This window comes from Eurypyga helias, unplaced genomic scaffold (genome assembly GCF_000690775.1).
Source record: "Eurypyga helias isolate BGI_N326 unplaced genomic scaffold, ASM69077v1 scaffold12458, whole genome shotgun sequence".
Lineage (NCBI taxonomy): Eukaryota > Metazoa > Chordata > Aves > Eurypygiformes > Eurypygidae > Eurypyga > Eurypyga helias.
In genome coordinates, this window is record NW_010268934.1 from 26,780 (window position 1) to 92,873 (window position 66,094).

Sequence of the window (66,094 nt, forward strand, 5' to 3'; positions counted from 1 at the left end):
ATTCCCTGACAAGCATTGCGAATGCTCCTAGGAAAGATAACCCTGTGGATTGTGGAGTTAGGAAGTCTTCACCTCCGCACTGCCAAGGAGAGCTGATGATCTCTCCAGCTACACACTGACCGCTCCTTGAGCGGCTGGCACAGATATGGGATGATGCAAACCTCCAAGGAGTGGATGACAGAAATCAGGATGAGGGATGGAAGGAAGATGATTGAGGAATTTTATCAGGGAAAACGCTCTGTGGGAAGGGTGTTGTCAGGCAGGGAAAGGGGATTTCACTAAATAGAAGGGAAGTTGTAGTAAGAAGGTAAAAAGCCAGGAGTTGGTTTAATAACAAATTAAGGGGGAATAAAAAAAGATATAAGAGAGTGGTAGAGACACCTGCAGAGAAATCTGGAGTTGAAAACTGCTTGCTTACCTGAACTAAACCCAAGGTTGGCTAATTCTAATTAATAAACCCAAGTTCAGAACTCAGTTTTCTTGCCAAGTGGATATATCCTGCAAAGTAGAACAGACAGTGAGGAAACACAGTGGGCAGAAGGAAAAAAAAGATAGCATACACCGAGTGTGAGGTGTCAGAGTGGTATACTAGAGGCTATACTAAAAAAGCAATGGATTTGAGTGTTCACTTTTCAGGGGAATAAAGGGGAAATTGGTGGAATGGTGAATTGAAGTGAGACTTGTCCAAACCGAATGATGACTGAAAATCAGCAACCATGAAAGCAGTGGAAATGGAAGCTGAAGGGAAAGGGGATAAAATCCTGTACGGCAATAGCAAAAGGAAGGGGGCTGCCAGAAGAGGCGGAGGTGGAATGGTTTGCAAGGGTGAAGAGCAAGTTCATCTGCAAAATCTTGTATTAAAAAACTATGATCAATGACATATTAAAATGTTTTGGCTGGTGGGAAAGTCCCTGAGGAGCTTCATACAGCGCTTCCAGCTTCTTGTGTTCAGATAGGCAAAAGCCACTTTTTCCGAGGTTTTGCACTGCCGCGCGCGGAGCTGGACCACGGGAGCAGGCAGTGCTGTGATCGGCCACGTCATATATTAATGCTATCAAATTATGGCTCTGTGGTTATTGGGGCACATGGTGGAGTATGTTTGACTCCTGGCAATAAAACGTAGCGCTTGCCTCGGGATGTCAATCGATAAAATATCTGCCCTAATTGCTATCGATTTATTCATTCATTGCCATACTGTACAATGAAAACCAACGCTCCTGCGCTGTCACAGCCCCTGCAGCAACAGCGGCAGAGCTCTTGAAAAATCCATTTTGCACCACAAAACTCAGGATTTCAGATGGGGACCAACCTCTGTGAAATTTCCAGCGACTTCAGCTCTCCGCTGGGATACCGAGGGGCCACCATCCATCGCTTCTCATTGCTGTGGACAAGGGGCTGATGCCCGCTTTTGCCTCTTCCATCATCTGCTCTGAATGGGAAGAGAAAAATCTCTCTCTCCTTTCCTTCTACCTCAGTTCAGCAATGAAGAACAAAGCTTCCCCTCAGTGAAAGTATAAGCTTAGATACCCCATTGGTTACGAGGCATGTTTGCAGCCCGCATTGATGCTCGGCAGCACAGTGATTGGCTTTGCTTAATAACAGTGACAAAAGCTCCTTATCCTGCCAAAGCAGCATTAAAACCTCCCCTGCACAAAAGGTCGGGCGTGCAGCAGCGATGCTGCAGGTCTGAGGGCTCTCTCCCAAGGATACCCGGCTTCTGCTCTGCCATGTTTACGGGGTGAGCAGGTTTTATGCTACTTTTGGCTCAGTGGGATCCTGCCAGTATAAGAAAACCTCTTTTACCAGGGAGGAGGCAAAACACCTAAGTCGAAAGTTTAACTCTGATGCTGCTCTGAAGGTGCTCCGGAGGGGCAGAAGCGATGGAGAAATCATAGAATCATAGAATGGTTTGGCTTGGAAGGGACCTTAAAGATCATCTAGTTCCAACCCCCCTGCCATGGGCAGGGACACCTTCCACTAGACCAGGTTGCTCCAAGCCTCATCCAGCCTGGCCTTGAAGACATCCAGGGATGGGGCATCCACAGCTTCTCTGGGCAACCTGTTCCAGTGCCTCCCCACCCTCTCTGGGAAGAATTTCTTCCTGAAATGCCTCCAGCCTGGTGAGCATGGGCTCATCAATACTCGGGACATCAGGCAATCCCAGAACAAGGCTGCTGAGGCTTATCCCGGGATACAGAAAGAGAAGCCTCATTTCCTACCTCGCTTGTACCCTCAGTCATGGGTTCTCGCTTTGTTCTGGGGATGCCTCTACATCCCCCGCTCCTCCAGATGCCTCTCCCAGCCGTGAATGTATGTGCTGGCAATTAGAGCTAGCGCAGGCAATTATGCTGCTGGGGTTTCTCTCCGGTCTCACCTCATCTGAGCGAGTCAATTAATCTCCCCGCATCTCGGTTTCTCTGCCTGTAAAACAGATAATAATGCGGGCACCACCCAGCGTGGCTTAATCGAAGTGCTGGCATCTCCCTGGCTGAGAGGGCTGCAGAGGTACTGTGGGCTCTTTTATCTGAGGAAAGTAAAATGCCATTGTCTAACTGGCGGTCATTATGCCTGCCAAACTGCCAGCAGCCTGTGCCCACCCCCAGGATTCAGTGGGTCACCTCCCAGGACCCCCTGCTCGCCGCGGCTCTGAGCCACGGCAGGCCCTGCTAAAAATACTGCACTGGTACTTCTGCTCAGGATGCCTCAGTTCAGCTATTTTTCTTTTATTTTTTTTTTAAAGCACTGATTTCACTGACACTTCTTTAAAAAAATGAGGAAGGAAGAGAGAGAAATCATTCAATTAGAGATGAAAATAATGGCTCTGTTAGGCGGGTGCTGCTGAGTCAGGCAGGAGGAGGGTGAACTGCAAGCATCTCATGTTGGGAGCAAGGGTGTGCGGGGTGTAAGGGTCTCCATGCAAATAGTTGCAGGTCTGACGTGAGGAGAGCAAGGCTATGAAGGGAAACAGCCCCAGAGGGATGATGGAGCTCGCCCAGGGTTGTGCACCGGGGGTAGGGGCAGTGTCCAGCTCTCCTGGGAGGACAGCCCAGACCTGAAAACCTCCCTACACCTCCCTCATCCACACTGCATTATCCCTTACAGCACTACAGAGCGTTACTCCAAGCCTTTCTTGCAGTGAAAAGTGACCCAATTAGATTTCAGAACAAAAATTTACCAATTAAGTAACTTTTCAACAGAGAAAATTGCTGCACACATGCCATATCTCTTCAGGAGGAGATGGCCATTAGTGCTAATTGTGCTGGTGGCTTTGGTAATGGAGACACTGGTCGGTTTGGAGTTGGACGGACAAGCTTAATCCTATTTCAGTTACGCTACTGAATAGATAGAGGATGTTAATTACTTTAGTCACTAATTCTCTGAATCACAGTGTAACCCATGATCCAGAGGGGAGAAGTTTTGTACCCCATTATCATATCCCTTGCATCAACTAATGACTCCAAAAATAAGCAACATGGTTAAATTAATAGTAATTTCTATGTGCTTTGTGACAATTCTATTTTCAGCATCTGCTTTTTAAACACCCTGTATTTGACTGCAGAAAATGTATTGTGTTAAACCTGGGAAAGCTATTTATTGGGTATTTGTAGTATACAGTGAGTGCTTTTTTGGCATTAGTCCATTTTATGTCCACTTGGATTTTAAGGAGAGACTAAGTGGCTCTGACATGAGTAGAGGAGGGTGAGCAAATTGAAGAAAATGTAATTGGAGTAAATGAACTTTCCAAGGCTCCAAGTGGACTGTAAGAACCACTCTGGAGTTTGCAGAATCTCCGTGTTCCCCAAGAACAACTTAATCCAAGAAAAAAACCTGTCGCTCTGCAGCTAGCGGCATGTATGCAGGCAAGGCACGGGAGCTGGGACAGGCTGGCGCCTCCTCTGAAAAATCCTTTGTGTTCTCAGCAAAACATCCTTCCCAGAATTACAATTTTTCATTGGGACGCTAGAGATTTGACTATGGAAACCAATTTCTTCTCATAATTCATGGGTTAGGGACTGAAAATGTTGGCTTGCTATGTACTAATAATAAAATCCCAAATTTCTACCTCTTCTCAATTTCTCATCCAGTTCCCATTGTCTGTGCTCATTCATCTTAAAGCATAATAGGAAGGGTTTTTTTTTGGGGGGTGGGGTGTGATTATTTATTTATTTATTTAAATAATGCAACCCAAAACCAACATTTGGAATTCACGTGCTGACATGTCTGAATAGGTGCACTGAGCCTTCAGAACAATTTTTATGACAGGCAGACAGGTGAAAGGGAGAAATCACGGGAGGATTCACATGTCTTATGAAATGCTAGAACCAACCTGTGAGTTTGCAGGATGCTGAAACAGATGGCTTTCTGAGAGGTAATCTATTTTCTCAATTTGGTGTTGTGGAAGGCACATAAACATTTCCTAAGGAGAAGACGACTCCTTGTCCTTTGATAAAAGGCACCTGCTCTCCATGCAGCCAGTGCCTGAACATGGAAGAAGAGATAAAACTGGGTGAAAAAAAAAAAATCAGGTTGCATTTTTCATGTCTTTGTTGGAAAAAGGATGTAGAGAGGGTGAATACTCCTAATTATTATCTGAGAAGCATTCACAGACACTAGCTTTGGGGAAGCCTGTGGCAGGTTAAGAGAGCACATCAGCAAGCGCACACAAATGAGGAGGTACCTGCTCAAAGAAAAACAATGCATGAAACATCCTGCTTATGCAAATGTATGATGATGACATTGCCAGGCACTGATGAGGAAATAAATCTGATTTGCTTAGGGCCCTTTTACCAACAATATACTGTTTTTTAAGGAATCTGGTGGCTGTAACCTTGGCTCATTCCTCTGTATTTGGCTGTCCCCTGAGGTGAGGTCCTGTGCTTTGGAGATTAGTGGGGTGGAGAAGGCTCCTGCTCTAAGAGTGTCCTGCAAGTGAGACTCCAGACATGGTTGTTGAATAGGTCAGGGCGGCTTTTGTGCTTGCCACAGGTGAAAATGGCTCTTTATCCCTCCTATAAGCTGCATTCTTCTTGCTCCCTAGGATGCTCCATATACATCAATTCCTCTCCAGCCTCAGCCCGTGACGGAGAATCCAGCCATGCAGCAGAAGGAAAAATACTCAAATAACTTATAGAGTAGGTTGGTTAGAAGTTCACTCCTTGCTGTTTTTACAAAGGATTCTAACTTCCCAGTTTTACTGCGGAGACATCAAGGAGTGTCAGGAATGCTCCACCCACGGAGCTGATGTGGTCCCGGACACCGAATAGCAGCACAGTCTTCTGGTGGCGTTCATTGCTAGGAAGACTTTTCTGATAAACAGTGGCCATTAGCACATTCTGCAAGCGCCTTTTGTAAGCCCGTCTCATCTTGGCATCTGTGACCTGCAGAGACTGGTTCCTAGCTCTGCAAATTGGCAACAGATCACATTAACAGATGGCCTTGAGTACACCCGTGCCAGGACTCATTATGTGCCTCCTTTTTTTTTTTTTATTCCTTGGGAGCCGCGTGTGGAGTCTACCCAAATATGTGGCAACATCTCTCACGCCTGGGATGACGGCGATACACCTTTGTTACACAAGAAAGCAGCCGTCTCTGTTTGCCATGCACTCTGAAGTCCTCTCCCACACCCAAAAAGGAGCAGAGCATCTGTCTGGTTTGACTGGACAGCTGTGCCTTCGTTTTGGAGAGCTTGGAGCGGGCTGTTGGCAGCCTGCACAAAGCGAGGCAAGTGGGATCCATGCAGTCCTCCGCAGACTCCCAGCCCCGGTAGATAGAAAACCTCCAACACTCCCGCAGCAGAGATTCCCAGGGCAGCCACAGCACAGGGAAAATGGGGCAGGGAGTAGGAATGTTCTGGCAAATGGCAGCATGTTGCAGACATGGAAGGACGAATGGAGCTTGGGACGTTTTACGGCTCCGGGGGCACATTGCTGGGGCTGGCTCCACTGCAGAGCTGGGCAGGGAACCTCCTACAGGTCGCAGCTAAAGGACACAGGCACCTACTAATCAAACAGACGTTGGTTTTGAAACTTTTAGCTTAATTTGCATAACTTCAAGTCTGTGTTATTTACCTGATGGAGAAAGACTTGCCCCTTTCTCTTCCTGAAGATCACTGTGACTCTGCCACATCCCTGGTTGTGCCAACCTCAAATGTTTTTTTCCCCAGGAGAAATATGTCATGCGCTGATCTGTCAGTCACTTCTTCAGGGGTACTGAATCTATTAAAAAGAAAAACGTGGTTTTAAATTACATGTCATACTAAACTGTCTCATTACCTCTAACGTGAGATGAAATGCATTCTCTCTACATACTATTTTTTCCCCTATGTCTCGGTATTATTCTTCATTCATGGGCATGGTGTTTAGTCTGGAAGATTATAGACTGGTCATAACCAAAGAAAAGGAGAGAAAGATTTACTCCAATCATGTCAAAGGGACCTCAGTGAATATTAACTGATAAAGTATACACAGATCTCAGCACACCCTCATTGCCTGCCTGTGAATTTATCTGGCTTGATAAATGGGAGCAGTTTATAGAGCAGGCAGAAATTGATATGGAAGAGGTTTCTATCTGGAATGCTCTGTATAAATTACGGGATGCTTATCTGTGAGTAATTCCCTTGCATATGCTAACTGCCCAGAGGCTTATAGCCTATGGCAAAGACATTAGATAACCTTCGATTCACAATTGCTGGGGGCAACCTTCATGCTAAATAAATAGTTCATCTCTTTTGGACTCAAATGATATATCTCTTCGCAAGCGTCACAAGTACTGGTCTAGAAATGGACACTTAAGCCATAATTTTTTTTAAGCTGTCCTTCCTTTTTGTTGTGAGTGCAGTTTGTGGCTGCACTTTATGTAATTTAGCAGCCTGCTACTTCTGCCTCGTCTATTTTATCCATCAGGTTCCTAATGTGCCCATGTCGGTGCCTGTCAGGGAGATGGACAGTTAAAGACATGATTTTTTTAGCTTATTCTTTCTCACTATACACACTCTATTGAGGGCAAAAGCTACTACAAGCGTGTTCCCATGTTTGCCTGTTAGGCAACTTTGCCCACGGTTCTTTCTTGCTACAGACCTGTGTGCTGAGCTGAAAAGGAAATATTTTTCTACTGAGCTCTGCCGGCTTGGGATCAGAATTCACATGAGCAAAAAGGGAGGCCAGGATGCAGGCAGAGTGAATATCAAGCACTCAGTAAGTAAAAAAAAGAGCATTTCCCAGCACTCAGACAGATACGTGACAAATATCATCCTCTTCTGACATAACTCCCCCCAGCCCAGCTTAATACAGACATTGCACAGCATTTGTTTGGCATAAGATGGGTTTATAGCCCTATTTTCTAGAAATAAAATCACTATCTCTGACTGGAAGTCAAAGCAGATATGTTTTTTTTCCCCACAGGAATCGCATTGGCACTTGCAGCCCACCTCGGAGGCCAGCGCCAACCAAGTGTAGATGAACCAGGAGGAAGTTCATCATGCAAAAAGTTCAGGCTGCCGAAAGGCTCCGGGCAATGTACAGCAGCAGATCAAACCCAGATGGTCAGAAGCTGCAGCTTCTCCCACCGTCAAGCACTAAGCCAGGGATGCCCATCCCGTCATGGCCCACCTCCTGAGCCAGGGAAATTTTCAGCCTTGCGGTGAAGGTGAATCAAGAGCACGAGGCCAAAAGCCACGGTGTGCTGGGAGATGATCTTGCCTGGAGGGATGCAGCCTCCCACGGAGGGTGGGCACAAGGCTCAGGTGGTCCCTGACGCTGCCTTCGACTTCAGTCTGCTGCTGCACATCAGTCACAGCGTGCACCTTCAGGTTACCCTGGAACAAGCCGAACGAGAGGGTCTTCACCGGCCTCCTCACTCCAGCTGTGAAATAACTTGGAAATTATTATTAAAACCTGGGCTTAAGACCCTGTCAACTCATTCTTTGCTTTAACTTTTGCTGCCTAACAAATCGTGCTGATAAGTGCAATTTCCCTTGGAATTTATCAGTGAAGCTGGCTCTGTTCATCTGCTGGATTTGTATTTCTCAGCTCTGGACGAGGTGCTGATCCTATGTCTCATTCTTGGCATTGCCAGGGTTCCTGGCAGAAAGCTGTGCACAGACCTCACCACAGGGAAATACTTCATTAATCAAGTGCTGACAGACCTCCTTGTTATTTTTTTCTCCATGATGGTCAAACATGTCATTTTTGCTCCTAAAGGACGTTGCCTGCAATTCTGCACGGCGCAGGTGCATCGCACAAGCCTCAGTGGTGGCAGAGGGTCTGGCGCTCAGCTGGTATCTTTTGGGAAAGGAGCAGCGCTTCCCACCAGGCCTCCAGGATCTCGTAAAGATGCAGACACAGACCTTGTCTTTTGACAAGCTTCTTTCACCTTCTGAGGTTTAACAGCTAGTGACAGTTCATTTCCCCCGGTCAGAGCCTCTGTGAGTGCTGTAAGCTATGGTATCATCTCCAGGCTTGGCTGCCCTCTCTCTCAAAGCCAAGATTAACCCTTTGTTTCCCCCATTTGCTGTGTGAAAGCAGCACCCAGCAGCTGTCCAGAGCTGCAAAGCAAAGCCAAGTACCCGGAGGTCATACCCCTCACCAGGGGTATCCTAACCCCAGGGTGCAGGTGCCCCAAGGTCTCAGATGGAGGCAAAAAGACAAAATATCTTGTTCTCAATAACTTTCCTGATGATGTCCAGCATTTTGCAAGTTTTTTTTGGCTGCACATTGAACTAATGACATCAGAGAACTGTCAAGAGGGAATCCAACCATGCCCAGTCCGAGCTCAGCACACGTAGAGATGGCTCAGATTATTTCCCCCAGATTCATTATGGTCAGTTACACTGAATCTCAGATTTACCCGTTCACTCAGTTTTCTGAGATCCTTCTGAGATTCCCTACTGTCGTGATGCCCTTTGGGTGCCCCAAAGCCCCGAGCTCCTTCCCGTCGCTCCAGCTGTCTTGGTGGCAGAGGCTCAGCTGAAGGTACCCAGTTTGGTTGGGGGTCAGAGGAGCAGCCGCTGCACACCGAGCTCAGCTCTTTGTGCCGCTTGCCCACCGATTCCTCCTAAGAATCTGAAGGAAGATCTCACACCATTATTATTTTTTCATAACAAGCTGACATCATTGACTATAAAGGTTAATGAGAGGAAGAAACCTCTTTGCATTAGTCTCTTTTGCTAAAATCTGGGAGTTAACTGCCAATCTGCCAGGGAATGCTGGAGAGGTCCAAACTCAGCAGCAAGCTACTACTCCACTAGTCCTGGCCAGTACAAATAACATCTCTTGCCACTTCTTCATACCTATGTGATTTGGGTCAGAGAAAACCTTTTTGCATACTTTCAACAATGATTTGTACAGATTTCCTTAGATCCAGGGTCCAACGAGTGTCCTCTGCAGAAGGAAACTAGGTGCAAATTTCCTTCTCTGTCTCAGCAGAGCCATGCACATTTCCATCTCAAAGGAGAGAAAATTTACATGTTATTTCTGCCTCCTTATGGCTTGTTGCAACAAGGACTCCCCCTACTACCTCTCCCAGAGGGGAGAAGAGTTGTCTTCATTTCTAAATTTAGCTTTAATGAGAGCAAAATGAATAAGGTAGCAGGGGAACCTAATCTGGTTAGCAGAGCAGCAGCAGAAAGCACAAGATGTTCGCGTGCAGCGTTGGATTTTGATATCCTGTGCTGAATCCACAGGTGCACTGAAAGGACTGGAGTCTCCTGAAACATCAGTGGTTTGGTGGATACGCAGTTGGGTGCGAATTAGGCAGGTAGTCCTTACTGCCAGCGATGACAGCAGAGCTGTATTTGGCCTTGGGCAAACACACATGCCTGCTGACTTTGCTGCTTGGATGCTGTTTACGAAGGGAGAAATAGCACAAGCTGGAATATATAAAGCCCTGTGCAAAATCATCCACTTGCCACAGCTTGCAGATGTACTTCACTCCCAACATGTACCCTCTGGCTGTTCCTGCTGCCATCCGTGCTCTCCGGTCTGACAGTGCCTGGGTTGCCCTCCTCCCGTCCTGGAGCACTGCAGAGCTCTGTTCATTCATCTAAGTTTGAAGTAAAATTATTTGCTATATTTATTCAACTCCAAGGTCCCAAAACGACACTATCAATGCCTCAGCCTCGCTCCAGACCCGACTCTCTGTGTCCCTACTGATGCCCTTTGGTCCTGACTTGCGTTATCCTTTCCACCCTCCACAGCCCAAGAGTGCTGCCGAGCTCAGCTGAGCTGCATGGCAGTACAGATCTGCAAATACCTAAATGGAGGGTGCCCTATTCGGCTTTTGCAGCTGGGATTTGGGATTTATGTAAAACGTGTTGTCCAAGGACCTCAAATACTCAGCAAACCTTGCAAACCCAGATACCTTGACCTGTTGCTGGGAATTAGCTGCACAGGCCTCCAGAAAACTGTCACCATCGTAAACAAAGTAGCTTCACTGCCCAAAAGCACAAAGAAGAACATGTACAAAGAGATAAATTATTCAGATGCCACTGCAGGGCATTTTAAGCCAGGACTCCAGAATTATCACCTGGCACTTGTCAGAGACGGCAGAGGGTGGCTCATGATGGTAAATCATCACGGCATTTCCTTTGGTCTTATATGAAAGCTGAAACCGTCTTCAGAAACAATCAATTCCCCTTGTTCTGTGCTGACGCCACCACTTTCTGCAGATTCCTGAGGCTTCCTTGGAGGTCTCTGGACCAGATGCACATAAAGGATGTGCAGATTGAATTTCAAAAGCATCTCCGCACCCACAACTTCCAGGGAAGTCATCTGAGGAGGCTGCAATGCTCCGAATCCTTTCCTAATTAGATCAGCAGTCCTGTCACCTCCTGAAAAGGCTTGGTATATCCTCTGGCTTTTAAAGGAATTCCACATTAAAACCAGAGTTCTGATAAATTGGAGCATCCCTGAACACAGAAAGAAATTTAAGGACAATAAAGTTAGGGAATTTTCCCCCCCTCACAGTTTTGAGTAAGGATAAGTAGAGAAATAACACTTGCTTTTAATTAACCACTGACACTTTTCACCCAAAGGGATCTTAGTAGCAAATCAGCGCTTTTTAATTTTTTTTAAAGACAGAGGGCATTAACACCACGCTCAGTCAGTTTTCTCACTCAGATTTCAACTTTTTCCAAGGCGGTGACCACACATCTCCAGAAGAAGACATAGATAAGATTATCTTTAACTTCTCACTCATTTATATGGGTTTATTTTTAGCTGACAAAGCAGATATAAATTATCTTGACATACATTTCTGTTTCAGGGGATGAACGAAAACAATAAACACTGTCAATTATTCAATCAGGCACAGAGGCAACAAATCAGCTGCGTACGAGCAAATAGCTCACATGAGTGCCAGGGTCAGTTATCCCCTACATAAGATATTTTAGCAATATATAAATTAATACAGAAGGACGGATTCACATCTCGATCCTCTCGCAGTTGCCTGGTGTTACGTAGATACTGCAGGTTTATTTATCATTGTTGGGATGAGGGTTCATTTGTATGAGCAAGCATAAAGATGGCACTGGATCTGCGGCTCATAGAGTTTGCAGGGTAAGTTGATAGAACAAGGAAATGGTACCTGGGAAAGGAGGTGTCATTATTATTCCCATTTTACAGGTGAAAAGCAATGGCCTAAGGAAGGAAGGGCAAGTGGAAGTGTATAAAGGACTGAGAAGCAAACCCTGCTTTTTAAGTGCACGGTGCTTGAATCACTAGGCATACATCTTCTCGGGAATTATGGAATCATAGAACAGTTTGGGTTGGAAAGGACCTTAAAGACCATCTAGTTCCAACCCCCCTGCCATGGGCAGGGACACCTTCCACTAGACCAGGTTGCTCAAAGCCTCATCCAGCCTGGCCTTGAACACTTCCAGGGATGGGGCATCCACAGCTTCTCTGGGCAACCTGTTCCAGAAGCTCCACACCTCAGAAATTCAGTGAGCAGCTGGGAAACAGCAGCTTTACCCTCACCACCTCCAACAGAACAAAGGGGTTTCAGAGATGCTCAGGGATAACAGGTGGCCCAGAGGTCACCAGGGAGCCAAACCCTCACATCCACAAACCCCACGGACGAGTCCTGTGCCAACCAAAAAGAGCAAACAACAGGGAAGGGTTTGTGAAGATTTATGGAAATGATGCTTGAGTGTTTTCCTTGGAGATGTTTCTGACCTTTGTCATCAATGTTCAGACGAATGATATTTTTGTTTGCAGGAAAAATCGTGCGAAGGGACTTGCACAGAAATATGCATTTGAGTGAAGCTTCACTACAAAGAGGCTTATACAGCCATGCAGAGAGATCTCTGCTGCGTATGAAAGTTTCGGTCCCTCAGGAAGCGAATTGAAGTAATATGATTTAGGTAACGCGTTTTACAAACCAGAAAATAGCAACGAAAGGCTGGCAAACAGCCAGACGCAATTGAAACGAACTCGAGGACTAAGGTACATCACGGACGATATTCGAATAAGGAACATTGTCATAAAAAAAGAAGCCCCTTCATTCATGAATAATACAGGACCAAGAGACAGGTCTGAATTTGTCATGTAAATTATTTACTGGAACTATGAAATGGCCACCTGTCTAGGCTTGCAGCAGTGTTTGAACCCAGGCCCTTTAAATAAAAAAGGGAAAAGAAAGTTGTTTAAGCTAGAGAGGAACGTCTCTGCCAGCCAGAGTAGTGTGCTCCTGCTCTCATGCACAGTCACGAGTGGGGGACATGACCTGTGCTGGGCGCTCCATGTTATTAAGCTGGGAAACATCTTTGGGGGGAGCTTTTCACCTTGTTCTGTTGGTGAGGTTCATCATCAGTGATTATTTTTTCCATGGGGCTCAAGCTTGGGACCAGACCACCAAAAGGACCCCGAGGTATCCCAGACAGCTGAACCTACCAGCAGCATGGGCCACCTCCAGAGAGACTCGCCTCTCCAGAGGAAGGGTTTAGGTTTAGCGAGACTATAGCAGTTAATACAGGAAAGTTATGAGCTCAGGGCAGAGATGACTTGACTTGCAGAGACACCTCCTGTCTGGGGCAGCAGCTCCACATTAGGCCAAGCCACTCTGGCCTAACCCGGAGGAGACAACAGCTCTTAGAAACACACCTTCCCACCCAGCTGAAAGCAATGGTCAAAGACAGAATACAATCTGCACTGAAAGAAGCCTAAAAGACATTTCCAAGGACTCTGGATACACCCTTACATGGCTAACCCAGACTGTTCCCAGCATCCCAACTCAGTCATCTCCTCCATAGTGACCTGCAGCTCTGATCAGCCTGAGCTGGAAAAGATCAGGGCTGCTCAGGATTTCAATGGGTTGTGGGTTTCATTGTTGTTTGCTTGTTTATTTGTTTTAAAGCTGTTGCTCTACAGACTGCTTCCAAAAACTCCCAGCAGGTCTGTAATGAACAAGGGCTACTTTTGAAAGCCACTCATCATACTTGTTTAAATAACCTCTCTTACTCTCCAATTGTCTTGTTTTTCTCAGGGTTGTCAGAGAGAGGAAAATATTGGCGAGCTAGCGGTGTGTCAGGGAACACAGACGAGAGAGAAGTCATTTACGCTGTTCTTGAAAGCATTTCTCCAGTGCGTGTACCTACAGTGTCCCTCTGATCCTTCACGTCAGTTTGGACACTGGGAAGAGCATCCTGGGAAGAGGCAGTGCACAGCCACGGTTAATGCTGCACTGCCTGGGACTGGAGGAGTATCTGTCACGTTCAATGCATCTTGAGAAAGCAAACACCTTGTAGCAGGGAAGTCAATAGGTTGTTTAGTTATACTGAGCTTCTAGAAGGCAAAAAACTCATTTTACCTCCCTAAAAAAAAAAAGGTCTTAGATATCAGTGTGTTAGATGTTAAGAACGTCCCATCAAAACACAGGCTGCTGTAAAGGTTGTTACCTTTCAAGAGAAATGTCTTGCTGGAATCAGCAAGGTCTTTGCTCCCTCCCTCATACAAGAGAGGTGATGAATGAAAGCAGGCAGTGGGCCCTTAGTCTGTTTTCCCCAGAAATAACCCAGAGCTTTTCTTTCTGGTGCATTCCAGCTTTGTTTGCGCTTAACTAGGAAACTGGAAAAGAAGTGATGAAAGGTGAATGATGCCAGGCCAGGCTGTCTCCGAGTTTTAACCATCAAAAGGCTCCTTCGGCAGAGGTAACATTACAAAAAGTCCAAGTTGGTATGTGTAACATGGATCAAGAGCTACCTACAAACTCCAGCCCTTCTAGAAGGTACAAACACTGTTGAAGACTTTCCTCTGGATAACTTTTCCTGCCCTTGATGAAACACACAGCTTTATTCCCAACATTTCTGTCCTTTTCAGAGATCTCTGACAATTACTCCAGGCATCATTGCCGGTAGAATAGTTTTGATTGTGGCAGTACATTAACGACACATACTAATTAACAGATGACCCCTTTTATTATCTCACATTTCCACAATCATACGGCCTGCTGTGCTCTAACAATACTTTAAAATTCTAACTTGTTTTGTCTCCCCTGGCTTTTAAATATCCTTGTGGTCCTATTTCCAGCTTTGTATAGGGATACACACACAAAAACCAAATAAACATGCATTTTGCAGGCACCTTCACCTTCCTCTGAATGCAGTCCCCAAAAAGGCTGCTGCCCTACTTGTTTCTAAAGCCTCAACCCAAGCGATGACCACATTGAAATACAGCTACAATAATAGGTGGCCATGTAGCTAATTCCAGTGATGGCAACCACAGAGCAGGGAAAGGAGGGAGGTAAAAAGGAACCGGCTCAAATAATATGTGCTGAAAAAAAACCCGATCCTAAATGTTATTAACCTGATTCTCCTCCGCCATCAAAATTACACCGAGGTGTCTCCAGTTCAATGAGAATCAGACTCTGAAAGGTAACAAAATCCTTTCTGTTAACAAGCTCATAAACTAACAGCACTTGAAAAACTCGTCACACCAGGCTTTATGACCCGCAGCAAAAACAGATGAGACGTGATGCAAGGGCAAAGAGAGTCCCCTCAAACCTCATCTTCAGCTGCAAAGTGCATTGTGATGAGCAGGCTTTGGTTTGCAGCTCGGTACCCTCTCCTGCATCGCCACATGCATTCATGGTTCAGCAGTATTGTGGGAAGAAAAAATAAATTTAAAAACCCCCTAAAAAAAAAAATCAAACACCTTTTTGTTCAAATGTCATTTCAACAAAGGCTGGGTTGTGTTTTGACTTCTGGCTTCATCCAGGAATCTAGATGTCTTTCAAGTTGCTCTGCTCCTTTCCAGAGGCGTTTAGGAGTTGTGTGGGTGTTTGTACTGGCTGAGCACGGATGTCAGTGGGGAATTACTACATGTTCTGAATGGAGAAGATAGCTTTGTACACACCCAAGGCTTGCAGGAAAGAGGTCTCCAGGATTCCAGGTAAAGGCATTCCTAATTAATCTAAGGGGAAGGGTAGCATTCAGTGTCCTCTAAGGGCTGCCACAACAACATCATCACATCAATCATTCATACCATCGATTCAGCAGACCCTTTCTTCTTGCTTGTGAAGAGAGGACTGGAGAAATAACAAGTTTAATCCCAGAAACCATCTCTGAGAGAAAAACAGGATGTGGGTCCACTCCAGCTCGCGCATTTCCCAGCCTTCTGAATTTCTGGTTGCTGAACTTGCGAAACATCTGCACTTGCCTGATGGAAGCAGCCTGTGGACCCCTGTTCATTTTGCACAGGCCATTCTGCCTCCTTCAGGAGCCCATTCTCTCCTCACTGACATCTTGGGTCCTTCTCAGGATAGGCTAAAAGTCTCTGTCCCCTTTTCTATCCCACATCTCAGTAGAAGTTTTCCTAACTTGCTGTATAATGAGGCCATTTTTATTCTTTCTGCCCATCTCCTAAAGGTGAAAATGGGACCTCTGCTGAGTGTCATCATCCCAGGCTCAAGGCTTTTAATGAAACCCTGAACTTCCTTCTAGTTAAGGCCAGGGAGGTGACTAATGGACTAAAGAGCCTGAGAGGTGGACGAATGGCTCTGCCCAAAAGCACTGTGGCAGCCGGCACTGCCCATGTGCTGAGCTAATGTTCACACCAGCCAGCGAGCCCCATGGACCTCAGACCGGGAACAAACTCCCCTGATCCACACGTCGTCTTCCTCAAGCAGCTTTTCTCTACCTACAAGGCCAGTGAAAACACCAGATTCCTACAGCTGCCTTTCACCTTCATGGATTTTCACCTCTAAAATAAGGATCCTCCTACTGAGACCTCTGTATTTTAAAAAAATGTAATGCTATGTCTGTGTGCCTTTCGCAGCCCGTGCACAGAGGCAGTGGGACGTGAGCAAGCTCTGCCCCTGGATACAGGGCTCCCAGTCTGAGGGTGAGCCCAGCTCAAGCGTTGCGCTGGCAGGGCAGCGTCGGCAGCATCTTCCCAGCCCTGCTGGGAACACCACGGGGGAGATGAAAATTTGCAACAGAGCAGACAAAAAGCCAATTTTAAAATGAATGTTGGCCTCAGACTAACAGGGAAAATGCACCATTGGCTTTGATTTTTAAATACATCAGTTCTTTCCTCAAAGACTGAATCAATGGAAAAAGGAATCTGCGTGATGGATATCCCTTTACTTGCTTAGGGATAGGGCTTATAGTCATCATGTCTGGCCTGCTGTTGGGTGACTGCATGTCCCTCACAGCAGCTGTGCCTGTTCCCATGTCCCAGGTAAACATCGGACTAGTGATGTACTAAAAGTAGGGTCTGGAGTGGTGTGAAGCATCTGTGAAAAACTCCAGAAGGGTTATATGCACTTGTATTTCAAAATAGAACAAGAAGTTGAATTTCAAATTTTCCACAGAAGCGTAATTTAAACAGAAAAGATGGCTTGAAGGCAATCAAAACATTTCAATTTGATAAAAGTCCAAATACTCTAATTTTTTTTCATATGATGATAGTATTCAAGTTACAGTTTCCCAAGGAAAACTCAAAGTGATCCAATTCCTACAAGACACTGCAAGCTCATCAGATTTTGCTTGTATGAAATGCCACCAAAATGGAGATATTCCCACAAAAAATCATAATTTTGAAGACACGACATTTTTTCCCTCATGGGAAATATTCTGACTGGCTGTATTTAGCAGCTTGTCTTTGCACTTTGCCACATTATCAAGGAGATACCTGCCTGGGACTATTTCCTCCTTGTTCTGCTGAAGGTTGATTCAGGAAAACAAGGTAGGTCGCGATGTGCAACACCTCTACCCAGCAGGCTGAAAAGATTAGTCGTATTTCTCCCCTATCCATCATTTATCAGCCTCCATCTTTTGTGTAGACCACAGACACCTCTTGTCAAAGTGCGCAGAGCTCTCCGTTCTGGCTCACTCGGTGTCAGGGACGGGAGGTATCACTGCAGCACGGCTTGCAGACAACAGCATCACTTGGGAACGCCCCAAGCACTACGCTTCTGCCCTGTACAAAAGCCACAGCCTTATGATGGGTGCCCGTATTTACTGAGCTCCACGTGCACCTCTCCCTGCTACTTTCACGATGTGAATAGTCCTTCGCCATAGAGAAAGCAGTAAGCCCATCTGGGAGGGATTTAGCTCACGTATGGAAGCAGCGATGGCCAACAGTAGCATGATAAGGAGACGGTAGGAAGCACGGTAGCATTTTAAAGGCCTCTAGGTATTTGCAAGTGCACATGTGCCCAAGCCCTTTGTCTCAGCATCTGAGGCACAGGAACATGATTCAGCACGTGGCTGTAAGAACACACCTGTAGCTTCAAAGCAAGATTTGAAAGAGAAACCTTCAGGTTCCCAGCCTGCTGAAAGTACCTGTCTGATCCTGTTATCTCACACAAGCCACATGAACCAGGATCAGTCCCTACAGAGCTGGCAGCCTCTTGCAGAAAAACTCTTCCTCCCGGTAAGGAGACCTCTATGGATTTGCAGGGAGAAGACTGTGTGGTCCAGGGCTGCTCAGTGTCAGCCGGGACATAGGCTGCAAACAGCTCTCTGAAGACCGGCAGTTCCTGGTCTTGCAAGGCACAAACTCGTGCCTCTCCTTGGGCCATGTTTGTCACAGGAGGGAGGGGAAACCAGGGACAAGGGGTAAATGCTTAATTTTGCCCTGCCATGAACAACATGGGATCTGTCCGTCTTCCCTGACCAGCTGAGCAGTGCTCTTCAAACAAGGGTTCTGGTTCAAAAGTTCACAATTCCAATGACATGTATTATCCTTCCAATGTTCCCCACTTCTGACCTCCAGCTTGCTCTTTGCATCATCCTTACTCCAGTAAGCACGCATCCCGGGGCATGCTCTGGTAGCAGGCACAGGAACACCAGAATACAAAACCAAAACAAGTTCTTTTAAGCCTAAACAACTACTTAATGTCATTCAGCCAGGTCAAAGGTCCCACAAAGATCACCCAAGGCATCATGAGCTGACCAAACAGTGCAGAGCTAAGACAGTCTGTAAGCGCATCCCTGGGTACACAACGACCTTCTCAGAGGAGCTCCCCAGATCTCATCACCAACCTCTGATTCTGACGAAGCCCAGGCTCCGAAGACCACAAACAGGCTGGCCTTGGGTGAAATGCCAGGCTCACACCCTCCTGGGGCTGCCACCACCAGCAGGACTTACCCAGGGACAGCACGGAGGAGATACATTGGAGGAAGACGACAAACTTCCTTGTGCCACCAGTGTGACCCATGTGTGAGTCCTTTCTAATTAACGCCGGGCTCACAGCACAGCCACACACCCAGCCCTGCTGCTAATTAGGGAGGGCTGAGCACTGACACATTAACCTCCTGGTCTCGAAACATTAACTTTACCCAGTGTAATATCTTCCAGGTGACATAAAGGTTAATAATCTGCATCCAAAACAGAACCCAGCTTGGTAAATACCCAATTAACCAGGTTCTGTCAGCAAAATGCAAGGTCTAGGATGGCTGAAGGGAGGCTCTGAAAAGCTGGGTGTGATGTGTGCCGGGGTGCGCACCCAGTGCGAGGACAAGCAGGGACCTGTGAGGAACACGCAGGAGCAACGCCGTTAGCGGGCATCTGCGTAGGCTCCGACACCAGAGCTTATGAGAAAACAATAAAATGAAATAAATAGTAAGATTTTTTGCTCTCAACATTTAGCAAAACCTTTTTTTCCAGCCTTTCTCCCTCACTCCCTTCTCCTGAACTGTTCTCCAAAGCTTCTGCTGTTTGAAAGTGAATTCAAAGCAGCAGTGGTTGGATTCAAGTGGTATGCGGGAAAATGGAAGGGTTTTTTTTCTAACTTTTAATCTGTGTTTTGCCCTCTGCCTTCCAGAAGAGGGAACTGAAACGGGGAAGGATAAAAAAATGAAACAAACAAGGCATAACTGAATATTCAACACAGTTTGAATGTAATTGCCTCGTTTAGCATAATCTTGCAGAAGCTCAAGAGAAAATGATTTCATTTTCATACAACAGATTTGAAACATTTAAAAATAACGGGTCAAAGAAGTGCTTCCTTTGACCAATGCAGCAGCTAGCACAAGTGGAAACGGGTACCATCACATTCTCGGGGATGTGCCACTCTGCTGGCCCGACCCCATGGCACTGGGCACTTTGATGGAGGTGAAGGGAGAAGCCTCTGCACCTTTCGGAGCAAAACCAGCTACAGGGGCTCAGGGTGCTTTGCTGGGCTCAGCCACTTCACCAAGCTGTTGCTATTTTAGCTAAAAACTCTTTTTTTTTTCCCCCTCCACAGCTGAACTGACACAAAAGGTGTCAGACACATTCGTCATCGAGACAGCCAGCATTTTTCCTCAAGGCTCAACTCATGTTCCCTCTGAGCTCCTCCTTGTCTCACTGCCTGCCAGGTGTTCCCCAACTCTGCAACCATCTAACATCTCCTGGTTCGGACTCTGCTTTTCTTCAAACATTAATTAATCTTCTCCTTGCCCTTTCCAAAAATCTGCCTTACCTTCTCCGTCTCCGCCACTTCTCCACCGGGCCCTCTCCTCCGAAGGCACGGCATACGCACAGGAAGACGGTCAGCCCCGCTGCCACTTCCAGCAAACCTTCAACCTCCACACGGAACCGCCAGCCCAAACTCTCAGCTCCGCTTTTACTGAAACGGAAAACTTCCTGGGAGAGACGAGGGCCCAGCCCAGCCAGCCGAGAACCAAAGAGATCATCCAGTGAGACAGGAGAAGAATGAAAATAGTGTTTTTAATATCATTTACAGCAAACTTACAGTATGTATGTCACATCACATATTTCTAAACTGCTCATCTGGAAAATATAAGCTGCAAAAATACAGAACACAGTACTCAAAATATATCGAGCATGTGGTTTCTCTTTTTTTTCTTCTTTAAGATCAATTGTACAGTGAAACACTTCCAAACCAGGATTTGGTTTATTTTAGAAGTGCTGCTAAACATCTGCAAGACTACCAGCAGTCAAACCAGCACACTTCAAAGACCTTTCCGAGGATCACTTTCCCTTGGGCACCATAGGAAAAGACAGCCCGAGGCAGGGGGGAGGCAGCTGGGCTCATCCGGGTCAGTCACGCTGCCGCGCGGCGTCTACAGAGCTGTCCCGCGCAGGAAGAACCTTCTTCACGCAGAGCCACTCCCAAAGGCTGCTCTGCCCGCGTGACGACAGAGAGCAGCAAGGACGCGCGGGGCAAACGCCACTGCGACGGAGGCAGGTAGGTACTCTGCCCGTGCTGTGGACCCCGCGGAGCTCTGGGGGGGGAGTTTCCAGCCGTAGGTGTGACAAACGCCCTTCTCCAAGACAATCCACGTGGAAGCATCCTCCGCACACCCATGGAAGGCGACATCCACGCGCCAGCTGCAAACACTTCCCAGAGAAGTCCTGAGCTTCTGAAGACTGGAGAAACCCTCACCAACAACCCAGTTAAGAGATGCATCGGGATTTGGAGGGCACGGGCAGACCTGCCTCACTGAAATGTGTTAATTCTGTTGTTACACCATGGAGAAACATGAGGATGGAGAGGGGAGTGGGTTAAGGAACAAAGTAAGTTCCTAATGTCCTTACTAGCCAAAAAAAAGTGCCTCTCAGTGTTTGCTAGAGCCACAGAGGGGCCAGCTGGTTGAGTGAAGGAAAACTTCTTTCCCAAACCAAATTTTAAGCTCTTAAATTTCCTCAGCTGCAGCTTCTGCTACGGGACCTCGAGGGTGGAGCCTAACCAGGATATACAAGGTGTGAGCTCCGGCTCAACTTCTGCATCAGGAAAACAAGCAAAGGGGAATCAGCCAAAGTAAAGCTCTGCTTTTCCTCCATCACGAATGACGCACGGCCAAGGGCTGGCTGGGCAGCACTGTCGCTTCTGCTCACAAACCAAGAGCTGCTCTCCTCCTGGGCATTTAAGCTGCCCCCAGTCCCTCCCCTCCGGCTGGTTTTCGTACGGTGCTCGTGTCTCATTGTTACTGGGCACAAGAAATTTTTAAAATTTAGCAATTTTCTTATTGCAAACATTTCCCGTCTAATGCCATTTACGCGTTTTCTAGCTCACAGAACCCTCCATGTCCCCACGCCTGGAATGTGATGTAAGTACATACAGCAGGAAGAAAAACCCCAAAAAATATTTCTGCAGACTGCGTTTGACTTGTATCAAAATCCTAACGAACACCACATTTATTGTACCTTATTTACATGGTAGTCATGTATAATATAATACAATACAGCGTTCCGTTTGCAGTGGTAGGCACTATGGGTTTTAAAAGGTCACAGCTCTTCCCCTGCTCCCATCCCCACCCCTCTTCCCTACGGCCGTGCTACCGAAGCCAACCAGGAGTTCCCTCTGGCGCGGTCCCAGCGCTGCTTGTCTTCCGCGGAACCCTGCTCTGGGATGGCTCCTTCCCAAAAGCAGAGGACGGAAGCTGTTTTCACGTGCTAACACGGAGACTCCCAAACTTTGGTGGTCACAGACCACTGGCAACCCTTAACGTCTGTCGGGGCGGTTACGCGTAGCCTCGTCACCGCGCTTTCCACTGAAAACATCGTGAAGGCAACGTGGGGCTGAAGACGAGCTACCGACCCCCGAGCACGGCTTACAGCCCACCCGCCATCGACGGCGCAGTTTTGGTCCCACTGAGCTAAAGACCTTAGGAAAACGGCCGTGAGCCTTCGAGAGGGAACATCACGCTCCCATCAGGCAGAAAGCGTGGCGGGCGAAGAACAAGGGTCATTCTTTTCAAGTTCAGAGTTGCGAGGCACCGAAAACAGAGCACCGAGATGCAGTTTACACCGAGGGGTAAACGCACTGGTATTTGTGCGATGCCATACCACAGAAGTAAAGGGTTCTGAAGGTCTAAGAGATACGTGGCAGGGAAAGACGTCTTTTGCCGTCCTACCAACTGGCAATTCAGTTGGGAAGAACTAAGATACGTTAGGCCATATGCAACACTCTGATTCCCGAGAGATTTTTGCTTCTGATTTAAGAGCTGTGCAAACATCGCAAGTAAATTTTGCACCACCTGCTTCACCTTCAAACCAATTTGGTTTTGTCTGGGTTCATACCCTTCTCGTGTTTGCTCTCAGTAATTACTCAAATGAATGCATTAACTGGTAGGAACGCTGGGAGAGGCAGAGAATTTCAACCATCTGTGAGAGAATATTCCTGGAAAGTGGATTGTGAGTTGGAAGCCAGCACTCTGGCTGTCCTGGAGCAGTGTACGTCCAGTGGCACTCTGCCCATGGCATTGAGCAAGATCCTCTTACTCAATTCCTAATCACATACTTTAGAACTAATTATTTGTATTGATGAAAAAAATCCAGCCTAGGGAACCCAGGGAGCAGAAATATCCATGATTTCTGTGTCCAGTCAGAACAAACCAATGTGTATGAATTATCAGAAGGCTTTTCCAAAGCCCTCCAGACCACAGATGATATGCAGAAACGACCTTGCAAATACACTGGAGGCATTTTCTTGGTTTTCTCAGCAATTCACAAAGAAGAAATAAAAGGGAAAATTCACTTATGAAGTTGCTATAAATTATTTGCCGAGTTGGACTTGACAAGTTTCTTATTGCTTTCTGCTATTTGCAGACACCAACTTTGTGCAGAACGACAAACTGTCAGGGTATTGCTAATCTTTTCCTTCCTAGGGCGTGACACTGCTCTGCCACATTTATTCTGAAGAAAGCAGGAGAAACATCGCAAACCCGCAGTATCCCAAAGACCCAATCCCTGGAGTCACTCCATCAAATAAATAGAGACTGAAGCAAGGTTTTGACAAGCAAAACAGCATCATCTTACATCCCCAGTCTTGCAGCCATTTAAATGGAGTCCTCCGTCCCCATGACTTCTCCTGAATTCCCCGTGTCCTTCCAGGACTGAGGGATGCTCACAGCCGAGAGCAGCTGTGGCAAGACTGAAGCTGAAAGAAAAGCAGTCCGTGTTCATTCTCTGTCAAGGAAAACACCAGTATTACTCCTGAGCAGACAGATCCTCCGCCTGCTCCGCTGGATTCAGGGAACAGACAATGGCCAAAGATTTTACTTGGCATCACTAGTTAATGAAGAAGTACCTAATGTCTAAGAACTGCTGAAAGGCCGTTTTTCAGCGAAGCAATTGTATTAAGACTCAGATTGGGTAGAAATGTCAATGGAATGATAGAAAACATCGTTTGCAGCCTAGAAGTAATAGATTTAGTGTATAAAAGCAGAACAAACCCTAATATTTTGAGCATATGTAATACTAAGTGAGACCTGCTGGCATCCCAGGCAAATCTAAATACCACTCAATAACTCTGAACGTCTCTGTTGCCTGGGTAGAGCCAAGCTGTGCTTTGCCATCGGGAGAAGGAAGAACTGTGACGGGAGAAAGGAAGCTGATGGTGCTTGGAAGAAATGCCCACAAACCGTAGATCTCAGGGAGGTAGTGCAGGTAGGTCTATCCAGGAGCACCGATGGGTGGATAAACCTTACAGGGACTCTGGGGGGCTCAGCCCTGGTTGCTCCTTTACTCCTCGGCTCATTCTCAACCATCAGGTAACCAAAGCTGAGCCTGGTTCATGCCAAAGGCTCCCATCACACCACTTCTCACCATAATAAACTGCTGTGGAAAATGTTCACACCCATTGTATCTCGGCTGCTTGACTCCTGGCGTTGCTGCTAACAAAAAAGGTGAGTCCCAGCAGCAGCTTGGGATGTTGGGAGAAGTGAACTCAGAGTTAGGGAAGAAAAGCAAAAGCTCCTAATGCAAAAGGGAACAGGTCAGTATTATTGCTTATATTCTTTTTGAATGCTGGAGGGGGATGTTTTACAAGGGCATGCAGTGACAGGACAAGGGGTAACGGGTTCAAATTGAAAGAGGGGAGATTTATATTGGAACAGGTTGCCCAGAGAAGCTGTGGATGCCCCATCCCTGGCCGTCTTCAAGGCCAGGCTGGACGAGGCTTTGAGCAACTTGGTCTAGTGGAAGGTGTCCCTGCCCATGGCAGGGGGTGGGACTGGATGGTCTTTAAGGTCCCTTCCAACCCAAACCATTCTGTGATTCTATGATATTCAGGGGTGCTCTGTCCTACACGCTGTGAACTTTGCAGGCATTAATCAGATCCAGCGAGAGAACAACCAACCTGCAAAGACAGTTCACATGAAATTAGGGGGTAAGATGAACATGGCTGCGTCTAAAGGCAGCATAAGAATAAGTCTGGGAACTCTTGTGAATAAGGGAACAAAGTTCTTATCATGCCAGAGAAGCATTTGCCTGTGTCTTTAACACTGACAATTCCCCATGTCACCTGCCAAGAATAAACCAAACTTCACACCACGACCGTCCAAGTCTTAAGAAAACACTGAGACCAACACAGCCAGGTGTGAGAAACTCTCGCGTGGCAGCAGCAGCCTTGGCTGGCTCAGGGGCTGCAGCTTCACAGCGCTGGTAGCCCTGGGCTTGCTGCAGAGTGAAACAAGATGGAATCGCCTTTCTGTCTTCCAGGACATCGTTTACTGAGGAAAAAAATAGCGTCTGACTGAGACACAAAGGTAAACTTGAAGTACATTGCCTCCAACAGAACCTGATGAACATAAAACTGATGGGGACAGGAGGGACTCCAAGTCCCATTCATTCATTCCCTTAATTTTTTTTTCTCCCAAGATAAAAATGCCAATGCATCTCAGCCATTTGGAAATACTCCAATCCCTTTCCAAATGTCTGCAGACCAACGGTTCAATGCTGAAGCATAGCTAACTCAGCTAATTGAAGCTAATTCCTCTCGGCATCTTTCCCTTTTCACCTTCCCAGCAAGGTGAGACCCAACTGAGATCAGCAGTAGCAGCGCTAAGCAGTTCAGTGCATCTTGCCAGGGTATGGCAGCGTGACGTCCCTCTTAGTCGGATTCCCAAGGAATGGAAGGTTTGTCTAGAAAATTCAAGTGACGATCCTTTTGGTCCCACTATACATCCACAATGTGCTGGGCAAAGCCAGAAAAATGTGTGATTTCAACCGGTATAAAAAGGAGGTTCTGAAAACGCATCTCCTTGTTAACAAGGATGCAAAGAAACCGATGGGATCAATTCTAGAGTCATCTGCACCAATTTTAGATTGGGGTCCCCTTTTGATTCCGCTGGGCCTACGCCAAGGTGGAATCTGTGCAAGGGAAAGGAAAGCCCAACCTGAAGTCATGCAAGGCAACTGGACAATCCCACAGAGAATACTAAATCTTGGGTAGTTTGTACCTCCAGCATCCCATTCCCTAGCACGCAGCCACCCAGGCGAAAATTTCTGTGGAGACCGAGGTCTCAACAAAACCCTGAATTTCAATGCCCCTGAATATGGAGAAAAATTCCCATCATTGGATGTGGACTGCACAGCTCAGACCATGTCGCTGTTTCTGTTCCCAAGAATGGGCATTTTTCTAACTCCATCCTTGTTCTTAAGTTTCCTGCACGGTTAAGGCAGTGGCAGGATGGAAGCGAAGTGCTGACAGGCGAAGGCCCATACTGCAATTTGGGAAGCGGGAGGATGTCTGAGACTCTTCATTTGTTATTCCGTAAGAAAAACTGTGTCGCAGGCAAAACTGGCTTGTGGTTTTGAAATCAGGAAAAACACAGAGCCTGCTGGGATGGATGAAGGTTTTGGTCTGTGTGTTTTCTTTAAACTAAAGCTCTGTTCTTGAATCTGTACCAAAGCATTGACAGCAAAGCCCTTCATGATGCAGGCATCTGATACATCCTTAAAAAACAGAGTAGGATGAGGAGAGAGCTTTTGAAAAGTAGTATTATCAAAAGAAATAAACCAACAATCCTGCATGAATTTTCAGTTATAGCTTAAAAAGTAATGTAAGTAACCCCATTCAACGGCATCTCCCATACATACCGAGAGAAGAGATTAAATGAAAAAAAAAAACCCACCCCAAAACCAAAAATAAAGCTGAAAATGTGAAGTGCCTTGGAAACCTGTTTCTATAACTCCGGTCAAGGGGGACTTTTGACTGTACTGACAAACCACAGCTCTGGAACGCCGGGAGTTTGTTTTGCATCGTGTCAGCATGCTATTCTCCTTCACCTTGGACTTTCCGAGGGGAAAAATATGAAATTGTGAAAGGGGTTATAGAATTTCAAGCAATCAGGCTTTTAGAAAGGTTCTTTTCTGTGACATTTATGTTTGAATCTGAATGTGTGTGTGTAGTATAAAATTATGAGCTAACATTTGAAAAGACAGCAGTCTAAGTAATAAATTTTCAGAATGAAGAGAACTGTACAGAATGATTTCAAAGGCTTATACTTAACAATTATACATATTTTATGAGACAGTTATGCACCCTGTGCCTCTCTTAAATTCATTGTTTTATGGATGCAGTATCTCTATTTTAGCAGACAGGATATACTAAACCAATCTAATGGTCTAAGAAGCATCATTTACCACCCAATGTAACAATGGCACTGCATAGCTTAATTAACTTTTTTTCCTTAAACTCCTTCATTAATCAAGTGATTCTTAACATGGCTGAAAACCAAGATCCAAATATCTGCAGTTACAATATTTGTTGAGTATTTGGCACAGTGGAGTTTATTTGATACATCCTTTTTTTTTTTTTTGCCCTTATTGTTGCTGAACATGTAATGCTGTGCATAAATTACAAACACCCATGTAAAGTCAGTCAAGGGGAAGCAGTTTGATACCCCACACCCATGTTTCAATGCCTAGATAAGAGCAAAGTTTCCTAAAAAGGTGTCAAACATGAGTGGCAAGTTACCAACCCTCTGCAATTGTGCCAACTCCAGGGTGTCCACTGCCGGCAATGGACACGGACTTGGTGAAGATCAGCTCCTCTGCCAGCTGTATGGAAGTGTCCAGTGTTCAGTTCAACATGCCAGATTACTTCTCTAAACATCTGCAAGTTCACAACGGCATCCAAATACAAACAAAAAATGAGCTTCTTGATTATGATGCTAACCCTTAAAACCCTTCTGACATTTAGTCCATTGGAAACGGGTCTGGTTCCTGAGGAAAACTCATCAAACACAACCAATTTGTATTGCTTCCCAACAGGAATGTTTTGGAAAAGAAAAATATGCATGCAAAATAAGCCTGACCTAATGCTTCTTGAAATCAGATGAAAGCTGCCCCACGATTTTTGCAGGCTTAGATAAGACAGCATTGCAAAAGCAAAGCCAAATCTGCTCCTGCATGGGTGCCTCCTGAGAAGCTGAATGAAAATTTGAGAGGTGCTCAGTGCTGGCCAGCCTCTGCTCCCATAACCCAGCCTTCCACAGGAACACTATTTGCACATCTAAGGGCAAAACGTGGCCTCCAGGAGGGGAGATTATTCCACCTTTCTCACATGGCTTCCACTGAAGTCAATGGAATTTCTCAGGTGAAAAAAAAAATCAGCTGTGAGGGTTGCAGGATTAAGGTCAGTATTCCTTTCACCTTGTGCGCACACACACACACACACACACTTTAAAGAAAACATCCACCACACAATTTCTAGATTGCAAACTATATATATATATATCTTTAAAAACTGGAGAGAACATAAACAGCCTCTCCATATATATATGTATTCACTGAGTCACATAGAATATGAAAAAACTATATTATGTAAATCATCATGTTATCTATAATTCTCCAACTGACAATTGTTTTTATAGAGACACAGTGCAATCATTCTCTTTTTTAAAAACATATTATGTGTCTTCATTGGCTTGGTAGCATATTAGAATGAAGGCGTATGGATAAAAAATGCAGAGGATTAAACAAACCCCTCGAGTCACATTATGTTTGGGTGAATTAAACAGGATCCTTCCCCAAACCAGCATAAATAAATCCTCCCTATGGAAAAGTGTCAGCGATTTAAGGGTTAACATAGATTTGAAAGTAATTAAAAAAAAAACCTTATTAGAGGACTACACAGACAGGTTATTTGGAATTCATCCCCCCCCTTAAAAACAACAGCACGTTTGGCAAGTGTGAGCAAACACCTTGAACTTAACAGGTTTGGGAGATCTGAGCAGAGCTATTCACAGACACCACAAAGCTGTGGTCTGCGAATAAACCTGGGCTGGAAGGGCTCGGAGACCTCCGACAGCACTGCTCGCCACGTGGAAGGCTTCCAGCAGCTCTCAAGGTATTTACTGCGGACTCGTGGCCGGTGACAGAGTGTGACCGGTGGGAACAGCCCCAGCACCGCTCCCCTCTTTGCCATCACACCCCCGCCAACCCTCCAGCCCACGCTGCGGGGCTCCATGTGTCCCAGGGACCCCGTTGGCAAGCGCAAACGCCTGTGCCAGCACTGCCGTCATCACCTGGCTTTCTCTACGCCTCACGCCCGAGCCTGTCCGTTTGCCAAGCTCTCCGATGACCCTCCGCGGGCGCCCTTCTTGGAAGCTCGTACTGTCATCAAAGGGGCTGGTTCCCAGCCACAACGGCTCCCTGCTTTCTCCTTCACCTCACAGGATTTCCCAAGTGATCCCGTTAAAAGATGCTGTTCTCCGGAATCCTGGCTGGGTCTGACTTTGAGAAAAAGACAAAAGTTTCCTGTGTTGCCGTTGTGGTTTTGCAGTTGCGTTTCTCCATTCGTGCTCTCCTCTTGTTTTTATTAAAAAGGACCCTTGTGTTATTAATACAGTTCCCCCCTCCACAGTCACTATAAAACAGACTCCATATTTTCACACCACTCATGATCTTCAAGGTTATAGATAAATTTTGTCCTATGTGATTGATTTGGGGGCACCGAGTCCCGCCCCAGATTGTCTAGGGTGAGAGTAGAGGCAAAAAACTCACTAGTGCTGAGACCACCTTCGTGGTTCTTGATGTATCTTTTATAGTTTTTCCTCAAGCACTGCCAGGTGGTTGTATACAAGATGAACGCAAAGGACTTCAGGGCTATCGCAATACTAACATACAGGTATCTATAGACCACGTTGTCATACAGCGCGCAGGCTCCTTGCTCGCCACAGAACGTGCTCCAGAACAGACACGTGGAGTCGATTCCAGCCCCGAAGATCAGCGGAGGCGGGATAAAACCTGTCAAAAGAAGAGAGACAAATCATGCTTTTATGATCCTTATGATAAAGAGAGAAGACGTGACTGCAGTGGAAGGAAAGAGAGGATGCTTTATCAAGGTTAACGATCCCGGCTGCAGCCTGTGCTTCTAATTTAAGTTCTAAATCAAGCTAAACAAAGTCTGTGGATGAGTTTTGAGCTTGGACTCAACACCTACAGAAGAGATTCCTGCGGATATCAACATGCAGGAAGGATTTTACTCAAGTTTAAGTGGCTTTTATTAAGATTCTCATTTGCCTAATGAGACTGAGCGGAGGGGTAAATGAAAGAGGAGGAGGACAGCCTTGCAGCTTCTCTGTTCAGACACTGGTAATTCTGCACTCTGGGGTGTTTACCTGAAAGATGTCCTAGGACTCCAGAGCCTGAAATCAGCTGGGGCACTGAGGTCTAGTTTTGGACCTCTCCCTGACACAGGAGAAGGTTTTCTCTGAGTCTAAGGAAAATGGCCTCTAATAGACGCCCAAGTTTAAATCTGAAAAGAAGGGAAAATTTCAGTGCACCATGAAATGAAGTAGCCCAGCAGGATTCTCCCACAGCCACCGCAGCTAACTACTGATGAGTGTTTCTCAATCATAGTTTGCAGCAGAGCTGCAATCTTAAAGCAAACTAATCACTCCAATCTCATTTAACTAATAAAGGCGATGTTTTTCTTCTCTACTTCTCCAGATCCTAGAGGGATATTGTAGAGGCCCCTCGTTTCGCATTACCCTGACTGTGGTTGGGACATCCGCGTTCCAGCTTCTCACTCCCCAGCCACCACACGTGCACCCAGTGTGCAGCACTCAGAAGAAAATGCGGATGTTCTGCATAGGTGAACCATTTCTCTTCCTTCTCCTATAGTTGTGGGGGGAGGCTGGAAGCGGATAAACCCTTGGAAAAAACTGCTAAAATCACTGCTGTAGGTTAAGACAGCAGGAAAAAGAGATCATCGTATCTACTGAGACCGAATAGCGGGTGGGCACAACATATGCTCAACAGCATCACTCCATTCATAGGTGCTGCGATGCCCGAGACTATAAATACATGTGTAGACAAACAAACACAAGGACTGCAGTTTCTAGACACAAGTGTGTTTAATCTTGGATCCAGTTTCATCATTAACCTGGATTTCCACACTTCAAGAAGATACCTTCCTTCAGCTTGTCATGAACAAAATAGTGACATTCATGACACATATCCTAAGACTACAAATAAATTGCTTGTCTTCACTGCTCCCTGTGGTAACTGAGATCTCTTTATTTTATTTTGTCGACAACTAGAGCTCTGCAGTTTTTGTTTGATCTTCCTTACGTGTTATTAAATGCAGGAGTTAAGAAAGGCTATATGGGCTTTTGGTGCTCATTTTAACCAGTCATTAATAGCACAAATGTAGTAAATAAAAACAAATGATACAAAAGGAAGGCGATCCTTTTGTTATAAACACTAGTTCCAGTCATCACACCTAAAAACGTGGTTATGTTCCAGAAAAAATGTCAGCAACCAGCTCCCTGTCTTGTCATTTCAATGACTAGAAATTGCAGACTGGGCTGGTTCTGCTTCTAGGTTAAATGATCCCTTTTTTTTTCTGTTGGAACCTGTGGACATGTGAACACTCAACCTGGAATTTAAAAACTGAGCTGGACTCCTGCAAGGAACAAGCAGACAGACTCTGCTGCTGCCTGCAGTTTGTGTGCTCAGTGCTGCACTGGTGCTGGATCTACCTATGGGGGTACCACCCAGACGTGGCAGTGACCGCGGAGGCAGGAGCCACACGTTTTCTGGACTAACAGAAAACTGCATTTGGATCATGATTTTGAGGTGTGAGCCCCTACTTGTTACCATGCTGCGAGGTGTTAGTACAAAGCTTTGGAGAGTTATAGGCTGAACTTCAGAGAGCGCCAGCTTCAGCTGGCTTTCCAGGCTTCCAAGATAATTTGGCCTGGAAGTTGCTCTTCCTAAGTCTTGTGGAAGGACCTGTCCTCACTGAACTCCAAAGCTAAACCTATGTGTGTGCAGGCCCAGATGTGGAAACCTTAAAAAAATATGAAAAGCTATTAGCAAACAATGAGTGTTTCAGGTCATTATTACCAGAGGAGGGGGCAAGAGACTCACAAGAACGACTCGGTGCCTAGACCCTCTGAGACAAGGGAGTTAAGGGGTTGCACTGCAGATTGAAAGTCATTCTGGGAGAGAAACACTGTGTTTTTATCATGTTGGAAGAACAGAGGCAAACAACATGACTCAGGAAAAACAGAAGGAAGTGCCCTGGGTAAGCAGAGGTTTGCTAGGATGCACGATGAACACCATCCAGAAAGGACGCATCCAGGAACTTACAAGTCTAAAAACTCTTTGCCATTCCAGACATTTCCATTCCAAACCTTTGGCTCCAATGGCATTGCTTTACTCTCTTCTCTGAGTAACTGCAGTAACGCTTTTATATGGAGTCACTGTTACGCTGCCCTCTCACAGCAGAATTCCTATGGAATAAGATAATACATCCAGGAGGTACCGGGAGAATTCACTCGTGTTTCATGTTATTACAGTGAATATTAAAGAGATTCAATCATGTTTTACCTCTTACTGCAAAGTGTTGCAAAAATTTCTGCGATATATATAATTCATTGCAGAAACTGTAGGGCTGTATAAAAAAGCTGCTTCTGTCTTGCTGAAATCTATTAGCTATGATTGCACCTCCGGGTCTCATACCTCCTATATTTAATACTCTCCTTTGGTTCAAGAAGCAGCTATTATCACTCTCTTCTTAAGTCAAAGCTTAAAGGTGAACCGAAAAGCTTTTAAAATAAATCAGTAAAGCTATTCTCAAACCTCAGGTTGTTAAGGGCAAGATTTGGATACCCTTGCTCATATTGAAAAGTACCTTTCTCTTCATTTTCTGCGCGTTCTAGCTACGTTGCTGATATGCTTCAGGATGTATTGTCTTATTTCATGGGAATTCCTTAGTGACAGAGCAACATATAAAGATTTGAGTTTAAATTCTTACTATGGCTGCTTTATTGGAAGAAAAGAAGAGATCTATTCAGCTTAAGCATACATGTCTGAGCCTGGTTTTGGAGGGATTCAACATGCTGCTATCTCAGGAGGTTTCTTTTGAAAGGAAAAGAGAAAAAAGTCTCCCCCCTTAAGTACTTCTTCCTTTGGAAACAACAGCTCACAGCCATCCTCGCACACTTGCCTGCTGACACTCCGCATTCAGAGCTGGACAGGCCAAAACCCGAGAGCAGCCGCCGCAGCTGAAGAAAATGCTGTCTTTGCAAGGCTTGAACCAAAGCTGACCCAAGTCAACCCAAAAAAGCTTCCCTTTGAATTCTCTGAGCTCTGGATAAGATCACTTGGGGAAGCTTTCACTATGACTGAAGTTACTTCACCAAAAGCAATGAAAATCTAATTGGCTTTATTGTAAACCAGTCTGGGGCCACCATGTCCCTTTCAGCTAATGGGGAATAAAGTGTTAAAAACAATAAATCAGTGAGGTCACTTATTCAAAGTGACGTATGGTACTGTGAGATTTTTGGTCCCTTACTACCTAGTGTCTTCGCTGCAGCCCAAGAGGCAGCATTTTACCCTCCAGCTTGTTCCTTTGAAGGTGGGAGTAAAACCCCAGTAAATTCCATCCCCACAACACACAAAAACCCACAGAATGATGGCCAACAGGGGATTTTGCCCTGAACTGTTGACATTAATGAGCTGAAATAAAGGAGCTTTAAAATAGGAGCCACCTCTTCAAAAGGGGGAAAAAACATCCACCCAGAAACAAGAAGCAGGCAAACAACAGCTCTTGTGTGTTCCTATTAATTCATACCTGAGAAGCACATACCGGTCCAGAGGAACAGCCATATGCATTTTAATGGGATATTAACCCACAGGAGGATACCAGGACTCCGCCTGTCCCGTTCTACTGTTTTCCTTTCCAAGAGACCCGAAGGAAGGGACAAACACAACATGTAACACAGGTCCTGTCCCTCAAAGAAGGATGAAAATACATATCCCTTTACTTCAGCAATATGCAATACAGCAGTAATTCTGCAAGCTGCTGACATGTTAATAACAGCTACAGAAGAGTAACTGGTTGCGCGGGACCATGGCAGAAATGGTCATTTCTTATGACCCCACTGCCTCAGACCCCACTCCTGACAACCGGAGCATGGCACAGAGCAGCATCAACTTTTGCACATTAAAAATACAGTTACCTGTGAGGGAGAAAAGCATAGGAGAGAAGGACATGAAATTTTTGTACCTACCTAGCAAACGGAGAAGCAGGAAAAGCACCCCCAAAGCGTAAGACTTGAGTTCGGGGCTCACGGTTCTGTAGGGAGGAGGGAGGGAGAGAGTGAAATCGATTCTTATTGTTGTGCTTTGATTAACACACCCCATGGCCGTTCCGTGCTGTCAGCCACGATGCCAACACCACCTCTTCAAAAAGTCACTAATGGGGTTTTTCTTCTCCCTTCGCCTAAACTGCCTACAGCCCCAAAAGTAATTGCATCAGTGATAGGTTCAGGAATTTAGCTAAGTCATTAATAACAACAGCTGATCTTGTCACTGGATGAGGAAAAATGAAATTCCCATCCCAGTAAATCATCATTTACAAGCTCCCCATCACGCTTTCAAGGCTCTAGATGTTGAGAGTTGGTGGGAGAGAACACTCTTTGTTCTGAGACTTCCCAGACTCCAGGGAATAAGAGAGGGAAAGGATGACGGACAAAAAGGTTCACTCAGCCCGTTAAGTCAAGCCTACCAGTGAGGAAGTGCTCAAGACAACGAGTTTTCATGGGTGTGAGTTGAGCATGTGAGGTTTTTTTTAGGCTGGGAAGACAACGGTTGTGCTGCCTTTTGCTACGAAGGGAACCCACTGTATTGCATTAGCATTATCCTTCAAGGGTTCTTTAAAAAAGTAATTCACGGCTTTCTAATTCGCTTAGCTCAAGGATGCTACTGGCTATAGTCATCCTCTTGGGGTAGGCTCAGCAAAGCTTTGGAATTTCAGAAATCATTAATTTGGTCTTAAGTCTTACAGTAGCATTTTATTTCCCACAGTACATAAAGGCTGGGAAAGCAGGACAGTGATCCCCATATGAATTGATTCATCACACAGGGGAACTTTATCGGCTCAGCTGCCTCTTCCGTTAGCTCCTCGCAGAGGTCTGTAGTCAGCACAGTAGTGACAGCCATGGTGGCAGTGGAGGTCTTCTGTATAAAGACACTGGAGGGGCGTCAGACAACACTGGTAAAACAGCCTGATGGAGCAACAGGACTAAGTTAAGAGAAGCCCATTCTGATCACCAGTCCTCATCTCACACACCACATAGGCCCCGTAACACTGTATCATGGTCCCTGCAAGAAGCCTGTGACCCCTGGGTGAATTTCAGTAGGGTTTTGAGGCAGACCCCCAGGCTCAATATAAAGCCCTTATGCCATGAAGTATCTACCCTTGGAAAAATGTTCCAGTGGTTAATGGCTTGGCTCAAATAGGATTCTGCAGTTGTATGGGAAATGAAGGAAACAGGAGTATTACAGTTTATTTTATGGAAAAAATACATTATGGTGTGAAATAGTCACAGTGGGTTTTTAAATGATGGTGGTGTCCTTCCAGCCACCTTTTTGTGTTTAAGACCAAAGTCAATCCCCATACTGCAGGGCAGAGAAAAAGCTGCCACCCAGAGACATCTCCTTTTCTCACCAACTCCAGCCATGAACTGATGACTTGCCCAGACATCTAATTTGTAAACACTAAAGTTCATTTATAAATTAACCACAGGTGCTGCCAATGCCGTTTATCACTGCCACGGATACCAGGGACACACTCGTACACCACAACTTTCTTTTAGCAATCTAAGACAGCAGTTGCAAGAGACATGAGGTGGTATATGGCGAGGAGCTCTTCCCTGTACATTTTAGTAGCTGTCAGTGATTCTGAGGGGAACGGCGTTACTAATTTGGATGTGTGAATTGTTTATTTCCTACAGCTGTGAGCTGAATATTTGTAATACTCCCTTTGCTTTACTTATTCCCTTGTATTCTTCTTCCTGGCTGGCGATTGGCTTATCTCATTTGCAGTCGACACTACGACGTCTCCATTCAGGATCCTACAGGTGCTGGCAGCTCCCTTGAACAAAGAACTCTTCAAACTTCAAATTACTTTTGCCACAATATTTATCATGAGAAAGCTGATTTCCCTTTAGCTACTGTAGATGCAAAGAGAGAAACGAACTAGTAGGTGGAATATCTCATCCGGTATCCTGCAGGGAGACGTGCCCTCACAGAGCTGTTCCGTCCAAGATCCACTCAAGAGTGTGTTTCTAATACAGACCTTATTGATTGAATTTTATTGGAATTTTCCAGGCAGCAGAATGGATCTGCTATTTATGCCTCTGGTTATTATTCTCAGTAAGTGACAGCCCGGACAGATAAGTAATTCTGGATAAACGTGGGCTTAGATATATCCGTGTATCGTGAGGTGAAGTGTTCCATGTGTCTGGAAATAACGCAAGGTCAGTAATTTGAATAAGCTACTTTTGCTCACCTATTCATATTGGCTGAACTCAGAGACGTCCTTCAGACTTTCAAGTTCCTTCTGTTCTTGGACTTAGTCCAGGGTGAGTGAAGTTAAAACTCCAGCCAGGGGGGTATTGACCAAAGCTAGCTTTTGCCGCAGCCTTTCATTTTTCCATGGTTTCTAAGATCTCCAGGCCATTTCTGAAGTTATCTTATTAAGGTGTTACGTGCTGAGAACATGGGGCTGCAGTTCTGCCCCTTTCCTGATGCAGTTGTAATGACCTTACTGCCTGGACTGCAAGCTGCTCATCTCCATTTCCCTTCCCACTTGGTAAGAACAAGCATGCCACCTTCTTTTGCAGCACCTCTGCAGGGATCTTCGTGGTTTGTAAGCCCAGTCCCTCCTCACTCCCATTTTACCAAAGCGGTACTCAAGCAACTCCTGCACACTCTCTAGCAGGCCAGTACTGCAGGCACTGAGCTCAGCCGGGCTGTGCCACGGATGAACCACGTGCTACCAAGCGAAACGGTGGCTCAGAGAGAAAATGATTCAATTAACACTTGAAACAACGGGGCTGAAATTCAGGCAGGACTGCTTGGGCTTTCACATGCCCAACTCCTGCCTGCATGCAAAGGCAGTAACGTATGAGAAAGCCTGTGCTCACAGCTCCTCATTTGCTGAGGAGGCTCAAAATATTTTGCAAATACAGGCAGCTCTTTCAAGGTGTCTTCAGCAGGGAGTGCTTATAGAATCATAGAATCATGGAATGGTTTGGGTTGGCAGGGACCTTAAAGATCATCTAGTTCCACCCCCCCTGCCATGGGCAGGGACCCCTTCCACTAGACCAGGTTGCTCCAAGCCTCATCCAGCCTGGCCTTGAAGACATCCAGGGATGGGGCATCCACAGCTTCTCTGGGCAACCTGTTCCAGTGCCTCACCACCCTCTCTGGGAAGAATTTCTTCCTGATATCTAATCTAAACCTCCTTGATTTCAATTTATACCAATTACCCAATATGCTTAGTCACAGGAGGATTTTCTGCTGCCTTGAGCGGAGGTTCAGTCCAAAATCATGGACCTGGGGACAGTCAGTGCAGCCTAAGGGGCAGCGGCCAGGAGCTGTGTGGGACCCTCTGCTCCCTGCAGCTCCCGGCAGCACCCCATGGCCCCCCAGCCCTGCTCCCACCCCAGGAGCAGCCCCATCAGGCTCCTCGGCTCCTCCCGGCAGCGTTCCTACCTGATGAGTATGATGACTGACGGCGTTTGCGCCATGGCCCCGATCATGCTGCAAACGCACATCACGCAGAGGAATGTCAAGAAGGCCTCTTCACAGCCGGGACTGGGGCATTTGCCGGGAACGACGGTGGCATTTTCGGCAGGGAGCGAGGTGAGGCACGAACAGCCACTGAGGTTCTGCGGAGGAACACAGGGGTTCAGAAAGGAGAACCGTGGTCCCCAGCACCTGCCCTCTGCAACAAGGGCTTGCCAACAGCAACTCTGAATCCTCTAATAGTCGATTAAGTAACTCCTAAGTGCTTATTTGAGGGGGATTTGGAAAGAATTTCAGAAGCACGTCAGCTCTGATGCATGCTACCAGCAAGGGAAAGCTGTCCCTTGGCTTGTTTCTTTTCTTCTGCTCCTTTCAAGTCTCTCCCATAAATGTCACTGCGACAAAATTATTACCAAGTTATACCCCTTTGGAGGAGAATAAAGAAACGATCTGTGTCCCTGCGACAAGGAAGATCCCCAAATCATGGTTGTAATTACTTTCTTATTTACCTCCGTCCTCTTGGCTGTTGCAATTAAACTGAAGTACATTAAAAGGAGGTTTAACAACCATTAAAATCTGCAGCCCTGTTCTTAGCTGCGGGTTCGGTTCCCGCTTCCAGCACCCCGAATCCCGGGAAGGAGCCACCCACGACGGGTGCTGCGGCTCACCAAAAGCTGAACTATCAAGCTTGGCGGCGCAGACACTGCTGGACTCGAGTGTACTACAGGGCTAATAAATGACAACTGGTTCAGAGGGATCTGTGTTGAGCTAAAAGCTGAAATCAGGCAAGATAAACTTTATCAATATGTGATCAGAAGGAAGGCAAAATGACGGCATTTTTCTTTGATCTCTCCAGCAAGTGCAGGATGGGAAAAGAAGGTTTGTTTGCCAGTCACAGGTTTAGGGATTTTTTTATTTCCCTTCTTATTTTCCAACTTGCCCTCCTGAATTTCTGAGAGGGGGATGTCAGTGCAATTAAGGCACACAATAGTACCAAGAAATCCCTTAACGAATACAGAATGAAACGATCATAAATGATTCATGGCTTGCCTTCATCAGCCCGCTGGGTTTGCAGGTCACATGTCTGTAAGAGGAGTAACGCTATAAAATAAAACATATTGAAAACCAGCTAAATCTCCTCCCCTTCCCCTCTGCCACGTTCAAGCAGAAATTCCTTTGCTTTTCAGCTGGGGTCCCCTTAGGACCATACAAAAGCACACTTTCTGGTTCACCGGTTCCAAAGATAAGGATCTGCTGGGACACTACTCTAGACTTTCCGACACCAATCTCTTTCTTTTGCATCGGTGTCAAATGATTTTCTTCCAAATAAGTGCACAGAGGGCAAGAGAGACCGCAGTGCAGAACTCCAGGAGAGCTGATGTAGACGTGCAGGTGTCTTTCTGGCTGGCAAGCAATAATTAACATAACAAATCCTGTGCTGTGAGTTAGAAGCTGCTACCTGAAGGCTTGGAGATGGTGACAATTAGCACCACTGCAGTGGTGTTCCGCACAGAGACAACAGGAATTTGTAATTCCTGGCTCTTACTGCAGTGCGTTGTTAGCAACCAGCATGGACACAGCCCTGTGAGTTAAAAACCCATCTAGGTCCAGGAAAGCACACACCTGCGATGAAATATCCTGGGACAAAATTTCCATTACGGCAAACACGCAGAACTGGGTGCTTATGTCCCACGGGCTCTCATCAATGGAGAGAAAGTGCCTGTTTCTGGCAATGGCAGGGCAAGTTCTCCTCCCACTGGTGTGATTTTTTACAAACCCAAAGGCAGGTCCCCACCTCCACTGCCGGAAACTTTGCCCCTCAATCTGCTTTTTCGACCATTTTGCACTAAATTGCTAGCCCAAAGCAGTGTGAGTAGTTTGTATCAACTGGATCTGCTTGCTCAGCGCCGCATCCCAGCCTTACCTGGGAGATCTTTGATCTTTTATTACTGACACGCTATACAACTCGCAGACATCAAACAAGGAAACATCAAAGATGGAGTTTTACCTTTGTCCTACGGAGAGGCAACTTTTTGCTACCCAAGCCAAATTGCTGTAGATTCCCTTGTCTGCAACCCCACCGCATTCAACCACGCATTTTCACAGCCTTCCGCTGCCCAGCAGCTTGCACACCCCGGTTGTCTGTGTGCACGTAATGCTGCAAAGAATGCGGAGTTTGCACCTTTAACAGCATCCTGAGTTTGGGGTAATTATCTAATTACCCGTGGTTTTAATGACCCTTTTTTTTTTTTAAACCTTGGCTCTGACAGGGAAGGGACAGGCTGGTACTTCAGTGCAATGCCATGAGATGCCAGGATGGTAATGCCAGCTGGCATTCATACGTCTCCAGGCCAAAGGGGTCACTTCTGTCCCCCCACAAAGGGAGAGAAGCAGTAGCATCAAACAAACAAGATGCATGGTCAAAGGCTTCATACGCAAGGGCCTCTCCCAGGCATGGTTTGAAAGAGAAATTCCTGAGGGTGACAGAGCTCTGCCTATCAGCACTGATGCTCCTATGGCTTTTCAGATATCTGTACCTCTGCAACCAGCTCAGTCAGAGAGAAGAAATGAAAAAGAAAAAAAAAACCCTAACTGAGCTACACATTGCTTTTAGAAATTGTTCACAAGAGGAAAAGTGGATAGAGGCAGTCAGAAACATCCAATGCAGTAAAGTTAAATAAAGCATTCAGAGAATTTTATGTCCCAGTAAAAAGCAACCCTTGGCTCATCACAAGCATATAACATTCACAAGACCCTCTAGACAGGCCATTACCTGGATTATGGGTTTAAAACCTGGTTTGGCAATTTGGCTTTGCCTCAGGGTCATTGCATGGCCAAACTGATCCATAATTCTTGGTAATGCCCTTTCCAGATGATGCTATTGCTTCACTAATTTGTGTTCAAAATGTTACTGCAAAAAACACCCACAAAACAAAGCGATGAAAAGAACCCCAAGATGATGACAAAAAGGCAAAATAAGAAAGAATGAGTAAGAGGCTGAGGGAGAGTGAGTTTTTTGCTGAGAGGTTTGCTCTTGGAGAGCATGAAGTCAGGCAGCTCCAGGCTGAAGGGGGAGAGCTGAATTTTCCCTACTGTGCTCCTTCCAGAGGAGCCAGAGCTTTGCCCTGAACAGCGAGGAGGTCGCTCCGGCACTCCAACCACGGACCACACCAGCTGTATTCTTGCTAAGGGCTCAGCGAACTGGCAAGACACTATTCTGTGTGCCCTGTTCAAGCTGGCTTCTTGTTAAAATGATCGTGTTGCCACCTCAGGTGTTGGCTTGTCTCCTGCTGGGAGGAGTCCCCACGCCTGGCACAGGGCCGTGATGGGGAATGGGGGCTGTGGTCAGTCCATCACACGCATCTCTGCTTCTCCTTCCTCTCCAGCGTGAGGTCCCTCCCACGGGAGACAGTCCTCCACCAACTTCTCCAACGTGAGTCCTTCCCACAGGCTGCAGTTCTCCATGAACTGCTCCAGCCTGGGTTCCCTGTGGAGTAACAACTCCTGACAGAAAACCTGCTCTCTGGCTGCAATTGCTTTTCTCCATTCCCCCCCACCTCCTCAAACACGTTATCCCAGAGATGCTACTACCAGCGCTGATGAGCTTGGCATTGGCCAGCAGTGGGTCTGTCGGAGATGGCTAGCATTGGCTCTATCAGACTTAGGAATGCTCTTGGCAGCTTCTCACAGAAGCCACCCCTGTACACCCCTGGCTACCAAAACCTTGCCACGCAAACCCAATACACCCCACACTCTGTGGGTGTCCATGGCTGACTGCTGCCGGAGTCAGTGGGCATTTATGCAACAGAGTCAAAAATGACAGCGACTCAGACTCACCTGAGGTACAAGGTTAGCTTTTGGGGGTGTAACCACTGCTGGCTGAAAATGAGCTGCTCTACCAGATACACACTAACCTCACGCACTCACACTCATAGAATCATTCCTACAGGTGAGAGGTCCCAGGGAAAGCCCACTCACCGTGCTGCTGCAGCCAGCAAAGCAGGCAGATAAGTATGTGACCCCATCTGCCCCACAGACTGGAGTGAAGGAATCCGTTTGGCATTCACAGTTGTTATTGCAGGAGGAATATGGGTCCAGAGACGAGGTTGGAGTTGAGCTGTAAGAGAAACAGAAAGAAAAATGTTATCAGCCACCAGTGTAATGATACCAGCCGGCTTTTCCAATCAAAGATAGCTTTGAAGAAGGGTAGTTAAAGGCAAATAAATTACAAAAAGCAGTGGGCAGGCTATCTGGGTCCCAGCTTCAAGAAATCCAGGCTACAGCCTCTCCGCGGGGACAGACATGCCATGGCCACTAATCCTCTGCCATAGGGAATGTAATGCAAGCCTTGGGCTGCTTTGTTACCCTGAGAAGCCTGACGGAAATCCAAAGAGATGCTGTGGAGATTCCTCTGTATTTTTCCAGAACAGTAACTGTGAGGAGCTGACAGCCTGAAGTGGCCATCTTCTAAAGAGTTGCCACTGCATACTGAGGAGCACCAGAAAAAATACAGCATAACTCCCATGAATGCTACAGGGCACCGTGTGCCTCTTTTCTCCCATCAAAATGGCCCAGGAGCCACACATACTCTCTCCTCACTGTATCTCATTTTCCAGGCATCTAAAAACTGGTTCTATAAATTACCCTCAGGCACTTAAATAAATGTACAAAGCAGTGCGTGTCCCTCGCTGCCAGGAGAAACCAGACAGCGCGGTGGACCCAATACTATGTACGTGGCCATGGGTGCAGAAGCAGGTCTGGCACCTCTTGATTCAGTTTGACTGATTTTAGTAAAACTCCATTGTCAGCTACTCAACTCTCGCAGTGATGATTGGCATGAAAATCTCCCAAAGAAAGAGCCCTATGCAACACTGCCTTCTACATCTTGCTTTGTATGGTTGTCTGAGGGCCAGCGCTGCCTGACGGCTGCCCGTCGAGGACAGTAACATGGCATTTATGTTGGTAAGGCTGAGCGAGACCCTGAAACTCCCTGGGGACTCACTTGTTTCCATAGGGAACAGTAACCCCTGCCACAGGTCCTGTGTCGCATCCCAGGAACAGGAAAGACACGTAGCATGCTGTGGATACCAGGTTCACCAGCATGGCCATCCTGATGGCTCCCAGAGCAGACAGGCTGAGCTTCTTCACCAAGAGGCCACCCAGGAATATGCCCAGACATGCGCACGGGATTGCTGTCATCCCTGCAAGAGGAAAAATCAGTTAGCGAGTGTGAGAGAGGCTCAGTGAACCACATTACTGCAGCTTCTTACATTCCAGCAAAGAGATCTGTGCACTAGCATGGGGAAGCCTTGTAATGACCAACTGCTGGAGCAGCACCACACTGGGCTTGCCCAAAAAGAGAGGAATGGATGCAAGCAGGTATGCTGCCTTGCACAGAGGAACCAGGATATTCTTCCTTTTCTTGTCCATATTGCAGAGAGATGTCAAAATTGCTGAGATTGGCCCAACCTAACCTAAGTAACAGCATCTCTAATGCTTCCTGCAACAACTAGCAGACAAATAAAGTAAAGAAACTTCCAAGATGTCTAGAGGCTTTGGATGAGCCTGGCTTGGTATACTTCACAACGGCCTGATTTCAGAGGTTAGGCAATAGCTGCATTTGAAAATATGAAGTCTTAATTTAAAGAATCTTCTTAAACTGTGAGATGCAAAAACACTTCCAGAAGTGACTCACTTTCCAGGCACAGAAAGGCATTATCACACTAAATTTCTCTGTGTTCACTTTTATCCCTTTGCTCCCAGTTATACTCCAGACCTTACCCACCTGGGCTAAGCTTAGAAGTGCATCCAAATCCTGGCATTTCTGGACTCCCATAAATGCCACGTGGGAAATCTGGTAGCAACTTTGTTTAAATTAAACAAGCTGTTGTGAGGACCACGGACGTATCAAAGTCTCCTTTCCCACTGCTAGGTCAGGAGTAGGATGTGCTCCAACTCACAGGTGATTCCCTCTGATGACCATCCAGCTGTACTCATGCTGACAGGTCAGGCAACCCCTGCCATACAGAGTAGTGGTTTTCCTTCTCCCAGTAGGTCAACAGTGAATTTGCTTTCCTTTCCTGAAAATTAAAGGCTTGGCAAAGATGGAAGTCCCTAACATCTTTGAGACCTCTGCCCTTCTGCCAAATCCTATTGAAGTTCACTGGAGAGTTCCTGTGTCGCGGGGGAGGCACGAAAACTGCAGGGGATTCTTTCCTTTGGAAAACCAGGCCGAAAGCAGATGATATCAATGAGTTCAGTGGGAAAATAAATAACCGTCAGGAGAGCAGCTTGCAAGCTCCTTATTTTGATATTAAGATCCACCCATTTCGTATGTCCCAGTTTTTGACAGATCACCGCCAGCTGCCCATCTGGCGAGCTGTGGTTGCAGATCATCCAAGATCATCTCACGGATATCTTAATTGGGTGCTGCCGAGAAGGGCTGTCATAAACAAATCACTGGGCCTGCTTGGGAATGAGCAGCAGGAGAAAATAAATGAAGAGCTTGACTGTGCATCAGCGTCCTGACAGGGAATGAATGAACACTGAGAAATGTAGGTACGAGAAACCGCGGCAGCATGGTCAGAGAGAAGGGGCATTTGAAAGACAACCAAGCTGCACTAGCTTGGCGATCCGAACTTCTGATTGCCATCCCATCGTCTCCAGCCCAAGGGGAAAGGAGGGACTTGCAGGAGAAACTGGGCTTCCTAACCCAAATGGAGATGGGCTGGAGAACCCTGGGATACTGAACCATGAGACAAGCAGTTCAATGGGCAGCCCCATTGCTCGGCAACAAACTGCAGTCTTGGGCAACCAAATGGCCTCGTTCCGTTGGGCCTTCTGCTTGTTCAGGGCCGTCACAGACATTCACACCCTGGCTGTACCACACCACTTCTCACCCAACGGGCTGGGTGACAGGGGAAGTGATTGCAGTGGGCTGCAGTGGAAAGCACAGCCAAGGAGGAAGGATGCCGGCCAAGGCACAGCTGGAGCCCAGCTCTCCCACTCACGGACACCTTTCTAGATGTTGGGCAAGTCACTTTTTGGATAGCCTGACCAATGAGCCTAGTTGCGGTTACCAGCCAGGCTGAATGCTCTTAAACACCTTTGGAGGCTGGAGACTCAGTGGCCCCCGTGGTTACTCACCCAGGAGCTGGTTGGCAGATGAGGTGGTGAGGTTGAACTGCTGCTCCAGGTACTTTCCCAGGAAAGCGGCGAAGCCGGCCACCACCGCGATCTCCATGCAGGCCGCCAGGATGATACAAGTGAAGACAGGATTGGAGAGCAAGTGCTTAGTTACTTTGGGGATCACTAGAAGAGAGGAAGAAGGGAGAGGCATTTTTGTGTGGGCTCTACTCGAGGTGCTGGAGGTGCCTTGCTGCTCTCCTGCAGGACAAACCCACTTCAAATCAGGAATAATTTTCTATTCTGCACAGAGAAGCTGGTTGAAATATGGAAGTGAAACACCAGACCAGTGGCATCTAAAGATTCAGACACCAGGAGGATGCAAAAAGAAGTCACCCGTCATTATGTTTACATGTTACAGATGATTTTGAAATTCTGAAGGATGAATGTTTTCCAATATTGCTTTTGATTCCTCCCTAGGGAAGTCAATCAAAGCCCAGTATTCTCTTTCTCCTTCTCCTTTCAAAAACTGAGCCAGCTGACGGGTGTCACGAGTACTGTACTCAGCACGGAACAAATTCTTGCGCGCTTTCAGACACAAGCTAACCCAACTCACACTTGGCCTTTCCTCCTCCCGCTGTCCAGATTTGCTTCATTTGCTCATTTTCATATTCCCACGTAACACTGGCTTGCTTGCTGAGGGACCCCTTCCTGCAGCACATCTGGGTGCGAGATGAATTTCTCCTGCTTGGCCTGCGGCCATGGCCACCCATGGGCATAAGGGACCTCACGCCTGGGACAGGCATGTTAGCCTGCGTGTTTCCATAAACCAGAGCTTCACCAGCCAAGCAACACCTTCCATGCAGGCCCTACCAGCCTTGGTGCCTGCAGGAGTGGAAGAGGACACACTGAGCTAGTCACTGTGTAAGACACACACGCTTGCTTTAGCTTCATGATCCCTTGCTCCTTCCTCCCAAATCATTAGCAGCCAGAATCCTCTTCTCCAAGCCCGTCTCTATTTCTGATAAGCAAACACGAGTTACCTTACAAAGGGAAATCTGGCTAATGAATCAGATAGCACATTTTCTACTTCAGCGAACATTTTAATTATTGCCGAGATAACACAGCTTGAAGAGGAGAGCATCCCAGTACAGAAGTGAGCCTTTCTTTGTCTCAATACCTGATGACTAATTTCTCCCTGAATTAAAAGTGAAAATCATTAACTTTGAAAATTACCTCGCTGAAGTGTAGTGAAGCCTCAATGGACCCCTATTTGCATTTTGAAAATCCATCCCCCACATCCCCTATGGTGTACCAGGGTCTGGCAGACGACAGATTTCTCTGGTGTTGGCTTCTGTTTTCCCTTAGGGCTTTTTTTGGTGCAAAATCTAATTGCACTGGCCTCAGCAAGTAAATGCACAGCTCTTTGTTAGGGCTCTGCTTGGGTCCCCTTGGTTCTTTCTTGGGGGAAGGGGGTGTGCGTGTGGTTATAATTAGATACAATCCAACCTTTTTGGAGGGGTCCAGTGCACAGTTTCTGGTCTCTTTATATCACAAATGTGTTTTCACGCTGTATAAAATTCTTGCTTCCTGAGGATTTGCTGAACGTAAAGAAGGTGCAGGAGGCATAGTATTTTTTAGTAGAACAGGATGGGGGAGACAGGGGAGAGGAAAAAATGCCGTGAAGGAGGAAAAGGGGTGGGGGAGTTCAGATGTGGATAGATCTCAAAAGCCACCCGCTGCCTCCTTCAGTTCTTTGGTTGCCACCTACAGAATTTCCCCTTCTTGCCAGGAAAAGGAGGGAAAATGCAAAAGTGGACTTGGCAGTGCTGAGCTTGGAAAGCCATATTTAAGGTATTAATGCCTGTTGTGCCTCTGGAATTCAGTTTGTTCGAGACTAATGGATTCCTTGAGATGTAGCTTTGTGCCAATTCAAATGCAAAGACACAAAGGTCTAACTCTAACTTGATCCACTAAATAATAACAGTGACAGCCTGTCTTTGGCAGGAGGGAGTTAAAGATCACGGACATTTATTTCTGAAGTTGGCAAGGCTGGTATAAAACCATTCATGCATTGCCAAAGTCAGAACCCATCTTTCTTGCTTAAGGAAGGGCAGCAATAGTTTGCAGAGTTATGGCACCATCTCACCCAAGAGACGAGGCCCCCGTGACTGCCTTACCTGGCAGTGCTGGGCGATGAGTCCCATCACTTCATCACTGCTTCTCCTCATTGTGTGCCAGGGTGTGGGTTTTCTGGGACAGATCCTGTCCCCCACTGCATGTTTGACCATGGTCAGCTGCAACTGGGCTCTGTACCAGCTGGAGGGTGTAACACAAAACCCAGTGCAAAGAGCGCAGAGGCAACGCAGGCAATGCCTGGCAGTCTCCACCATCTCCTCAGCCAGGGCCAGCTCGTTCCCTTTCATTTTCTAAGCGAAATGACAGGAGGCTCCCCATAGAAATGAATATCCTTTCATCTTGGTACTGCCACCCGTTAAGATGAATCATTTGACACCTGCTGCTGCCTTATCTCTCTCAGTTCTTGGGGTGAAATACCTCTGGGAACAAGATTAAAAGTCAGCAGTGAAGTTTAAAAATCTCTCAATAGACTAGACTGACGTGCTTTCAGCTGCCTGGCATATGGTGCTGGCTATGAAGAGGGAATGGAAAATGTCTGATGGGGGACAGCAAAGCCCTGGGGAACACAACAGCTAAGCATGGCACTTCTTCACTGGAGCCCATCCCAGCAAAAGCCATAATAAACATTGCCTTCTGTCTCGTTGGCCCAAAGGTTAGATGAACACTTTGGAGCTATAAATCTGAGGTTGAAGCCTGTTCACCAAATGGGAAAAGTGAAAGGTCTTTTGGATTCAAAAGAACCTCAAAAATCGACCTGGAGAACCCATAACCTGTTACCAGACATGGCACAGAAAGACCCACGCTCCCATGCTCACAAGGACCAGCCCATTTAACATCCTTATCCCAGTGCACCCGATATGCTACAGAAACGAGAACAGAAAAGTGATTCTCACTGCCACGTCAAGTCACGCTGAGAAGAACAAGAAACCTCAGCCTCTTCACTGCTGAAGTGCTTAAACCCCAACTCTTTAGACATCCACATGCAGTGTTCATCACAGGATTATCCATAGGTTGGAAGGGATGCAGGAGGATGTCCCAAAGCTCTCCAACACCCCCGCCAATCGACTTCTCACCTTTTAACACCCCAACCAACACCCGTGGCCAAGGCATCAAGCATCCTCCCTATCTCCCGCTGTGGGGCAAGCTGTGGGTGACAGGCCACGGGCTTGACAAGCAAACACACTTACGTACACCAAGTAGCTTTGATTTGTCACTAAACATCGGGGAGTACCGGGGATAATTGGCAACCTCATTACATGAGGTTTAACTACTCTCCAGAAACGACAAACTATAATCATCACGTTGGTGCTTGAAATGAATTGTTTGGAACATTACAATCACCAAGGCCCCTTTTTCCAGTCGGAGCACCCTACAGAGACATGTTTTCAATTTGCAGTAAAGATGAGGAACACAGAAAGCAAAGTAATAAATTAGAGGGAGGTTTACAGCCCGGTCCACCTAGGACAGTGCGGTGGGGGAAAGGCGAAACGTAGTGTTGAGCCAAAATACTACTTTCTAATAGCAGTGGAGGCAGAAAGCCTTGGATCTGAATAGAAAACAACAGTCAAAATCTCCACCTGGCTTAAGGAATAAGGGATGAAGAAAGCGCAGGCAGCAAGAAGAAAATTTCTCCTGGAAAGAGGCAGCTTCTGTGAAAGTGAAGAAGGAGCAAGACAAGAGGTGCTCAAGTGAATTTAATATGCCAAAGTCCACGTGGCCTTGGCAAAATTAGTATCACAAAGGACATGAAGGAAAGGGATGATACCTACATCAAACAGGCTTCTTCACAGATACAAGCTTGAAACAACAGTAATGTTCTCACGAATGGAAAGCGGGTCCTTCTCTCTGTCATCTTGCCTCCAGCAGCCACCTTTGCTCGACTTCAGAGGGGGATATAAACCTCCTTCACCTGCACCATGGAGGTCATGGCCACGCAGCGTATTTTCTGGGGACAGGCACACTCTGTCTGACCATAGCTGCTGCTCAGCTTCTGCCCCTAAGCATGCAGGCTGAAGGCCTTTTGAATTAATCAAAGCTGCTGATAACAAGGATGCTGGCTTTGAGACAGCCAAGAAGAACCTGCCAACAAAGCCTGCACCCTCATGAAATCCAAGCCAAAGGAAACTCGAAGCCTGATGGGACCTGATGTGGGGCCTCTTACAATCACCCACCAACCCCTTATCTAGGGTTGAGATTTCTCAGCTCTAACGTTAAGATTTCTCAGCCAGCCTTTTAGATGTTGATAGGGAGCCAAGACCCAAACCCAAAAAAGCGTTTAGATCTTGGTACCCATCTAGATCTAGGCCAAAGACTCACTGCTCTGGCCATGAATGAAGGTACAGATGGATCCCCCTCCAAAAGGTTATCACTATCACTCGTTAAGAGTCATGAGTTTAAAACTACTTGTGTTATCCATTAATCCCCCTCAATCCTATGAAATGCCACCAAAGATTACAGGTTCTCCATGGCCTGGGACCTCCCTGCACAGGTGCGAGCTTCTGTGCTACATGTCTGCTCCCAGAGAGCACTTTTGGGGAGACAATTCCAGGATTCAGAGCAGCTCCCTCTCTAGGTATTCAGCAGACTGGTACACAGAGCAGGAAGGAACCAAACAGAAGACAAGACAGCTGTCAGCTGTACATCCCAGCTCTCCTACGCTCTTGGAAATGAAGCTGGACAGAAACCAAAATGTTTCCAAATCTAGGGAATTCGCAGTTTTGAAATTCATTGAATTCCACAGTGAGTTTTCTTCTAATTCCTTCTGAATGAGCTTCTCTCTCCAAACCTAAAGGACTCCATATCAATTTCAATCCTTTTAGGTTTTTAATCTCTCTCGCTAGACAGGCAGGCAGAATGTAATGAATTTCTAGTTTAAATCATTACAAAACAAAATGTATTTAGAACATAATGTTTAAGGGGTGTTAAAGATAAAGCCAAGGAAGCATTTTGAAACCCAATTTCATCAGAACTGACCGCTCAATTCAGTAGAAGTGACACTTCTGCACAAAAAAAATATGATTTTAAGGAAATATTTCCAAGCACGTCCTGGAGCAGGTGGTGGGTTAGAGGCAGCGTGTTAATACCAAGTGAGAGGGCAGGTGTTGGACACACATGAGCAGAGGGTACAGGCACCCTGACATGGCTGAGCATCACCTCCAGCCCCCAATAGCAGAGAGGTCCCCAAGGCAGAGCAGAGGCAGGAAAGCAAAGCTGTGCCCCCAGGACAGCAAGAACCACCACAGCCCTTGCCTGAAGTGCTTTCACAGACCATACAGAGAGCGCAGGGCTGGAACAACCCTGCCAGCCGAGAGCAAAGGGCAATGGCAGCGTTTATCCATTCTCTCTCTCTGCTATTAATCCTTCACTTCCCTGTGCTCCCAAATGCATTTGCATTGCTGAACTGAAATGCTAATCAGGTAAAGCAGTGCAGCATTCACATGCCAGTTTAGTCCCAGGACTGTCCCAAAGCTTCCTCACCTGAGCTGCCGTGCCCCTGTGCAGAGCTGCCGTGGCAGCCGCCCGCTGCCTCTGCTGCCTTCGACTGCCTCTTCACCTTGTGCCATTCAAAGGCATGGCTTTCCTTTCAAGCTTGAAGCTCCTCTTAAGGATACTTCTTTTCCCAACATGAAAATACCCCACAGAAAGAGATGCTGTGGCTTCCCAAAAGCTGGGCCCTCCCTCCTGTTTAGACCTTGATAGAGATGTAAAAGACTTGACACTTTGAGCAGGTTGCTTTTATAGTAGTCCTAGCTTTTCTGTGTGCTAAGGCTGGCAAAAGCCAAGGAATCTCACCCAGCCCTGCATCTCACTGTCTTTCAGCAGATCTTGCAGTGTCTTGAGCATCCTCCCACATGCCAGCCATGCCATGTCGCTAGCTGACAGCCGTGACCTAGGCTGGCAGCGCGTCTCCGACTGACACCTGCTCCCTCTCCTGCCTTGTCCATTCCCTTGCCGCAGTCACTGCAAGGCTTGGAAAAAATAAAATAACAAATAATCAATCCCTTCAATAACCTAAAAGGAGGCTCAGTTCAGCCTGTAAGGATGCACTGTTGACACACAGTGTGTTCGCACCATCAGTCCAGAGAAAGAACTCTTCCTCCCCACACTGTACACCAGAGATGGACAATCCACACCTTCACGCAGGCATGGACGTACAGCCAGCACACACCTGGCAGGGCCAAGCTGCAGAGAAAACACTTGCTAAGGAGGAGTCTGAGTTATGGCCACACAAACCCTGAGGAGTATTTCCACCCCGAATCCCACACACAGTACATCCTCTGCTGTTCAGCTTCACAAATACATGCACAGCCCATAATAGGACAGAAGACACGACTATGCATGCACATACATATTTTTAACATCTCCATATAATTACCAGTCCTTCTTTTATCCTAGGGAAAAGGCTAAACAGTCTAACTTTCCCCAAAGGAAACTTTATGCAATCAACAAATAGATTAAGGATACAAGTTCCTGCCACGCAGGAATTCACCTATGTTTTTCAGCTGCCAGCAAAACGTACGTATGCTGCAAGATTCTGCCCACCTCCTGGAACACTGCTCATCAGCAAGGAGTGAGGCACGTCCGCCTTCCCTCGCGGTACGTGGCCGAACACCTCCTCCAGGCAGGCACTTCAGCAAACACGACTCTTGACCACGTTCCGACTGTGACAACAGTGGCATGGGACTTGAAAGGAGATGTCAGCTACCAACACCGCATCGTCTGTGACAGCCTCAAAGGCATAACTAAAAAGGTCATTCCCTGTCTTATTTGATGTGATGTAAATTGTATTTCAAAGTCCATCTACAAAGAGACTTCTGGAATCCTGACTGATCCGAAATGGGGTTACCTGCAATGAGAAGGCTAACGTGGAAGACCGCGGTGACTCCTGATGTAATCAATACTTTGAAGCATATGGATGTGGCAGTTTAATTTCTCCACTTCAACGAGCAACAGATGCTCTAGGAACCATCCCAAGGCCTCCCTGTGTGCAAGAAACTCAGCTTGCCCAGCACCATCCTCGGGCAGAACTGCTGCCCCTCCGTGCAGCAGGGACATGCCAAATTCTTTCATTTGTCTATAGGAAAACCTGCAAAAATTTCCACTGCCCATTCCAAAAACTCAGTGGCCAGAAGCAGATGCCCTGATGACTCCACAACAAAAGCCACAGAATTATCCAGACAGATGTGCCATGGCAAAAGCCCGTTCCTCAAACTTGAGAAAATCCTTGTAACAAGAATGAAAGGATGAATAAATTAATTTTACAGACAAATTTTCAAACAATTTATCCCTTTACCTTTTGAATCTTCTCATCAAGCCAAAGTTTCACATCTTTGACCTTCCCTTAATGAACATCCACATCAACTAGTCAAGGCATTTTTATATTTAAGGAAACATTTTTTTCCCCAAAGTCCTTTTTTCCTTCCCACCCTCACCTCATTCAACTCCCAATTAAGGCAACTACACAGGGAGTAAGTGATTTTGTCCTCATTTATCTAAATGCATCAGGCAGTAATGAAATCTGCGCTGCCACAGCGACGGGGAGTGGGAAGCAACCACCAGTGCTACAGAACCACCCTCTCAGATGAAGGATTTTCCAGCGCAGCCTACAGAAAGGATATCTACCCACAGTCTCCCACAAAATGCTGGATCCTTAGATGACCTTAAGCAGAGCCAGGTCCTTTTCCACCACTGCAGGACATGACTTGGGGTTTTCTACTCTAATTTGCTACACGTCATGCTCTGCCCTGCCACTTCGCTGCTATTCCAGGCTGGCTCTTCCCCATCCCAGTTTGAGCTGCAGGGATGCCCAGCACTCATTGCTTTGTATCTGGGAATGCACCAAGCTGCAGCTCAGATGCTGGGAGCCTTTAACTGCCCTTGCTGGCTCGCTCTCTGTTTCGGGAGGCAGAGGGAAGCAGGACAGTAGACTGGAAAGAAGTTCACAATTTGCAACTGTGTTCCCCTTCGTTTTTTTCAACTCTACAGTACTATCATGCATTTCTGAGGCTTTGTAGTTTAAAAAACCCCAAACCTTTCAAGTGGAACAAAGTCTCTCTTTAAAATGAGGACAATGCCACAGATAATTAGAAGCTAAGGACTGAAATTTCAGGATAGTGAGTTCTTTGTGGAATTTTTTTTGGGGGGTAGAGGTAGATAGCCCAAATCAGAAACCAATTATAAATCCAACCAGCTGTTAACCTGTTGCTGACTTTAACAGAAAACGTGACAAGAGCCAGTGTCTCACCTCGCAGCTGCTGGAAACAGGTCGTGCTGCTCTCCCCATCCAGCGCGTGCCGCAGGACCCCGTTGCTCGGCTTGGGTCTCTCGTAGTCCCTCTCGGGAAGCATGGCCTGCTCGCTCTCTCCGGCGTGCTCCGGCCGTGGGGGCAAGGACTGCGGGAACCCAAACATTGGCAGGGACGAGAAGAAGAGTAAGGCACCACACAGCAGGAAGCCTCCCCACCACGCACCGATCCACCGAGGGTCGTCCGGGGTTATGTCCAGCTTACCTGCAAGGGTACACACACATGTCAGTGGCTTGGCTGCGGGGAGGAGAAGATGACAGTGATAATGATCCTGTATGCTGGAAGATGGTTGTTGGGAGCTTTGTTGGCTGGTGAGGGGCTCCCAGACCATGTGAGCCATCAGTACATAACAACCTCCATACCCAGGAGGTGCTTAGGACAAGCAACCCATCACCTTGTCTTTCTAGATGGTACATCCAGCTTCTGCAACACCCTCTAATCAGAGTTTCTCTCCAGTGCCTTTGGCTCTGCCAGCTCTAGGAAGCTGCCATATACCAGTCAGTGTCCCCTGTGCTGGCACCATGGTTTTGGAGATCACTGTCCCAGTGTGTCAAATGCGCACACACAGCTGACATACCTGCTGGCACAAAGACCTGCATGGAGAAGTAGCAGCACAGACAAGGACATTGCATGTCCATCCCAGCTTCCCCTTTCTTCCCAGTTCAATGCTCTCCCTGCTTTGAATTCACAGCCCTTTTCAGCAAAGGAGAGGTGGGCACCTGTGACTGTGTGAAGAGTGAAACAGTCCTAAATACTGGAAAAGAAACCCACCCACTGCATCAAATGGGCTCAGAAAGGTAGAGAAATCATCAGAAAATTAAGAAGAACAAAGTGAAAGGCAAGAATATCCTGTAGGCCATCACTCAGAAGAGAGAAGGATAAAGGTGGCTCTGGAGTCAGCTTGGGGGAATAAAAATATGCAGCAGGAGAGAAGAAACTGTGTTCCTAGCAGCTGCCACAGCTGCTCAGCAAGACAGCAGTGGGTGCCCAGCGTCGGAGCTGACTCCCAGGGGAGACCCGGGTCTGCATGGCTGGAATAACAAGCTCCTTCGTTCATGATGTCTGTCTGGTTACCGCCACTCTGAAAAATCTGTCTCAAGTGAGGCAATCAAGTTGTCTCTCAAGCACAGACAGAAAGAAACTCTTTTCTCCTTAGGGAAAATAACACGTAGCTCTGAAATATATATAAAGTCTGAAAAATAGTGTTTTGGAGGGATTGGATTCTTCTGCTGTTATTTCCTCCTGCCTGAAGTGCATTTTTGTCAGGTTCTTGGGAACAAAACCATGTGAAGAGCCACATAAACCAAAGTCTTCTTCATATCCTCTTCCTAAAACAGGTCCTGTATGGAGGGCAGCACAGCAGCATGCCCTGGCATCCCACACCTCCTGACCAAAACAGGGAGCAGGACAGGGCTCAACCCGCTGGAGCTCAGTCTCCTTGTGCTGCCCCGAGCTGCAAGGCAGAGCCAGCTTCAACACAGGATTACTTTACCATAGAAAAATAGATGGTGACTATGCATGCCCCAGACTTCACATCCCAGCGATGGACCACGGCCAAAGCCAGCTGGACCTGCCGCTGGAAAGCGCTAAACCCAGATCACATCACATTAACTTTTTAGCTAGGCTAGTATCTGCCTCTGATGGTAACCAGCTACGGATGCCCGGACAGTCAGCAAGGATAAAGTCAACATACACCTGATACTACTCCTGCGATTTGTGGCTCAGGGATTTTCTAAGCTAGATTTGGTGTCATGTTCGTTTTTAATTCTATAAACTTGTCCTATTGTTTTATAATACATTTGTAGACTTTTAACACCCTGTGGTGAGGAGTTCCACAGCTTCACCTACTGGGAGAAGAAATATTTTCTTCCACACATCTGTATTTTGGAGTAAACTATACTTAATGGTTAAAAATATAAGAGGGTTCAAACAAGCTCCTCTGCCCACAGGAGCAAGTGAGTCTTTGGCATATCTTTGCTAAAGGCAAGGAATAAAAAGGGGTCACGTGGTGTTTGACCAAGCCACAGCTAAAAGTCTCAGCCATCAAAAAAGGCACTTCTTTCCTGCTTGTCTGATATTACTCAGATTTCTTCAGCTGCCATGTGCACGTGAGACCAAGAAAAGGCAGTAGCACTTAGGTTTGCAAAATTCTGTTCCGAGTCCTGTGAGGTTCAACTCCACCCAAACGCATCCTGTGAAGATGCATTCGCAGCATCACAGAACTGGAATTCACGCTCGAGGGCATCAACACCCCTGTGGCACGGTAAGCGCCGGTGGGATCAGATGGAGCTGAGAACTGTAGAAAAAGCATCTGAACAACTGAGGGAAAAGAATGAAGCTTCAGGTTTGCCATCTACAGCCAAAGGGCTTGGGGAGCAGCGGAGAACAGCCTGTTACATATTGCCCTCTCATGGCAAAGAGCATGTAGTGCAGGTAGCAATAAAAGAACTTGCAGATTTTTTTTTCTTAATGAACAAAAAGACAATTTGCAAACAATTTGCTTTAACCCAAGTGCAGAGTAAAGGTGAGAAATAGTTAGCACTGCTTTGGGAAAAAGCAATAACACTCTGGGACTGAACCTGTCCATCCAAACAGGGCCATTCGCAGAAAGGGCCCAGCATGGGTCTTCCTGGTGTGCCTCCCTCAGAAAGCCTGGATGGTCCTCCCAGCTCCTGGGGATGGCAGTTCTTCAGATTTCAACCTGTGCTATGGACACATCTCCTCTGGCAAGACTATATCCATGTATATAGCCACTGTGCCCTGACACAGGGATATTTTAAGGTGCCCTCTAAGAGCTGGACAGAAACTCATCTCACAGAAGAAAAGCCCATTCTTTTGGACAACCCAGGAAAGGAACAAATTTTAGCTACTACAAATCTGTTATCTATGGGGACAGAGTTGAAAACTTTTGAATCCCAGTCGTAAAAACCCTCTGGAAGTGACACCCATACATGCAAGAGGCGCTCAAGATGGAACAAGCAGCAGTTTGCTGTTTCTGAGCATCAACATTTTTGTCCTGCTGATTCAATATTTGCATATTTAATTTGAAACCAAACCCAGTTCTCCTTACTTGTGTCAATGAAGACAGCATCCACATAGATTTTGGTACAGAAGGAGCCCAAGATAAATCCACAGGCTGGTCCAAACACCAGCATCGTAAACAGGATCCCTACAAGGAGAGAGAAAAGAGAAGATTAGTACTGAGCTCAGGTTATTCACTGCAGGTTGTTCTGCTTGTCTCCACCAAGATGCTATTGCCCTACTGATGACAAATAGATAAGGTATGTCTGTGTGTCAAATGCTTCAGGCAAAAGAGCACCACAAGTGCTTTTTGCTTTTCCGTATCTCTTCAGGAAAAAAGAAGAGATGGAGCTGTGTTAATGCTGAAGGATTTCTCTTGAGTTGAGAAGACAGGGTGAACGTATACTGTGTTTTGGTCAGCTGGCTGCTCTAAAAGATGTCTTACTCAAAAGCACAAGGTAAGGCAGACCTGTATTTTCCCCATAGGGAAGTCTTTACCTTGCCAACTCCAGCTAAATTTCTGGTAGACAGGGATACTTTTAGAATTTAGGGTCAGCAAATCTATAAAATGCAGCGCTGTCACAGACTGCTAGATGAAGTTCCTTTACAGAAGTAGGAGCAGTCTTCCAAACCTGTGAAGCCCTCCTTCCCATCATACCCACAAGGCAAATATTCCCCAAAGCGCACGGGTCTTCCAAACTCTCACAACTGCTTGCTCCTCCTGCAAAATGTGCATGAAATTGCCAGTGTAATGCGAGATGAAGAGCTATTATGAGTAAATTACTTATTTGCTTCAATACAATATTTAGAAGCATTTATTCTCACTCCCATTTTGGCCCTGAAACAGGAACGCCACAGGCACACCGCCAACTCTCAATTATCCAGGGCATAAAGGCAGGGGGACGCAAGGATAATCCAGAGAAAGAAGCAGCAAAGATAACACAAAGCATTTGTAAATTAGACAACAGGAACATATTTGGTACCTTCACATTTGGGATAGAAAAACAACAAAAAGTCCCCGAGGACCCTTGCAAATGGCTTTCTGAAGAAAGCACGGGCAAGTCTGAGCAGCACGGAGCAGAGCAAGCGCCAGCTTGTTCGCTATGGGGCAGAGCACTGCTGATGGACCATGTGCCTGGTGAGGGGGGCAGCTCTTCGGGACCCTCGGTCGGTGACGTGCCAGCCTGTACTGGCACCAGTCTGGGCATCGCGTCACTTCAGAAATGACCCAAGAAGGAGCTTATAGTGCTTTGCTCGTTCTCTTTCGGCAGCAGGGTGCATCTCACATCTCTCCCCAAATCTCTTTGGGGGTGCTGCCTGGCATCTTGGTGCTTTTGTAATGCACTTCGTTGCAGCTGTCTCATCCCTCAAGCTCCTTAACTAGAACTTTTCATCCCAAAGTTCTCTCTCTGTGCATTTCTCAGGAGTTGGAGGAGAGAATTGGGCTTGTTCAGCCTGGAGAAGAGAAGGCTCTGGGGAGACCTTATAGCACCTTCCAGTACCTGAAGGGGCCTACAAGGAAGCTGGGGGGGACTTTTTACAAGGTTCTGTAGTGACAGGACAAGGGGTAACGGGTTCTAATTCAAAGAGGAGAGATCTATATTGGAACAGGTTGCCCAGAGAAGCTGTGGATGCCCCACTCCTGGCCATCTTCAAGGCCAGGCTGGATGAGGCTTTGAGCAACCTGGTCTAGTGCAAGGTGTCCCTGCCCATGGCAGGGGGGTTGGAACTAGATGATCTTTAAGGTCCCTTCCAACCCAAACCATTCTGTGATTCCCAGAAGACCACCAGCCCTACACAAGGCAAACCGCACCGTCGATGACAGCTTGGCCAAGCAGGGTAAGCTGGTATGGTCAGAAGTAACTTCACCTTCACGTTTAAAATGCAGAGTGTAAACTAATTCCTCCAGGTTTGTGGCACCGTGACTTGACTGGATTAATAAGGTACAAAGCAATGACGTGTCCAGCCAGCCACTCGTGCAGAAACCAGAATGTTCGTGCCTTCACACCTATCACCTACAGAAGCAAGAGGTTGTGGGAGGTGAAAAAATGTCAGGTTATATGAACCGCAGGAAGGAGTCACTGCTGTCAGGACAGTGGCAGAAGCTGCTATCCCTTGCCCTGTCTCAGCTAAGCTCAAAGCTGCAGCAATAGCACCACGTCACAGCCCGTGCTGCCAGCTTAAACTAGCCCCCAGGGTCTCTGCCCAGGATGTCCACGGCAGTACTAGAGCAAGCCATCTCCCCTCCCACAGCCACCCTGACCCTGGGCGTTGGGCTTGTGCTCCACAATCCAGCAGTAAGGTGGGGAAGTTGTGCTCCTCAATCAACAGAGCTGCTTAGGAAGCCCGTGCCTTGTTTACCCGGGACTTGGAAAGACTCACCTGGGAGATCCCAGTCCCTGGTTGCCCTGCAGAAGCACTTAATGGGATGTGAAATGAGGGAAGAGACAGGTTGGGAGAGCAGGGAACAGGGATTTCTTATCCCAGCACACCCAGCACCATCTCCCTCTTTCCCGGCCCCAAGGCCTGCCCCACTTGGGGCTATAACATTTCCAGTGGGATTTTATAAAATATCCACGTTGCATTTTTTTGGTCACTAGATGGCATTAGTGTTTGACATTCATCCCACCAGTGCCATGCAGAGCAGGCTGGGTGAGGGTGCAGCCCACCCAGCTCCCCAAACACGATCAGGGACGTGTTGCCGGGGGTCCTACAGCCCCCAGGAGGATCAGTGACCCACCTGCCTGCCATACTCACAATCAGGCTGCACCCTTCGGCCCTTTGCATGCAGGAAATCAGAAACTTTAGAACAAACTGTTGGAAAAGTGTTAAGTTCTTAGTCAGAGAGTTTAAACAGACAGCATCTAGCAGAGGAAGGGCTGTGGCTATTACTCCAATGAACAAGCTGGCAATCAAAGCCCAGGTTATTCTCTGATGAGTGAACACGAATTATGGATTTCTGTGTAATTACGGTCAAGCCTGTAAGGATGCACTGGGTCTCAGGTCACTGAGGCAGTGACAAATGAAGCCTGTGTTTTGGATGAGCCCTTGGACTTAGCGGGACTCTGGACACTCCTCCACTCTTACTTCCCTGTCCCAGAAGGAACAAGAGGAAGGAAAACCCAGGCAGACCCGAGCATCTCCTCTTTCCCAGTCGCAGATCCTCAGCCCAGACCCTGGAAGTCAGCACCCCAAGAAACTGCTCCTCCAGAGCTGCCTGTGGGTTCACAGCCGCAGGGACGATTCCCCCGAGGGAAGGTCGCTGCGGGCACCGAAGCACCCCAGGCTTCCCACCGGCACCGAGGAGGCAAGGGGGTTGCTGAACTGCTGTGCCACTGCCCTGATGGGACCGTGTGTGCCAGCGAAAGGACTGCGTGGCCAAGAGACAGCTGATTCAGGGCACCCACAACCCAGGATAGGGTTAAATAAGGTTTAACTAAGACCTGAGGACAGGATGAATCAGGCACGACGTGGTCTTCACAGGCAGCAGATGCTTGTTTTCCTTTTTTTATTATTTTTTAAAACCTACTGCTGGTTGATAAGTGTCTAACAGCTCTGGAGAACTGGGAACACACCATAATTGTCATTTGGCACTGATGCAGGCTCATAGGGCTAAAGAGGCAGAATGATAAAGACCAGTTCTAACACTCTGGGCAACCCCTTGGGGTGTACCAGTGTTGGCTTGAAGAGGGACAGAAGTTTGTCCTGTGACAATGTCCAAAACACAGGCAGTGTTATCAGACTGTGTGTGTACAGGCAAAACTGTAGAACCAAAGTGTTTCAGGGAGCAAAGGGTAAGACAAAGAACATGGGAAAAGATCATCCACCAAAACATACCCAGGGGATATTTTCCCCCTTTTCCAAAGCAGAAGGGAGCAGGGGCCTTTCTGCTGGTGATCCAGCAGCAGCAGGAGATGCTTGCAGAGGCAGTTAGCTCAAACAAAAAGCAAACCTTAAGCAAGCTGCAGCCAGCACAGGTACACGCACCGGCATCTGCGGCAGGTGAACGCTCCCCCTCCTCGTTCACCAAAACATACCCAGGGGATATTTTCCCCCTTTTCCAAAGCAGAAGGGAGCAGGGGCCTTTCTGCTGGTGATCCAGCAGCAGCAGGAGATGCTTGCAGAGGCAGTTAGCTCAAACAAAAAGCAAACCTTAAGCAAGCTGCAGCCAGCACAGGTACACGCACCGGCATCTGCGGCAGGTGAACGCTCCCCCTCCTCGCACTATTCGCATCGCATGGCAAACCGCCACTTCAGGAACAAGCCATGTCCTCAGGTATTAAAATACTGCATTTCATATCCCGGAGGCTGCAAGCTGGAAGACGTTATTTGCTTCTGCACCGTCCTCGCTAGAGGGCAATGCGGGACAGAGCATCCCTGAACAGGGACGCAGACACTGAAGATCCTACAGTACGATATTAAATTATTATTCATCTCTAGGGTCGCTTAAGAAACCCTCACGTTAATTGTGTTTTTGCTTTTTCTATAGTTTGTCTTAAAATCAAGAAAACAGCAGGCTCTTCCCATGACCTTTTTGTTGTCTTCATTCAAGACTCCAACAAATCCTACCATTGCAGTAATAGTATTTTACACTTTATCTCACAAATCAAACATGCCTTGGAAAAACCCAAGGCACAGACTGTCACGATGGAAAGTCTAGGCCCTGCAGAGAGCTGGACCATGCTCAAGGCTCGATTACACCACGGGGCATAAGAATTAGGCCATGAGGCTATTGGGATACTGCCTGTGGTTGAACGTTTATGCAGAATTGAGGGCCCAAGGGGAAATTACCCAAGTTAGAACTAGCTTAAGACATCCATCCTCTTGAGAAATTCTGCACAGCTGCTCGTCATCTCCATTATTAGGAAAACACTTTCCACACCATCCACCTAGTCATGCAACCATGAAGCTGCTACTTAGTACAGAAGGAGGTCTAGCAAAACCCCTTTTCCCAGCCCTGGGGTTACTGCTAGGGATAAAGATGTGCAAAACTCGTGGCTAGCTTTCACACCATGCGTGAGCTCTTTTCCCATGCCTTCCTCTAACTTTTAGATCAACCTGATTTGATAGAGCCAGGGGGCACTTAATACCAGGAGCAAACCAATCAAAGGTTTAATCCCGGCTCCATTGGTCTCTTGTGAAACTCCCACTGATGGCAACACAACCCGCGATCAGTACAGGATACCACAGCCTCTTCCCGTTCAGTCTCCGTTAAAGTTCATTTCTGTTGCTCAGAGCAGCACGTTCAGTAACAAACACCCTCCTCCAGAGGAGGAAAGGAAAGTATTCAATACTGCCCTGGAAACAAATGCTCTCTGCTCTACAGGGCAGGCAGCCTGACCCTCCTCAAAGAGATCTGTGCTTGGTCTCGCATCCAACGTGTCCAGGAGGAGCAGGGCATGTCCCCAGTGTAGTTAGCCCTACACAGACCACTGCAAAGTAGGATGAGAAAGCTTTCTCCTTTAAGCAATTTGGTGGGGTTTTTTTTAACTTTTCATCTTATTTTTAATAATTATTTCCAAATTTAGGCCATTTTTAGAAATAAGTCAAGAACTGTGGATTAAAAACCCAAAATGACTTCGTTTTGGGACCATTCAAAGATTTTGTTTGATAACTCACAAATACTTCATTTCAGATTGGGTCCTTTTAAAGCACAAATACATTTTATTTTGAAAACAGTTAATGATTGTCAGCTTTCCAGCTCTATCCTCTTCACCAGTTTCTCCCTGCCTCCCAAAAAGTCAGGGGAAAAAAAAGCAGCTGCCAGGCTGGACTGAGAAATCAGAAATATTTTCCTCACCATCTTTTCAAAGGGAACAATTTGCCAAATTCTACTTTGTCCTGTCAACTAACAGACATTTTCCAGGGGCTGAGGAAAGGATTGGGACAGTGGAGAGTATTAGATATGACATTTTGTGATGGGATTTTATCACTAGTAAGGCCCAGGACTGATAATGCAGTTTTCCATTAGAGCAAAGAGAAGGAGCAGCAGTAGGTACCGCTACATCTGTGGACAGACAGTGGCACAGTCGCTCAGTCAGTCATGTAAAATGCACAAGAATCAAACTGCAAATACAAGGATAAAGGATGTCAATATTTCAGTAATAAAGAGATGTCCCTTGGTGATCCAAGTTGCTTTCTAGCAGCAACAGGATCCTGAAACACAAGCAAACTCGTGTTGTTCGCAGCGTGAAACAGGTGAAACATCAACTCTACCTCGATAATGAATTAACTGGGGACAGTAACTCTCAGGAGAAACCCTCCTGGCTGGAAATAACACATCGAGGGAGACGCAGTAAGGCTTACCAGCCTCACTGGGTGCTGCGAGGAGGCATCGCAGGTACGGTTCGCTGGGGAATAAGAGCAGGTTCAGCGCACAGTCATGGGCTGAGAAAAAAACCATGGGCAGTTAAAAGGATACCAAGTCACTTTGCTTCAAAGCCTCAGCCCACCAGGAGCTGAGGACACCAGGAATTTTATTTTGGAGAGCTGCCAACAAGTGCCAGGCAAAGGTGAGCTGGGTAGGTGAGACAGGAGGAGGAAAAGCAGCACGTCCCACCGTGGGACAACACGCAGGGCTATCAGAGCAGGAGCTATTCCTCTTACTGAGGTCACACGTTTCCCATCACATCCCCACCCCTTTCAATTCAACGTTTCCTATGTCTGTCTTTTTCTACCTACAGGCTTCGCTTCTTTACATGAAACCCTGAAGCATAATGGTCAGGAGTCCAGGTTTTGTTTTGCTTTATAAAGGGACTAACACACTTCGTAAGGGGATTTAGTGAATAGCAGTAGGAATGTCAGAAGTACCCTATAACGTGGAGAAATGAGAAAATGAAAAAGTCATGTTAAGCTGTCATCTTGTCCTATCCCACATTCCTCCTAAGCCCTGACATGACTGTAATGGCATGCATTACCAGCACCTGCCACGTATCTGCCCAGTAACAACAGACTCCGCAGTAACACGTAAGTGCAGGATGCATTTCCGACTTACTCCTCACAATGTTCAGATACAAGTTAAGGCCAGCTTCAGGAACACACCTGAATCAAACTCCTTGGCTTCAAAGGAACTGGTGCAGGAACACAGGAGGAGGTGTTAAACTAAGAGTTTATCCCCAGTGATGTTGAAGGCCTCTGTCCTTGTCTGACTCATCAAACTGGTCCAAACACCAAATCTCCCAGCCAAGAGTCAGTGCCACTTCCAGATTACCAGCACGGCGACCTTCTTCATGCCTTTGCGTTGTGCCACATGTCTAACTTTCAGTTTAAGCCCCGTTGTTGGAGCTAGGTGATTCAGTGAGCATCTCAGCTTGGTACCCAAGAATCCACCTTGCACTGCAGACCCATCTCAAAGCTCCGCACAAGCGTCCTGCTGCCAGGACTGACCTGCTGTTCATACATGTGCTAGCCAGCTTAAAGCCTGCACTGAGCAGACCTTCCTGAGCTCCAGTCACCACTGCAAGCACACCGTGAGCCCTTCCTGACCTTACACAGCAGCAGACTGAGATGTGATTGAGAAACACTCAACTTGGAGAGCTGGGGAAGAGAGAAAAGGATGGGAGGTTACACTGAGAAACATCAACATTTCCCCAGTGTTCCCAGCTGCAGGATGGAGCTGGGTATGAAGCTTAATTACAGTCCCCAGGGTCCCTGCCTACTTACTTCTTCCCAAAGTCCCCCTGTCAAAACAGCCCCGCTGCCAGTCCCAAGAGCATCAGCAACAGAAGTCATGCTCCAGCTGTTCCCAAAGTGAGGATTTACTTTATGCTGACAGGAAGATTTCTTTCGTGATGCACTTTGGTGCAGGTACAAAGCCTCTGTGCAACGCAACCCTCTGCCAATAACACCCTGACTGTGTGAATCGCCTCCACGGACTTGCAATTACACTGAAAGCTTGAGTCATCCAGATGCTTCTGAAAAATACTGCTTACTATTTCCACATCACCCTTCTAAGACCCACCATGGGCAAATCCCTGGTGTTGCAGAGGATCCTGTTACATTTAGCCATGAAGATGTGGCTGATATCTGCTGGGCCCATGGTCCTCTTGATCCCGGCTGCTCCTGCCTTGGCATTTCCATGAAAGTAAGGATGTAGGAGGTTGTGCACTGAGCTCCTAAGGAACAGCCCACTTCTAGCAAAGTGTATGGCCAAAGCAATGCCTCTTCCCCCTTGCACCATCCCAAGGGACAGCTTGGGTGGGTAAAAAGCCAATCAGTTTGGAAGATGTGGGAAAATCCTTCCGTTGCAAGTCTAGCGCAGTCATTGCATCAAGGAGCTACATCCCCTTGGAGGAACGGGTCGGGGAGTGAACTGGGATCTGTCCAGGATGACAGAAACCAGGTGGTTCAGTGACTGTGAAAAAATGAACGTATGGGGTACGCGGAGGAGGGCAGAGCACACATGCACTGCCATGGCCCTGGGGATGCTGCTGCGGACACGGGACAGCATCCTGCTGGGGAGAGCATCCCCAGCTGCCTGCCTGCTGCAGGAGCGAGCTCTTTCTAAAAGCACAAAGGAAACCAGCTTTGCAGAGCACAAGATAATCTCAAAACCCTGCTTGTCCCACATTTCCCGCTGCGTGGAGGACAGGGCAGGCCAATGTGAAGGGATTACTGGAATACTGTAATTCATGTGCTATGCGAACTGCCCTTAAAGAGACACCACCCCAGCACAGCCGGCGGGAATCAAAGGTGTCTCACAGACTGGAGATGCCGTATTCTCCCGCACGCAATGTACCGGCCCGCAGGGCTTGGGATAAAGGCTTCTGTGCTTGCATCCCGCGGGCAGAGCCCCTCGCTTCAGTGGGTTCGCTCTGATTTCCATCAGCTGACGTAACCTCGAAACGCACAGCGAGGGTAGGGGGAGGCTGTTTCCTAGCCAGATGGCTTCTTCCTGCGGCAAAACGCGCCAGAGTCATCCGGCGTTGCCCATCCTCCTCGGCAGACAGTGTGCCCACGAGCTGCCCTGTTCCCACGTGGGCGCAGGGATGCCTGCATTCCAGCAGAGCCCAGCAACAACGCTCAGCCCCCGGTCTTTCCTTCCCAGAGACAGCTATCCTCATTTACCATGGCAAGGCATCATTTTTCCTGACGCTCGACTCCTCGTGTCCACAACCAGCTGCCCATCACCACCTCCCGTGTCCTTATCACTCCTGCTTATTTGCACCCCTGAGGTCGACCGCAGGAAACTCGAATAGGTGGTGTTGGACCCACGGCGTGTTTTGATTTGTTCTGCTCCCTCGGTGCAACCACTGAAGCGAAGGGAATGTTCAAACAATCCTGACAGATGTTTCGAAGTGCCTGCAGCTGTCAATTAATGAGAAGCAACTTTGGGATAATTCACTGTAATGTTTAGTCTTCGTTCTGATGGGGAATCAAAGCGGTTCCAGCCCTGTATCGGTATGAGGTGGGGAGGGGGAAGAGGTTGGGTGTTTCTGCCATCAGTACAGCAGCACTGCGTTGGGTTTGCATGGTGGGGTTTTGGCGAGCAGCAGAGGGACTACAGCGATGGCTCCTGTGGGAAGCTGCTAGGAGCTTCCTTGGCTCCAAGTTGGACTGGCCTCTGGCCACGGCCAAGCCAATTAGCACCTCTGGGATTAATGTATTTAAGAGGGGAAAAAAACCTGCTGGGGAACCTGCAACGGAGAGCAGAGTGAGGTGTGAGAGTGCCAGCCAGGCAGACACCCAGGTCAGTGCAGAAGGAGGCAGAGGTGCCCGGAGCAGAGGTTCCCTGACACCCCATGGTGAGAGGGCAGTCTGTGCCCTGCAGCCATGGAGTGTCATGGGGGAGCAGAAACCCCCCTGCAGCCTCAGGAGGACCCCACGCCTGTGCAGGGGTATGCCTGAAGACCCTGTGGCTCTGTGGGAAGCCCAGGCTGGAGCAGGCTGCTCCTGAAGGACGGCACCCCGTGGGGGGGACCGACGCTGGAGCAGTTCGGGAAGAACTGCAGCCTGTGGGAAGGACTCACGTTGGAGATTTTGATGGAGGACTCTCTCTCGTGGGAAGGATTCCAGGCTGGAGCAGGGGCAGAATGTGAGGATCCTACCCTGAGGAAGAAGGAGCAGCTGAGACGTGTGATGGACTGACCACAACTCAAAACTGTATGGAAATGCTGCAAATTGACTTAACATCACCCCCACAAATAAGAGTTAATAGCTGCATCTAAAGCTGCTTGGGGGGTTTCATTTACTTATCAGGAAACAGGAAAAAAATGCACACCTGCTACAGGTATAACAGATTGCTAACATGATTATTTCAAGGCTGCAGAGAGTTCATGGCAGTGGC

At 47.1% G+C, this 66,094-nt stretch overlaps 1 protein-coding gene across 1 annotated transcript; it reads right to left on the reverse strand.

Annotated features, from left to right (window-relative positions):
- Positions 1–29,040: 29,040 nt before the first annotated feature.
- SLCO3A1 (solute carrier organic anion transporter family, member 3A1) lies at positions 29,041–55,964 on the reverse strand (the record flags this gene model as incomplete). Its single annotated transcript, XM_010157917.1, has 8 exons — positions 29,041–29,420; positions 33,698–33,762; positions 37,188–37,363; positions 41,199–41,337; positions 42,223–42,421; positions 44,367–44,531; positions 52,729–52,992; positions 55,859–55,964. Coding segments are annotated over 8 exons (1,494 nt in total), but the record flags the coding sequence as incomplete, so codon positions are not given.
- Positions 55,965–66,094: the final 10,130 nt, after the last annotated feature.